Source organism: Lygodium microphyllum, chromosome 6 (genome assembly GCF_053477565.2).
Source record: "Lygodium microphyllum isolate KBCC chromosome 6, Lygodium_microphyllum_v1.1.10, whole genome shotgun sequence".
Lineage (NCBI taxonomy): Eukaryota > Viridiplantae > Streptophyta > Polypodiopsida > Schizaeales > Lygodiaceae > Lygodium > Lygodium microphyllum.
Genome location: NC_141140.1, coordinates 88,577,939 through 88,650,027, shown reverse-complemented (window position 1 = coordinate 88,650,027; position 72,089 = coordinate 88,577,939).

The following is a 72,089-nucleotide window of genomic DNA, read 5'->3' as shown; positions in this document are numbered from 1 at the left end:
GGGCAGTTCTAATGGTTCTTACCCAGGAGGCAATGGAAGAGACAGAGAATGATGAAGAAGAAGGGGTCAATGAGTCACACAAAAATATCACCTCCCCACCATGAATGAGAGTGATCCATTAAGAGAATAGTAAGTGACGAAGAGGAGGAAAATAAAAAGCACAATCTAATCGTGGAAGGGTCAATAAATCAAAGAAAAAGGCTCCACAGAAGAAGGTCAAAGAAGAGAGCAAGAAGAAAGAAAAAGTAAATTTGAAAAAAGCCCAAAGTGAGTCCAAAAGTGCCAAAGGAAGAGGAAAAAGAAGAGAGAAGAAGGAGACCAAAAGAGGAATCCAAGAAGGCTAAAGAGAAAAAGAGGAGGAAAGCAGAGTAAGAGGTGGAGGAGTTTAGAAAGGAATTATAAGAAAGTATAGCCCTCGCCATCCTCCTCTCAGAGGAGCAGCCTTCAAGGAAACAAAAGCTAGCTACCATAAGCTCACCCAGATGCAAGGGCCCAAGCACCAACTCTCCTAAGCACCCAAAAACCTACCACCTCCAGTAACCAAGGGAAAGGGCATCAACCCCATCCCACCCGTCCTAGTGCTCACCACTCCAGTCTTTGTACCCACACAAGGCTCTTCTACCATGATGGATGCCAGCAACCTTGTGGTTTGGGTGCAGTTTCCAGTCAATAAAGAGGAAACTCAAGGTGCAAGTGGAGGAAGCCCTGTGAGAGGAGCAAAAAGATAGGCAGCTACTGTATATGCAAAATCCAAATGGGATCCCAAGATGAAAAGGATAGAAGTATCTACAACTATTGACCCCACCACATTGATGTTGTCTACAAACTACAACAATTATGTTTAAGAACTCCTATCAAAGTTGGAGCGGGCAATGAAATAGCCTTGCTCAGCTCAAGGCCAAAAGGGAGACAATGGCAGCCTCTCAATTAGAAACAACATGTCAACTGGCCATGTACCAAAGAGAGATAAAGGAGCTAATTGAGAGGCTCGAGACCAAAGGAGGAGAAGAAGCAAGGTGGCAAGCCAATCCCATGACAAAAGAGAGTCGGGAAGAGGCCACACAAGTAACTTTTGAAGCCCAACAACACGCCTTCATCCACACTCTCTTGGATGCCACACAATCTGAGGAAGAGCAGGCCGTTGAATCATTTAAAAGAAAGCTGGAGATCACCTGTAGGGTTCTAAGATAAGGGCTGCATGTTCAACCACAAATTACAAGGCCCAAAGAAGCAGAGCCACTAGAGCACAAGGGAGAAGAGAGGCAAATGCCAACTAAAAACACAAGGCCAAGTTTTGAAAGGGGGCAATAGGACGTAGCTCCTTAGTAGAAGTTTCTTAAGAGAAGACCCTACTTCTTTGTGAGAATGCCACCTTCTCCAATTCTTTTTTGATCTCAACATTGGCAAAGATATTTGTGCAAAAAGCTAGGTCAGTGATGTGTGTGACCCTCTTACCATTCTCTTTGCAGGGCACCCAAAAAAAAATAACAAAAGAGCAACCAAATGATCTTGCTCTAGCTAGACCACAAACACCACACCTAAGGGTCCTCAAGCTAGCAATGTTCAATGGCCTCAGAGGGCTGGTTTCATCTCTAGCCCCCTAGACCATTTTGATTCCCCACATCACGCTTAGCACACAGCAAGGGGCAAGGACATACCCAAGGAGGTCACACTCGCCTATGGTTAGGCTTAGACCTGTCTCCCTAAGCCGTGCACCACACTTACAACAATGCATGAAGTGGGTCCTCAAGTGTTGGATAATTTACCACACGCTTCAACTCCCAGCTCCACTGGCACCTGCACCATGCACTACACAGAGAGGTAGATACACCCCTTAGGAAGTGTACAACCTTGTCTTGTAGGTTAGGATCATGACATATCAACCTTTGAGGGCACGATGAGGGATCCATCCAAAACTATCGTAAATTTCAAGGACAAAGTCATCCATCCACCATTCTCCAAGAAGGATCTATCCAGCACCACCCATCAGCATCAGAGAAGGATCAATTTCAAAGGTTAGATCCGCCCACCCGTCAGCATTCGTCCAACATCATCTTCAATTTCAAAGGATAGATCCACCCACCATCAGCATTAGGGAGGGATTAGCCCCAATACCATCATCTTCAATTTCAAGGGTAGATCCATCCAACAACATCCTCAACAAGGGCTTATATACAAACTCAAAATGCCATTTGGCTACACCCACCCCCCACCCACCCCACCTTCCAACTACTACACATCATAACATGGGATTGTCACTTAGCTAGGAGGAGGGTAATGTTAACCTCAACACAAGAAAAAGTGAAAATTTTGGAAAAGCCCAAGTTCGGAGCGGAAAGAGGTGACCCAAAAGGAAATCGAACCTAGAAGAGCCCAAAAGCGCACGCATTGCCACAAGAAATCCAAGGTGCAGCCATGAAGCCCAAAAAGTGCTAAAAAAGAGAAGGCAAACCTTTGAATGTAAAGGCGTGGCCAAAATCCTTATAAAAGAGTGCTAGGCTCCCTCTTGTGTAAATTATAAGGGTAGATGGGCAATAGAAAGGAAGCTAGGAAGATAGGAGGACAATAGGAAAGAGGGCCACGCCTAGCCATGTAAAAAAGGGGATGACTACCCAAAGGGATTAGGGTTTTGTATATAGACTCAAAAAGTGAATGAAAAGCTCATTCTTTGATGTGTGGCTAAAGTGGTCTCTTCTTCTCCTTTTCTTCTTTGCTTCTTGCTTGCTTGTGTGTGCTTGAGAGAGGGAGTGTGAGAGTGTGAGGGACTGAGTGTGTGAGGGTGAGGGATCATGGAGAAAAATCTCTCCATCATCTGCTCTCTTCTTCTTCTCTTCTATTCTCTTCTCTTGTCTCACACGTGGCTATGGAGGATGGAGCTTAGAGGTGGAGGCTTGAGGTTTCTTGATCTCACATTAGGAATCGTGGAGCTACACACTTGCTTGAGAGAGGAGGGCATTTGTTCGGCATCAAGATAAGCTCACTACAGGTGCATTGGGTGGGTGAGACATAGCCATTTCTACTTGCTTGAAACACTTGAAAGAATAAGCAGTTTCCGTGGGTCTTGGCGGTTGAGCATGAGCTCCCTCTATAGAGACTCATATCCCAATATCCAATAGGAAAAAGTCTCAATCTCTTGGGAAATCTCATAGTAAGTCCATGGGTTGTAAGTCCTCTTTGATATATCATTATTGTATGGGTAGCAAGGTCACATTAGGCCGTAGTGCCATAAAATTCACAATGATAGATGCAATGAGAAGGGTAAGGGAAAATTATAGAAAAATACAAAGTCCATTGACATTCTACCTAAGTCTAGTGAAGATAGAGAAGATAAATATATTGGAGTACAATTCTGATGACTACATTCTTGCAACTTCATCTCTTGATACCACTCAATTGACTAATGCACTGTGTGCTTACTCTTAGTATTGGCATCTTCATTTCATGTTACCCTAGATCACCATTGGTTTCATAGCTAATGTATTGTTACCCCACATTACCATTGATTTCGTAGCCACCGTATTGTTACCCTGCATCAACATTGGTTTCATAGCTACCATAGTGTTACATATTCAATTAAACTAGTAGATGACATTGCATTGGATATCATTGGCATAGGTAATATTTGACTACAATGTGATATTGGTGCTCCATTTGTGCTTCATTATGTATGCTATGCCATGACTTTGATGAGAAGCCTTATTTCATTTAGACAATTGGACGATGACACATACCATGTATCCTTTGGTCATTCTTCATGAAAATTCACCTATGGTAGTTTGGTTTTTGCTGGAGGTGCCAAGGTTGATAGCCTCTACCCTTTGCTTGTTTTTGGGTTTGTCAACCATGTATTGAATAACCTTTTATATGTATATTTATGGCATTATCACCTTGGGCACAATTGACTACTTCATACACCCCATACAAAAATGGTATTGCAAGGCACATAAATATGATTATTTAGGAAAGAGTTTGTAGTATGCTTAGTCAGGTAAGCTTACCGCAACACTTTTGGACTAAGTGGTTATCTCTATTGTGCATCTCATTAATAGATTTCCATGTATTACTCTCAGTAGTAGAGTTGTAAAGTATGGTCTTAAAAACCTCCCTTGTATGCACACTTGCAAGTCTTTAGATATGAGGCTTTATACCATATTTCCAAAGACAAGTGCAATTAGTTGAACTCAAAGTCTATCAAATATATCTTTCTTAGATATGGGAATGTAGGTGAGATGGGCTATTGCCTTTGGGATCCATAGGCTTGAAAATCATCCACAGTTATGATATTAGCTTCCATGAGAATAAGATACATATGAGATGAGAGTAGGTGCTTGAGATAAGAAATGGGATTGCCTCTTGCTTTGAATTTTGGAAAGGGAGGTATGTAGAAGTTGTTGGAAGACTTAGCTGTCCGAAATGCTTATGCGGCAATGTAAAATATTACACGGCGCAGCGAACAGAATCTGAGAAAGAGATAGAGAGTACACAACAGATAAGAGGAGAATCAGTAAATTCTTTAACTCCAAACAACTGATACAAAGATGGCTCTGTCCACCCGTGCGCTTCCACTGTGTGAAGCTTAGATGGCGATCTAGACAGAAGATAGGTGAAGAGCTTAAGGCTTGCTGGAACAACAACTCTGACTGGGTGAAAGATGAGTGAGAGATGGCTGCGAAGAGGTTTAGCTTTTATAGCCCGCGAAGGTCGTTAGGTCGGCCTGCTGACCGACCTACCATATGAGCCTCCACTAGTCGGCCAGGGAATATTCCAGGGAATATTCCCTTTACCATCGGGACCACTCCGTCTAACCCAAAGATTAGACCCACAACAGTCACCTTATGCAATGTGCCTCGAGTTGCTACCAGCTTAACCACTCCGTCTAACCCAAAGATTAGACCCACAACAGTCACCTTTTTGCCATCCGGTCACATAGACCTCATCTGATATACAAGTCAGGACTCCACCAATGTCCGGGCTCACACTTGGCTTCTCCTCATAATGGGGGCCTTACAACTTTGAGCACCATGGATCATTGGTAGCACCTAATGAGGGTGGGGCATTGATCATATCTAACACCCCCCCTCAATGTCCACCCATAGGTGAACTATCTCCTCGGCCCAATGCCGAGTCTCTGAAGATGAACTTGAAGCAAATCCTTCGTAAGTGCTTTGGTGAAGATATCTGCTCCATTCTCCTCTGTTGGACAGTAGACCAATTCCACTATCCCATCCTCCATCAAATCACGCACATAGTGATACTGGATCTCTATATGTTTGGTGCGTGCATGAAACACTGGATTTTTGGCAATGGCGATACAACTCTGATTGTCACATCTCAGCACAGTTGGTTCTTCATCCTGCACTCCCATATGCCATAGAATCCTTCTCAACCATACGGCCTCACATGCAGCAAAACAAGCTGCCTTGTACTCTGCTTCGGTAGAAGACAATGCCACTGTTGGTTGCTTCTTACTAATCCAAGAGAAAATTCCTGAACCCAAAGAGAAACAATAACCAGAAACTGACTTCCTGGAATCAATGTCTCCTGCCCAATCTGAGTCACAGTTCCCCACAAGAGAAGTTCCGAAACTGTATGTGATACCATAGTCAAGAGTTTTCTTCAAGTATCTGAGCACCCGCATCCCAGCCTTCCAATGACTCTCATGAGGCTTGTTTGAGAACCTGCTCAAAACACCAACAGCAAAACTGATATCTGGTCTGGTGTTACACAAGTAGATCAGACTGCCGACCAACCTCCTATACCTCCCAATGTCTGCTAGTGCTGATGTATCCTCGACGGATAACTTTGCATTCACCTCCATAGGTGTAGCTATCTCCTTGCACTCGGTCATGCCAAATGCCTTCAAGATCTCCCATGCATACTTCTTCTGAGAGATGAAGATCTTTCCTGGCTCTTGCCAGACTTCAATCCCCAAACAATAGTGCAGCAAGCCCAAGTCTGTCATTTCAAACTCAGAACTCAAAGCCTTTCGAGTTTGGTTGATCATATCTTCATAGTCACCTGTAATAAGAAGGTCGTCCACATATAGGACAATCACTACAGACTTTTTACCATCCCTGTAAACATACAAGTTAGCATCTGAGGCACATCTTTTGAAGTTTAGGTTTAAAAAGAACCTATCTATCCGCTGGTACCATGCTCTGGGGGCTTGTTTCAGCCCATACAATGCCTTCTTCAGTTTACACACTTTGTTCTCAGAATGGGGGGCCTCAAACCCTGGTGGCTGAGCCACGTACACCTCCTCCTTGAGGTCACCATTTAAGAACGCTGACTTAACATCCATTTGGTACACTGGCCACTTCTTATGGGCAGCCACTGCAAGTACTGTGCGAATAGTGGTCATTCTGGCAGTTGGGGCAAATGACTCTTGAAAATCAAACCCTTCAACTTGTGAAAATCCTTGGGCAACTAGTCTAGCTTTGTACTTTTCTAAGGTACCATCAGCCTTGTACTTTACCTTCCAGATCCACTTGGTGCCAATAACCTTCCGCTTTGCTGGTCGATCCACTAGCTCCCAAGTGTCATTCTTCATTATGCTGTCATACTCCGCCTGCATAGCATCCTTCCATGATGGATCTGCAAGTGCTTCTAAGTCAGTTGGCTCCTTTACTTCTCTCATAATCTCAACCATCAAGGCCATATTGACTATGTGAGCAGAAGCCCTCCTTTGCTCCTCTATTCTCTGAGACCTCCTTGGTCCGTCTGCCTTCTCCTCAACAGATGTAGGCATAGGATTATTTTGGTCATAGAGCTGCTTCACCCAGGGCGGCAATGGCTTTTCCGGTGGGGTGATGTCAGGTTGGTGAACTTTTTCCTCATCATCTGAAGATGATGCTTCCTCCTCCTTAAGGATAGGGATAGCTCTCGGGATAGGTTCATAGTGGACTACTTCTTCGCTTGATGATAAAGTGGAAGAACTTGCCTTCTCCTCCTCCACTGTATGCGGCTCCTCCTTGAACACCACATCACGGCTCGCGATGATCTTCTTTGCCTCTTGGTCATATAACTTGTAAGCCTTCTGCTCATCACTATAACCCAAGAAGATACATTTTCTACTTTTTGGTTGTAACTTGTTTCTCTTCTCATCTGGAACATGTGCATAACATTCACATCCAAAAATTCTGAAATGTGAAACAGATGGTTTCTTACCAGTGTAAGCCTCATGAGGTGTTTTTCCCTTGAGAGCCTTTGTGTAGCTCCGATTTAGAATGTAGACTGCAGTATTAACAGCTTCAGCCCAAAAATGGTTAGGCAATCCCTTGCCCTTTAGCATGCATCTTGCCATCTCCACAATGGTACGATTCCTGCGTTCCACAACACCATTCTGCTGAGGTGTGTGAGGCGTCGTCAATTGACGCTTGATCCCTTTGCTCTTGCAAAAGCCTTCAAACTCCTTTGAGTTGAACTCACCACCACCATCTGTTCTAAATTTCTTCACACTTTTCCCTGTTTCATTCTCAACAAGTATTAGCCATTCTTTAAACTTACCAAAAGCTTGAGCCTTATCACGAAGGAAGTACACCCACATCTTCCTACTGTAGTCGTCGACAATCAACATAAAATAAGAAGATCCCCCCAAGGCCTGTGTAGGCATCTTACCACACAAGTCAGCATGCACCAACTCTAGAGGAGCATGTGCTCTATTCTTGCTTTCTTGTGGAAATGCCTTTCTCTGTTGCTTGCCCATCATACAAGCTTCACATGGTTCCTTCAATTCAGTTATTGTAGGTAGGTGAGCAACCATACCTTGCTTTTGCATCTCCTTCAATACTGCAAATCCGATGTGTCCAAACCTTTCATGCCAAAGCTTACTTGTGCCCACTCCAGCGGTGGCTGTAAGAGCACTTAGCTCATACAGGTTGTTCCTTCTTTCTCCTTTGCCAACAATTGTGCCAGCACTATCAATAATTTCTGCACCTGTCTTCTTGAACCTTACTTCATGGCCAAGATCAGTTATGGCAGCAACTGATAAGAGATTTCTCCTGATTTCGGGAACATACAACACATTTGAAAGCTTTTTGACTTCACCATTTGCAACAACAAAAGAAATAGTACCTGTGTCCGCAGCAGGGCATTTAGCATCATTTCCAACCGTCACAGTGATGGATTCTTGTAGAGGCTGCATAGAACTGTATAGACCTTTCTTGTTGGTCATGTGACAGGAGGCCCCACTATCCAACACCCAAGAGTCAGTGGTAGATTCTTCTTGCGCCGAGGAGCACACTTCCTCAATGGTCGCCATGAATAATTCCAACTCTGCTTCAGCCGTATTGGCTGTCTCTTTCCCTTTACTTTTAAGGGTACCATTCTTTTCATCTGCCTTCTTGACACGACAATCTGCAATTGCATGTCCTTTCTTCTTACAGTAGAAGCACTCTCCTTGAAACTTCTTCTTGCCGCCCTTCTTCTTTTTGTCACCATCATTTTTGGTGGAGGAAACACCTTTGCCTTTTGCATTGGCAGAGAATGCAGCATCTCCATTATTGCTTCCTTCTCGGGCTTTCAGCCTCAACTCCTCCTCCATTAATAATGCACAAAACTCCTCAAAAGTCAAAGCTTGAGGTCTCACCTGAGTATTAAGGGCAGTTACTAGTCCATCAAACTTTTGTGGACAAATCCGAAGACACCTCCGAGCTAGCTCTTCGCTAGTCTTTTGTATCCCAGCGCCAGCCATCTGGTCGCGCAGATTCTTAATCCGAGTGATGAATGCTTCAACCGTCTCTCCTTCAGCAAACTTCTCCGCTGCTAGTTGATTCTCCAAGTTTTGAATCCTTGTTTGGTTTCGTGTTTCATACTGACTCCTTAGTACATTCCAAGCCTCTGACGCTTTGGTTGTATGCTGAATTAGAGTCAAAACACTGTCAGAACAGCTTGTAACTAAGGCACACAATGCATCTGCATTCCTTCGTTTCCAAGCTCGTAGAAGATCTGCATTCGGAGGAATCATCACACTAGGATTTGATGGGTCGGGGGTAGGCTGTGGTTCTGCGTCAGTCCCCAGCACAGTCTCCAGAAGCTCATAAGAATCAAGGATAGTTGTAATTTTGAACTTCCACAAGGTATAGTTTGTACCATCTAACTTGCCTTCGCTGAAGGTTGGTGGACGAATCCTCAGTGTTTGAATAGCCGGTATAGCAGCACCACCTCCTGCACCGCTTTCTGATGCGCCAGAACTGCTTCTCGGAGACGACATCGTTTCTCTTTGCTGTTGAAGCCTTTGCCTCTTGCACGCTCTCCGATCTCTAGAGCCCCCTGGGCTCTGATACCATGTAAAATATTACACGGCGCAGCGAACAGAATCTGAGAAAGAGATAGAGAGTACACAACAGATAAGAGGAGAATCAGTAAATTCTTTAACTCCAAACAACTGATACAAAGATGGCTCTGTCCACCCGTGCGCTTCCACTGTGTGAAGCTTAGATGGCGATCTAGACAGAAGATAGGTGAAGAGCTTAAGGCTTGCTGGAACAACAACTCTGACTGGGTGAAAGATGAGTGAGAGATGGCTGCGAAGAGGTTTAGCTTTTATAGCCCGCGAAGGTCGTTAGGTCGGCCTGCTGACCGACCTACCATATGAGCCTCCACTAGTCGGCCAGGGAATATTCCAGGGAATATTCCCTTTACCATCGGGACCACTCCGTCTAACCCAAAGATTAGACCCACAACAGTCACCTTTTTGCCATCCGGTCACATAGACCTCATCTGATATACAAGTCAGGACTCCACCAATGTCCGGGCTCACACTTGGCTTCTCCTCATAATGGGGGCCTTACAACTTTGAGCACCATGGATCATTGGTAGCACCTAATGAGGGTGGGGCATTGATCATATCTAACAGGCAATACATGCTTCTACTTTTGGTCTATAGTTGGATAGAATGCATGGCCAAGTGATGGTTGGTCCAAAGGATGAAATATGGACACATGATTTACATGCAGATGAAAATAGAAAGGTCACTGATAGTGAAATGTCTCATGTAGGGCAAGACATTCGTAGCATAATTGGTTGGGAATCGCTGGTAGATGCATATTCAGTGTATGCACATTTAGCAAAGGTATAAAACACGGATGTACTTGTGGATGAAAAACGAAAAAGAGATGAAGGTATTGCATGGACATCTAAAAGAATGACAAGAAGAAGTGTGGATCAGCCTAAAACTGCAAATCAGCCACCTCTCGAGCATGTTATGGAAGAGGTCAGTCATGAGCAAAAACAGGATAACAAATAAGAGGGCAAAAAAAGGAACACCATATTGGGGAATATGGGAATTTTCCGTAAGTTTGGTATACGTGGTCAAATCTTGGGATTTGTCATAACTTGAATACTATAACTCCAAATCGAGTGCTCTATAGCTCAATAGATTCCATTTTTCAAGCGCTTTCCAATGATAGGTCAGATTATATGGTTTTGAGAAACTTATGGGCATGTTATCCGGGTGCCACCTTTTTAGTATTCAAAAAATAGGAATTGGGAGATTCCCAAACTCACTAATATTCTGTTAAGGGCAAGCAGTCAGGATATAAGTTGCAATCTGACATTAAGACAGTCATAGATCTTAAGAAGGTTCTTGAAGAATGGATCTTAAATAGTCAGGTGGAATTTACCTTGGGAGAGGTGCTTGGCATTGCCAAGTGAAAATATCATGATGAGATCATTGACATAATTAAAAGGAAGCGTCATTTTCTTGGTGATACCACTAGTGCATTGCTGCAATTTGAAGAGGAAGCTGGTTTGTTGGGTATTTGGGTTGAATATGAGCATGAAGTAAGTACAGGATTGTCTATGCAGGATACTACTAATCAATGGACAGCATGTGAAAAAGAGAAGAAAGTGGCTGAAAATGCATTGTCTTGTAGCAATATGCATGGTGGAGTAAGGCAAATGCAACAATATGGAGAACTTGGGGGGTTCACTATATATATATTTTCTATATAACGTGTGTTCATGGCCTATTTATAAATATCCTAATCTGTGAATTTTTCTTAAATAAAACACAACCCTTTTCTATTGAATCTGTAAGTAACCCCTTTATATGACACCCTTCTGTATGTAAAAAATGTATAAAAATGGTGTTTAAAAAACCCCTTATTTTGAACTCACATTATATATACATATATTCATGAGTGAACCCCCCCGAGATGGAGAAGAGAATCTAGGATTTATTCCTCCAAGTCACTACACAAGAAATCATTGGGCTAGAGCTACCACTGAAACGGTAGTGAAAATAGGGGAACGTGAAACTCCTTATGTTGCTTTACTTGACCATGGGTCTGAGATAAATGTCATCGAGCGGGGATTGTATGAAAATGGTGCATGGCATGTAGACACTGATCATGGTTGGCGAATGAGGGCTGCAAATAATTCATCAAGGGAGCTCTATGCTGCATGTCCTAATGTAAAAGTGATGATTGGTGATGTACAGGAAGAGCAACACTTCTTTGTGCAAGATAATTCCTCATATGCAATGATTTTGGGATAGCCCTATATTATAGGTGTGCGTATGGAAACAAAGGTGCTTGATGATGGTTCTGCATATGTAAGAGTCAGAAGCAAGGATAGGAGAAAAGCAGTCCAATTTCTTACTGTTTGTGTTAATCATCTTAGAAATTGGGATACGCTTCAAGAGTCTCCTTTGGTTCCAAATTCAAGGGAATTCAAGGACCTAGATTTTCATTAAGCACTGCTGTAATACAAGGCTACAATAGTGCTGTTCAGTGGGTGTACTTGCCTCTTGATGAAATGAAGCATGTATTTACTATTGGTAATTCTCAGTTTACAGCAAACAGTTCATGTTGGTTTAAGCCTATGGAAGCTATGTGTAGGCCTGAATGCATATCTATGAAACGGGCTACTAAGAAACTAAGAGCATTGGGGTTGTTAGCTGAAAATGATGGCATTTTAGGCATCTTTTATGGGCTGAATATTACTAACACTATGGCTGAAATTTCAGCAAGTATACATGCAAAAAATGAGGCCGAAAACAGAGTGTTGTTAGTATGTTCTTTGTATATGTATGATGATATAGCATTGTTTGCTCAGTAGGAAGGATTACAATGGGCTGAAGCACTTGTGGAGACAAAGTATAAGACAATTGACAAAAAGGTGAAACCAATTGCTTTGCCACTTCCACCAGAGAGTGAGGGTATGTATGAAACAGTGTTAAGGCAGCCAAGCTTACGGGATCCTAAAGATATAGGTCATCAGTTTACATTTGAAACATTACATGAATTGAAAGTTGGTGCAAAAGGGTTTCTTTTGCCTGCTAAGAGAGACTATTTTATGCGGATGTTGGCGAGACATGGGAAGGAATTTGGATTTTTGCCAAGTGAAATAGGTTGTGTGGATCCAAATGTTGTCTCTCCTATGGTCATATTTACTGTGCCACATGTACCATGGAACTTGAGGCCTATTCCAGTGCCTAAAGCTTACTTGCCAAAGCTGATGGATTTGCTAAATGAAAAGATTTGCATGAAGATCTTGGAGCCTTCTTCAGCCCCATACTCAAACTGTTGGTTTACTGTGTCCAAAAAGAATGGGGCTTTGAGATTTATTCAAGACATGCAACTGGTCAATAAAGTGACCATAAGAAATGTGGGTGCAGGTCTTGTGGTTGATGAATTTGCAGAGGCTTTTGCAAGCAGAGCGATCTATTCTTTGGGTGATCTTTACTAGGGTTATGATCAGTTTCAGCTTGCAATTGAAAGAAGGGATATCACAACCATGAAGACTCCTTTGGGGTTAGTACGAATGTGTACTCTACCACAGGGTGCAACAAAATCAGTGGCACACATGATAGATGCTATGAATAGGGTACTCATGGATTTTATACCACAATTGACTATGCCCTTCTTAGATGATGTTCCAATCAAAGGGTGTGCAGTGGATGAAAAGAATGAAGACATGGATGCTCATGGATGCAGACAGTTTGTTGCAGACCATATTGTGGATTGTGAGAGGATTTTGTTGTGAGAGGATTTTGACACGTCTAGAAGAGGTTCATTTAACTCTTTCTGGACAAAAGTTTGTCTTTGGAGTTGAAGAAGTTTTGATTGTTGGGCATATGGGTGGGCTTTATGGGCAAAGGCCATCACCAGCAAAAATAGATGGGATTGATAGAATGCAAGATGTATGCAAGAATGTATCAAAGGTGTGTAGATTCTTGGGTGCATGTGTGATCTATTTGATATGGATTCCTCACTTTGCACATGTAGCTGATGCTCTTTATCAGCTTCTAAGGAAAGGTCAGAAATTTCATTGGGAAAGGAAGCATAAAAAAGAAATGAAGAAATTGAAGCAACTCTTAAAATCTGCTCCTACATTGAGAAAGGCTGACTATTCACATGGAAAGCCTATCATTATTACTGTTGATACAAGCCCAATCGGGATTGGATGGGCAATTGGGCAAGATGATGAGGAAGGGCAAAGATATGCAATTTACTTTGGCACTAAAGTATTGATTGAACGACAGAGAAGATATACACAAGGTAAAAGAGAATTATGGGGAATTGTGACAGCCCTTAAATGTGATAAGGAGTATTTTATGGGTGCTCATGTAGTCATTGAGTCCAATTGTTTGCCAGTATTGGGTATGATTACTAGTTGTGCTACTTCAGACATTGCTACGCTCTGGTGGATTGCATACATCAAATCTTTGAACCCTGAATTTCAGCATGTTGCAGGAAGAGATCAACGAATGGCAGACATGTTATCTCGAGCATGTTATGAGAATGAAGATGGGATGATGGATGAGGAGGAAGAAGATGACTTTCTTATGGCTGAAAATGATGTTGTAAGAGTAAATTTAGCAATGCAAGGTGTTGCTACAACATTAATAGAAGCTTGGACAACAAAGAGAAGACACTTTAGATGTTTTGTATCTTGTGTAGAAGTGTTTCTAGAAGACAAATATGCAGGAGAGTGGTTGAGAATCGGTCAATAACTTGGTACATTAACAAAGAGAGATGAATGGTCAGATGGGGAGTTTAAGAAAATCAAGAGGAAAGCATATTGGTTTTTTTTAAAAGAAGGATACTATGGAAACATGCTAAAAAGAAACAGGGTATGCCATTGCGAGTTTTGGGTGACAGAGCTTCACAAGTAAAAGTAATGCAAGAATTTCGTGAAAGCTTGTGGGCTGGTCATAGAGGTGTTTGGGGTACTTTTACAAAGATCAAAGAAAGATATTGGTGGCAAGGTATGTATAAGGATGTTGCTCACTTTGTGGAGACATGTATGATATATCAAATGTATTCAACTGTGAGACATCGGGATGGATTGCAACCCACATATCCATTGTCTCTTCATTTTAAGTGGGTGGTGGATTTGGTCACAATGCCTATAGGCCTTTGGCAAATGAGGTATCTTGTGCGTGCTCATGAAGACTTGACTAATCAAGTGGAAGGGAAAGCTTTACGTACTAAGACAACAAATCCTGTGTGTACTTTTCTCTTAGAAGAGATCTTTTGTCGGTATGGCTCTGTGGGAAAAATTACAGTAGATAGGGGTGAGTTGGATGCAGATGAAGCTCATAATTTCTTTGCATGGTTGGGGATAAAGATTGCTTTAACTTCAACCTATAACCCTGAAGGGAATGGAAAAAGTGAAAGAGGTCACCCACCTATTGTGAAGGCATTGGCAAAAGCATGTGGAGAGAAGGTAAAAGAGTGGCCATGATTGCTCCCTTATGCTTTGTGGACCGACAGAACAACTCATAGTGTTGTTACAAGATATATGCGTGCATAATTGATGTATGGTCAAAAACCTATCATGCCGATAGAAGAGATGGCAGTCACATGGAGTGTCTTACTTTGGGAGGAGAAGTTGAATCAAGAGGAGTTGTTGGCCTTACACATTAGACAATTGGAAAGAAAGTCAGAAGACATAGAGGCAGCAACTGCAAAGTTAAGAGCAGCAAGGATACATAACAAGAAACGCTTTGACAAAAGACATAGATTGAGACCAAGAACCATACAAGATGGGGATTGGGTATTGGTTTATGATAGCAGTTTAGATAACCAGCATAGTGCCATGCGTAAAGTTTCCAAAATATGCTTTGGACCCTATGTGGTAAGACAAGTGTTTGATAATGCTACTTATGCATTAAATGAGCTGGATGGGTCAGCCACCATCAAACTTCTAGTAGGAGGGAGAAGAAACAAATTATTCAAAAGGTGGGAATCTACTACCTATGAGTTGCAAAAATTGGAAGAAAATAGTGGTCATGATACATGCGCTAGTTAGGAAGACATGGAAGATGAAGAAGTAAAGGATATGGTTGCAGAGGATGAGGACTCAGAATCTGGTGACAACTAGGATTTTGGCACATAGCGGAGGATGTGTAGGTTCAGAGGGGGTGGATGTTGTGATGTTATGAGGACACAGTGTGAAAAATTATGGAATGCATCATCATCCGACTTCTTTATTGATCTAGAGAGTCAATGTGATTTGAGCCACTAGTACTAGTGTGAATTGCATGGATTATTTGAAAATACTGGTTTTTTGGATAATTTTAGCCTATTTTTTATATTATTTATTATAAAAATCCAAAAAATTTAGAAAAAGCTTCTAGATTACGATAGCATGCAAAAAGCTAGTTGATTTTTCAACCAATTATGGGATTTTCACAAGAGGGACAGATTGACGAAATCGCGCGCGTCATGATCACTGTAAACAGGCTGAAAACTGCAAATTGAACAGAAAGAAGAAGGAGTGATCTGGGAGATCCGTGACCAAGTGTCCTAGGGTTTTACCCCCCTTTCAGAGCCAACAGAGCCATCAGATTTGGGTTCTGAGCAGCAAAGAAGGAGCTGTAATTTTTATGCACGTTTTGTTCTACGAAGAAGCTTGAGGAGATCTAATGCCTGGACATTGCTTCTGAGTAGTGTGAAGATTCCAGGTTCTTTCAATTCATATTGATTTAATTCATTGTGATTTGTCTTTGTAGTGTTTACCACTTGGGTATTCTGTATCTTCTCTTCCATCTCCTATCTCTACTTCCTTCTACTTGTAGTCCTCGGTGGATTCAACCTTTCGACAAAAACCCCCCCAACAACGTGCTGAGAGTGGATTTTTAAATACCATTTTTTAAGTGAAAAAGAGCACAGGAGGCCGTAAAAGACCAATTTTTCATGCAAAATGAAACAGTTATGGATTGATGAGCTTGAGTTTTTCTAGATGGAGTTCGATGCCAAGAATCCAATACAAGTCTTGGTTTGTTGATCGATGAGCTAGAGTTTTTCTAGATGGAATTTGATTTAATCCCCACAAGGTTTCATATTATGAAGCAGCTACATGATTCGGATGCCGAAAAGTACATGGTGGGTGCTAGGGTTATAGATTTCGACATCATGAAGCCAGCTGTCCAAACGGATCTCAATTTTGAGCACGTTTGTCCCTCCGAAAGTGAAAAATCCACTTGGTAGAAGGTATGAACATGAAAAAGTGATCTAAATTTTTTTAAACCTTGAGTTTAAGCTTGTGGAATGAAGGGGCATGAAGGAAAAAAATGTTTTTTCTAAAGGCATTTTTTCGGCGCCCTCTCCAATCATTTTAAAAATCCACTTTTCTAATGAACAACCTCATGAGGAGTGCTCTCGCCTGTTAGATCCACCATTTGTTTGCTCTTCGTTGCCACTGAAATCACCGGATCTGATGTATTTGACAATGAGATTTGTTTTTTGTCTTTCTCTCTCCTCCCTCCTCTCTCCTCTTATGGATTGTTCTTATGGATCAATATAAAAGAGAGGGGGTGGGCTGAGATGGATGTTTTTTGTCAAATGATGAAGTGAGAGTGGAGAGACACATGAATTGGAGTTGGATGGATCATCAACGGCCATGGAAGAGCATCAACAGTCCTCTAACATCGAAATGTGCATGCCATAATGAGCGGTTTTATGAGAAAAATGTAGATTTTATTGTTTTATGATGGATTCTTGTTTGAAATGGTTAGTAATACTTGGATTTGATTGCCAATTCTTTGTTTGATCAGTCATGTTGAAAGAATCATTAAAGAATCATTCATATAATAATTGTATGCAAAATACACAAAACCCTAGACTATGCTATTTTAGAAAAAATATGGGATTTTAAAGTTTTTTTGATGTATTTGTCGTTCCCATGGAATGAAATATGCTAAGAAAATCATTTTCTACAAGAGTAATCAATCTACATCTGGAAATTAGTAGTCATATGTAGTTTTCTTTAAATAAATAGAGAAAATTAAAGAGAAATAAAAAATTTTAAGTCTTTCGTGCCATTAAAATTAAAAAATAAGATTAATGTGTGTGATCGTATGATGGAGGTGGAGCATGAGGTTTAGCCTTATTTCATCCCCATTTCTTTGTTACAATGCATTTTTATGGCTTGCAATAAAGAAAAATACATTAAAAACCATATCTACACCTATCAACGCAAGCAAAATCTTAAACAGTAGGGGGAAAGGGGGTTGTTGAGTGGTTGAAGTATGTTGAATGATGATGATTGATGTTGCATATCATATAGAGTTTACGGTTATTTGAAATTAAAGGGACTAGGAGCATGAGAAAACTTGGTGCTAGCCCACACTCGCATAGAAAAGGAAATCATGAAAAGAATTGTCTTCACACTTTTACGTTGTTGATTTCTACTATATATATATTTGAGCACAATGGTCATATTCACCCTTGCATTGATGCATGTACTGATAGCGTATCATGGATGCATAGCACCTGTTTATGAGTGATGACCCAACGCTAAGAGTGTGAGGTATCCCAATCCTAGGGCTAGATATTCAGTTCCTTCAAATTTATTTGGTGATGTTTATATATATCATCTCCTGGATCGTAGTGGACTTTGTTTCGATAGAGCTTTATGCTCACAGTGCATCTTGCGGTCAATCCCTGAGGTGTAGGAGAGCCATAGTGAAACTACGGTGATCAATTGAGAGGTGCTCCCTGTGTGTGTACTATGTGGTGTATAACACCAAGATGTTTAGGGACTTCCTCTAAGGAGAGAGAGATATTTTTTGGACTACGAAAAATGCTACAAATGCAAAGTTTTAGATGCGCTTGATTGTGAGGCCGTGTGGGGTGGTTTTAGGTGAGTAGTAGAGACCAGAATAGTGCTTTTTAGGTCTCAACAGGTGGTGCATTTGCGAGAGCCGCTAATAAGTGGCAGTTTTTGAATCTCAGTCAATAGATATCAATTCATTAATGTATGCCAAAAGGCAATGAGATGGAGTCAAAAGACCATCAAGCTGAGCTTCAGAAGCAAAAAAGAGTTGAACGGGATAGACGGTGGCCAAAATCATTAGAAGATGTTCTCCATAAAGGAGTGGCCCAATATCCCTACAAGGGTGGGGTCTTAGTAATCCTAGCTTGATGCATAGCCCATTAGGGGGGAGGAAGCTTTAGTACTTCCATCCTTCCAATCAGTCCATCCACTTCAAATGAAGTGATAGTTTCAATTGTTCAAACTCCTTTAGCGAATCTGGTTGTTACCATGGCACAATCCATTGCAATCCTAGCAGGGACGCCAGACTTTCCAGTCTTAGGGTTTCCTCTACCCATTTTTAATGGGTTAGTAGAAGAAGTGGAACTTCATAAAATGAATTCCAAACCTTAATGTTTAATTGTCAAATTCAAGATGAAGGACACGATGAAGTTCTTCAATATGACTCTGAAAGGACGAGTTGTAGTGTAGTATCACAACCTCGAGACTAAAACCATAACTATGATTGATCTGTTTTTTGCAACCTTTCGAATAGATTTTTTCCTTGAAAGGGGAGGTCAATATTGGCTATGTGTCCTCAATGTTACATGTCAAGAACTTCACAAGTTTGTCTGTGGGTGTGCCAAGAAACTAAAGAAAGTATTCCATAAGTTGCAAACCTATATTCCTATTCTAGCTACTACTCAGTTGCAATACTTTATGAAAGGGCTAGACTTTAACATTCAAATACAATTGAATAGTGTTGCTCTTGCAAGCATTGATATAGCTATTACATGAGTAGAATAGGTAGAATCGTGATTAGAAGTGGCTTATACCTCTAGGGAAAACTAGATATAATTAAGCTAGACCTTGGCACGATAAATGATACACAACCAATTAAACTAGGGTCCATGCTCAATTCCGAAGAAAGGAAGGACTATGTGTCCATGATTTAGGAATTCTGTGACATATTTGCTTGGATTTATGATGAGTTGAGAGGCATTCCTCCTAGCCTTTCTATTTATAATATCCCTTTTAAGGAAGGTAGCCGCCCAATGCATCAAAAATTAAGGCATATGCCTTTCCGATTAAGGAACGGCCTATTTGAAGAATTGACAAAGATTGTAGAAAGTTGGCCTAATATTTCCACTTCAATACACAGAGTGGTATTCACCAGTGGTTATCAGGAAGAAGAAGAATAATCATATTCAGCTTTGCATAGATTTTAAAGAGCTCAATAAGAAAATGGTTAAGGATTACTATCCACTACCATTCATTGATTAGATTTTGGATCAATTAGCGGGTAGGGAAATCTATTCATTCATGGATTGCTTTGCTAAATACAATCAAATGGCTATTGCGGAGGAAGATAAGTTGAAAATGACATTTATCATTGTCTTTGGTACCTTTGCATATCATGTGATGGCCTTTGGTCTATTTAATGCACCTAGGTATTAGCAATGAACAACTGATAAGACCTTTGGTTACATCCCCCAAGAGGAGTTAAAAGTCTTTATTGATGATCTAGGGGCAACCACCATAAGGGATAGACAACTAATTATTTTGAGGAAATATTTTGAGCACTGTAGACAATTCTGCATTGCTCTTAATCTTAGAAAGTGTGTATTTGCAGTGCCCTATGGACTCTTGTTGGGCCATGTGGTTAGTTTAGCTGGTATTGCAACTGTGACCCTCAAAAAATAAAAGTTATAGTTGCTATGAGCCCACTACACACTCCAAAAGAGGTGCACAAACTACTGTCATTAGTGGGATATTATCAAAGATTTATCAATGTATTGATAGAAAGAGTGTTGCCATTGATGAACCTCCTATCTTTCAATTATCTGTTTGAGTGAAATGAAGCTTGTCAAGAATCCTTTGAGGATGTGAAGAGAGAATTAACGAAAGTGCCAATCCTAAAAGCACCTAAAGGAGATGAATTTTTCTATATATTTTTAGTAGCCACAATGCATAGTATCAGTTACTATCTAGCCCAAATTTGGGAGGAGAAATGGTATCATCCAATTGTCTTTGCTAGTAGGAAGTTGGGGATATCCAAAGTAAACTATATGTACATGGATAAATTGTGCGTTGGTATGGTATTTGTGACGACGAAGAAATTTAGGCATTATATTCTCTATGAGAAGGTAGTATTTTTCATGAAGGCAGAAGGACTTAGATTACTACTAAACAAGTTGTAGTCGCTTGATCATTTAGCAAAGTGTTTAATCACTTTGCAAGAGTTTGATTATGAGATTAGGAGCAAGCCACCGAAGCTACAGGGTATTCTCGAATGTCTTGTGGATTTCAGGGAGCCAAATGACATTTTGGCTAAAGGAAGTGATATTGAAGGTCTATTTAAGTTTGATACAACTTCCATTCCTTCCTGGTATGCAACTATAATGCATTATTTATCTACAAGAGGATTTTGGGCTGCTTTATCAAAGTCTTAGAAGAGGAAGATCAAGCAACAAGCATTATGCTTTTTTATTATAGCAAGTGTCTTGTATTGGAGAGGAGTAGATGATGTCTATCACCAATGTGTAGTACACGATGAGATACCATTCATTCTTGAGGAGTTCCATGACTCAACATATGGAAGACATTTTGTTATATGGCTTACCGCACAAAAAGCCCTTCATATTGGCTATTGGTGGCAATCAATTTTACAATATTCTTTTAGCTATGTTAAGCGATGTGATGTCTGTCAAAGATGTGATGCGAGGAAAAATTGTAAGTGGCCTCTAAACCCTATTTTGTTGACGTGGCCATTTGAAAAATGGGGTATTGATTTTGTGGGACCAATATACCCTTCATCAACTACGTGAAAGTGATATATTATCATAGCAATGGACTGCTTTACCAAGGGGTCTAAATCTCAAGCAATAATGAAAGATAATGCTAAGGAGATAGCCAATTTTATTATGGAGAAAATTGTTTCTCATTTTGGTCAATCGAAGGAGATTGTGTCTGATTAAGGGACACACTTCTTAAACAAAGTTATAGTAGCTTTGAGTGAAGCTTTGAAGATTAAGCACAAGAACACTACCCTATATAATCCTCAAGCTTATGGTCAAGTTGAGAGTATAAATAAATAGCTAGTTGGAATCTTATCCAAGATCAAATCTAAAAGTGTAATATTTCCACTTCAAAATATTACTAGAACTGACTTCCCGCACACCGCGTGAAACTCATGCAAAGCTTATTTTCAGTATTGGAATTATCGGCAGTGTAACCTGTAAACCCCATGCGAGGAATCAAGGCCTTTGCATTGGCAAATCGAGAGCAGGGTTCAAAACCGCATAAACCACGGGGAAACTCCCTCTTGGGAGGAGGTTGAGAGGATAAGGTGCAAATAATTGCAATTTTTTTTTACTTATTTTCCCCCAGCCGATGTGTGGCTGAGGGAAGGGGATGAGATTAGTGAGATGTGGACTGCATGAGGAGGGGGGGATGCCATGCAGTGGCCATGTAGTGGAGGCACCTCTCCCCCCTTGGCCTATAAAAACCCACCCCCTTAGTGGGTGGAAAGGGATAGGCTATAGGAGACATGGTGAGAGAGGAGAAGAAGCTAAGAAGCTGCATGGGAGTAGAGGGACCGTGAGGCTGCTGTGCCATGGAAAAAGGAAGAGGACCAAGGAGCTGCCATGCTAAAGTCGTGGAGGGAGAGGGAAAGCCGTCGTTGATGCCACCAGTCGTGGAGCTCACCCCGCAGGGCGCTGATTATCACTGCCAGCCCCACCATTGGCCATCAGACAGCCATCATCCCCCAGTCAAGTCCACCTTTCTTCCTTCCGCCCGAACGACGTCATCTCCCACCATGTGGTTTCATGGCTGTTGTCCCTAATCAGAAGCTCCTAGAAGCTTCTTTTAGGAAGCTTCTAAGGGGCTTCCTTAACACCCCTTCCCACCAATCACCCACAAGCCCATCCCTAGCCCGAGACTTTGAAGAGAAGAAGAGGAAGCTTATAAAGCCCCCTTCCCACCAATCACCCACAAGCCCATCCCTAGCCTGGGACTTTGAAGAGAAGAAGAGGAAGCTTATAAAGCCCCCTTCCCACTAGTCCCCCATAAGGCCATCCCTAGCCTCAGAATTTTAAGAGAAGAAGAGGAAGAACTCTCAAAGACTCCATTGCCGCAAGGTCGTTCACAAGAGCCTTTTTCGCGAACCCCCTCCTCTCCCGCAAAAGGTCCAAGCTCCAAACCCTAAGGCGTTCCATGAGCCAAATTCCGCAAGCCGGTACTTTTTTCAAGGATCCGTACTTCAAAAGGGGATCTCTGCGTATGAGGGAGATGGGCAAAGATCTTAAGGCTGCATATCAAGGCGAGTAGATTCATAAACCGTGAAGGCAAACCAGAAGCCGAAGTCACATCTACCATGGCCCCTAAAAAGTCACAAGGCACGTCTGCAGGAGGATTATCTCCTAGTATTCATGTGGATATTTCACCAAGCCCACAAGTCCAGGTTTTCTTTCTATTTTGATTTCACGTAGAAGTATTGCATTATGCACGATATTCGCTTGGACTAGGATGCACTTACGCATGTCAAATCCACCTAGCTAAATGCAATTGAAATAAATTGGCTATTTACAAATTACTAGGATTAACTCATGATACGAAATTGGTAATTGGTACTTTCAATGGAATGAACGAAGAAAAAAACATAAGGTGTCTATGCATTTTAGGACCTTATTAGCAAGTTTCCTTTTGTGCATTTCAAAGTGACGGTCTAGAACGCCTATTGCCTATCTTTACAAGGTCGAAATTATTAAAGTGCACCTTTGATTAGGCATGGAAATTTTAATGGCATGTCGCATTTTTAGACAAATTCTCTTTGTAATGATTCGTTAAGGAAGTTGTTATCAACCGTAGGAAATAGCAAAGCATGGAAAAGATTCTAAGGGTTGCATGAAATAGGTTAACTCTAGCTTTAATTGGCATGAATCTCATTTAACTATATAGTAGTTAGGAAAGGTTGTATATTGCACATTCATTGTACGAAGAATTTCATTCATCAAGAGTTGTATTTAGGGAAAGGCCGCATGGTTCATTTAAGCATGAAATCGTAAAGGCTTAGAAAAAGAATTGTGAGCATGATCCTTGAATGTAAGACCTAGTAGGTTCAATGGAAGTTATGCCGAATTTTAGCATGCGTTTTGGTCTTAACAAGAAAAGTTAGGGATTGTGAATCTAGTCGTATGTAGAGACAATGAATCGTGTGCGTATGTGAATTGTGACATAATGCAACTAGTTTTGCCCTTTTAGATCAAGATAACATCTTTAGGAATGGTTCATCGTTGTCGTAAGACAAGTAAACTGGGTTATCTAAAACACCTAAACCGCAAAGGATTCGCATAGAATTGTTGAATCAATACAATAAATACTCCAAGTGCTAACTAGGGTTTAGCACATTAAGGACTTGACCTAGTTTCACACTTGTTTCCAAGTCAAAACCTTCATACCCAAAGGTCCCACCCACATTCACGAAATGTAGGGACAATTGGATGCGCTTGCAAGAAATGATCTAGGGTTTCTACCCTAAGGATCACTCGATCAAATGTTGAAACTCAGATTGAGTTGGAACCTCTAGGACCGTCGGCCTTGTGCAATTGGGAATGGGTTGGATAAGAAGACACCCTAAACCTTGCTTCATGTCTAATCATGATTTCATGACCAGAAGACACCGTTCGATGGGTGAAATGATCCCATGGAATAGATGCGACACTTGTGCAACAAGTTGCAACGTCGCATGATCTTGTGGTTTGTTCACAAGAGAGTTGCCAATTCCTTGGAATGAGATTGGCTTCTTGTGCAAGTTTAACTTGCAAGAGGATGAGTAGCCATCTTGCTACAGCACCTTTCTTGGGGAAAAGTTGCCAAGATAAGGGAATGAGGTATTTGCTTGGAAGCAAAGAATCAGTCAACAATTTGGAGCGACATGGCCACCAGGATTTATTGTTAATGTATGAAACCTAAGGTATTGGTTAAGTTGGGTTAGCAAGGTATGGCCCTAACCCAAGGACAAAAGGGTTAACAAACAAACCCTTGGGGATCTTTCCAAGTCACAATTGATCTCGGATCGAATGCTGGATGCATTTGGGAAAAATGACTCACTCCTTAGTAGTTGGCCAAATAAATGACCACTGGAATTGATTGTGCTTGTAACAGTTTAGAAAGCACTTTTTGCATTGTTTGCTCAAGGAATTAAAGGATGGAAAGATATTTAATGCTTCAGGTTGAAGGCCTAAAGGGAGAGGCAGCTTTAGTTACCCCCGTGTTTGTCTGACCCTAACGAAGGGGGTTGTTAGCCGTGCCGGGAATGTGGACCAAACCCGCCGCGTGAGGTCTCTACGTTGAGCGCTACTTGGAGCACGAGGATGCTTGGGTGCTAGGGGGGCTCCGGCTGTAAATCCCTTACCTTCCGGGCCCGACGCAAGAGGCCAACGTGACTCGAGATTGGATCTCGAGGCCCGCATACTAGTCGACGGGCGGAATCTTGGATTAGTAATCCCTGTGGATTGCTGGTAGCCTTTGGGCGGATTATGGATTAGCCTACTGGCTAGATTTTATGGATGTATTCCAAAGATAAATAAGATAACCTGTTGTAAAGGAACTTGTTTGACACTACTTTTCTATGTAAAGTGCTAAGATTACGTGAAGGAACCAGTGTCTAACTGGCTAATTAATGAAGCTGTTTGATGCGTGTCCAACTAAATGTGGTAGGTAATTAGATAGCTAAAGAAATCTGGAGGAAAGTGTGGTGGATGTGGCCATGGGTCCGTCCTACAAATGGGTGGTCCCGGTTAGCCGAGAACTTTTCTCAATTGTAATGGACAGCAAGGAGATCTTTTCAAAGGAAATGAGTAGCAAGGGCGCTGACCTAGAGTCTAGGTTACAAAAATCCCAGTTTATACTGTTTTAGGGGAACGGAATGGGACTATGCCTTATGGCAAAGAGGTCAAGCCTTGCATCCCTCTCATTTCCCATTCTCCTTGAACCAAGTGTAGTGTGAATCCGCTTCGGCCTTGGAGTTTCTGCGTAAAGTAGTTTGCTTGGGGTTCGAAGCTAGTTGCCATTTAGGAAAATAACCATTAGGGGAAACCCTGATTCAGGTTGGTCCTAAGTGGGAATGGCCGGAATACTTCCGCTACGTGGCAGACACGGAAAGTCTTAGATCGCAAAACCCCATAACATTCCATGGGAGTGCCGGGCGAAGCTTTCTAGACTCTCTTTCCGAAGGACTGCTAAGACGTATCCTGAAAGGGAACAAGTGGACACGTTACAGTTGGTATCAGAGTGAATCAACGAAGGATTTTTCTTTATAAGAAATCTTAATAAGAAGAAGTAAAGCAAATGTTGCTGTTAAGAACATTTCCTTACTTTCGATGCTGTCTTGCAGAATTATGAAGCATGGAACAAATTCTTAGTGTTCCGAATCATGTTTATGACCGCGATGCATTCATCAGATTATCGACAAAGGATCGATATGATGAACATCCTAGACCGTATTTATAATCCATTGCCTTTGTACGTGGAACGGAGATGGACGAGTAACTCAGGAATCTACTACATAGCTGCCCACTGGTTTGCGTACCTTCAAACCAACCTAAAGAGGATCAAGTGGTTGGAGGACCTGAAGATCGTGAAGCTATTCGTTTTTGTTGAAGCTCACGTAAACACAAATTTACATGTTGAAGGTCGGAGGGTCGAGCTGAACTCATATGTATACGAGGAAGTGACCCGCATAATCCCCGCCGACAAGATCAAGGTGTTGGGACGCTACGAGAAGAATGGGTACCAAAGGAAAGAATACCCTAATCTTCCGATGACTTATCGATTCCTTAAGATCCATGACCAGAAACCATACTATTATCCAGTTTACGTGGCTAAATGTAACATAACATTATTCTCCCCGAACTAATGTATCAGTTGCTCTATCATCCTAGGAAATATTGTAGTCCGAAAGGGCTAGACCCATATAAATGAAATAAGACTTCTTATTATCAATGTTTGTCTTCTTTACGAGAATTGATAAAAAGTTAAATGGTTAGGTTCTTGGCCGAAAGATGAATTGGGTATGAAATATAATCATAACGATTAGGGAGTTATAACAGATCAAGCTGCCAGAGTTTGACAGAAAAGGAAGGACTATCCAAGCTGATGCTGAGATTTGGATAGAGTCCATGGAAGATTACTTTGAAGCGGCCAGTACTGCACCCGCCAACCAGGCTATGCTCGCCAAGCTGAAGCTCACCAGGCGAAGCTAGGCTTTGGTGGAAGCAATGGTGCAGAGATCAAGGGATCTCGGAAGGATCCGTTACCTAGGAAAAGCTGAAGAAAGTTGTGCAAGGAAGATACTTACCACTTGCGTATCGCACACAGAAAATGAATGAGTTCTACGAGCTGAAACAACTGGGTCTCACTCTTGACGCATACTACTCAAAATTCGTCTCACTTCTAAAGTATGCGCCACAAATGGATATGACACAGCAGGTGTCGAAATTTTGTGCCAGTTTAAACCCACCAGTGAATACCCGCCTCGAATCTATGCGCCCAACAGATCTACAGGATGCACTCATTCGAACTGCGCCCATAATTCAAGAGGGGCAGGCTAGGCCAAGAAGTAACATGACTTGGACTTATCATGATCAGAATAGGGGAGCTTATAGGCCCCAAGTGAAGAGAGGTCAAGGTCAAAACCGGGGACAAAGAAAGAGAGCAAGGACCAATAATGTCAACAACTTTGTCCCTACCCAAAGCAATGGCTGAAATCTCCGTTGTTTCCACTGCAACGAGCCCGGTCATTTCAAAAGGCAATGTCCCAAGCTTGGCAGAGAACATCGTCAAGCCCCTTTCCAAGGAACTGCCAGTGGCCAAGGAGCCAACACCCGAGGCAGAGGAAGAACCACCTGTGTTGCCAACAGGGAAATATGAGAAGAAGAAGACCCGACCATGGAAGTAGAGTTTGAGAGGGCAATAGTCCATGCCGCCCTTCACAAGAAAGGCTCGAATCGCCAGTTTTCGATGATTCAAACACCATCGGACTATCAAGGTAAAGGCTTCAAAACCTTGATTGATTGTGGCAGTACGCATTCCTTTATCTCACCAGCTTGTGCAAGAAGATTAGGAATAGCCACAGTAGAAGCACCTACCTTGCTTGTGGAATTAGCGAATGGTCATGAGGTCACTTGTACTAGGCAAATTGCTAAGGTGGAATTCTTTCTGGGAGGAAAGTCGACTTCGATCAAATTCAGGGTCATGAACCTAGGTATCCATGAGTGTTTACTTGGAATGGATTGGCTTAAACCTAAGGATTCCCCTATTCATTGTGGAAAGGGCCAAGTTTCCTTTCAAAACTCTGAAGGGGAATTGGTTACCACTCAAGGAGAGGCTGGAAAGCTGAAAATTCAATTGGCTAAAGCATCTCGGATTATAAAGGGAGTTAGAAAGGGACTACCTGTCTACTTGATTAAGCTCAATAAGCTAGATCAAAATCAGGAGTCTAGTGAAGAATCTTCATGGCTAAAGGCGTACGCGGACGTATTTCCTGAAGAGCTGACAGAACTTCCGCCTCAAAGAGAAGTGGATCATGAGATCAAGCTAGTGCCAGGAGCTACGCCAATTGCAAAGAGGCCTTATAGAATGTCCATCGCGGAAGCAATTGAGTTGAAGGAGCAACTCAAGCAACTATTAGATCAGGGCTACATCCATCCTAGCAGTTCACCATGGGGAGCTCCAGTGTTGTTCCAGAAGAAGAAAGATGGAACGCTTCGACTATGCATTGATTACAGAGGGTTGAATCAATCAGCCGTTAAGAACAAGTACCTTATTCCTAGAATAGACGAGCTTCTTGACCGTCTTCAGGGTGCGAAGAACTTCTCCAAGATTGATCTCAGGTCTGGTTTCTATCAGATAAGGATCAAGGAAGAAGATATCCCAAAGACGACTTTCAACACAAGGTATGGACACTTTGAGTTCCTAGTTATGTCATTCGGGCTTACGAATGCACCTGCCACCTTCAATAGGTTAATGTAGGATATCTTTAGGCCATATCTTGATGACTTCGTACTCGTCTTCTTTGACGACACCTTAGTCTATTCCAAACAGGAAGAAGATCATGAACCCCAGCTTCGAATTGTCCTTGAGACAATGAGGGCACACAAGCTCTATGCTAAGATGAAGAAGTGTGCATTCTTCAAATGTCAGATTGAATATCTAGGATTCATTGTATCAGCGGAAGGAATCTCAGTGGATCCGGCCAAAGTCAGAGACGTTCTAGAATGGCCAATACCAACAACTGTCAAAGAAATATGCAGTTTTCTTGGATTGATAGGATGGTATAGGGTCTTCATCAAGAACTATGCTTTGATTGTAGCACCTCTGACGGATCTACTAAAGAAGCAAACATCCATTGCATGGTCAACTATCGAGCAATCTAGCTTTGATAGATTAAAGCAAAGTTTGGTATCAACACCTATCCTAAAACTTCCCGACCTCAGTAAGGAGTTTGAAGTAGTAACTAACGCTAGCACACTTGCCTTAGGATGTGTGCTCATGCAAGAAGGTCACCCTGTAGCTTACTCTTCAAGAAAACTGAAGAGCCCTGAGAAGAATTATGCTACCCATGATCTAGAACTGTTAGCTATCATCCATGCTCTAAAGCTTTGGAGACATTACCTGTTGGGCAACAAGTTTACTTTGGTGACGGATCATAAAAGTCTCAAGTGGATCTTTACCCAGAACGAGCTCAACATGAGGCAACATTGGTGGATTGAAGTGCTGGAGGAGTATGATTTTGAAATCAAATACTGACCTGGAAAGGAAAATATAGTTGCCAATGCACTCAGTCGCAAGGCATTCCTTAATTCTCTAATCTTGCAAAATCCATCAACAGCTAGATCTCTAGCCACAAAGGTATCCATGCCAAACAACCCAATACTTGAACTAGCCAGAGAAGAAGCATGCCATGATCCCACCTATCAGAAGGTGCTAAGGGAGATCCTTATCAAGGATCAAGACCCGAAGCTACAGGCTAAGTATCACGAGTTCTCTATCAGTAGTGGACTTGTCTACTATAGAACGAGACTATGCATACCGGAAAGCTAGTCACTCAAGCAGAAGATACTGTGGGAAGCTAATGATTCCCCTTTCTCAGGACATCCTGCCTATGCCAAGACTCTCGATGCAGTTAGGAAGAGCTACTATTGCGAGAGGCTTAAAGGTGACGTCCTCAAATATGTCACTGAGTGTTTGTCTTGTCAACGTATTAAGGCCGAACATGACAAAATGCCAAGAAAGTTGCAACCACTTGACATGAAATGGGAATTCATCAGTATGGACTTTGTTGTTGGCCTACCCCAAGTTCAGGGAGAATACAACTCCATCATGGTTGTGGTTGATATGCTTACTAAGGTTGCACACCTTATTCCTGTTAAGACAAACTATAAAGCCTTAGACATTGCAAGGTTGTTTATCAAGGAGATATTCAAGCTACATAGGTTGCCCAAAAGAATCATTAGTGATCGTGATTCTCTCTTCACATCTCACTTCTGGAGAGCTATCTTTGAAGCCATTGGGACTCAACTCTATTTTAGTATAGCTTACCATCCCCAAACTGATAGCCAAACGGAGCGAGTCAATCAAGTCATCGAGGATATGCTAAGGGCACATTCTACCCTGAACCAAAAAGGTGGATTCAATACTTGCCCTTGGTTGAGTTTGCCTACAATGCTTCTTATCAACAAAGCATTCAGATGACCCCTTTTCAAGCATTGTATAGGCATGACTGTCAAAGTTTCCTAAACTTCTCAGATCCAACCTTGAGGGTTGAAGATTCAAGGCAGATGCTAGAAGAGATGGATGACCAAATGAAGTCAATTAGACAAGACATCCAAGTTGCCAAGGATAGACAAAAGGCATATGCAGATTTTAAGTGTCAAGATAGAACCTTCGAGGAAGGAGACATGGTCTTCATTCGCGTACGGCCAAAGAAGAGTTCCCTATCCTTAGAAGATTGCAAGAAGCTAAGTCCAAGGTATTGTGGACCATACAAGATCCTCAAGTGCCTAGGACCAAATGCTTATAGACTGCAACTCCCTGAGAACCTAAAGGTTCATAATGTATTCCATATTAGCCTATTGAAGAAGTATGTATCTAATCCTAGTCATGTACTTGATGACCAACAAGTTGTAATGCCTAGCCAAAGAGTCCTTGAGCTTCGGTTTGACAGGGTCTTAGATGTTAGGGAGAGACATCTGAGATCCAGAACCTTGAGAGAATGCCTCGTCCAGTGGAAAGATTATCCCAAGGAGGATGCCACTTCGATGGATGAAAGCACTCTCAACCGACAATATCCCCAGTTCATCTCGAGATAAGGACATCTCGATTCCTCCAAGGGGGAGAGAATGTAATATTTCCACTTAAAAATATTACTAGAACTGACTTCCCACACACCGCGTGAGACTCATGCAAAAGTTATTTTCAGTATTGGAATTATCGGCAGTGTAACCTGTAAACCACACGTGAGGAATCAAGGGCTCCGCATTGGCAAACCGAGACTGGGGTTCAAAACCGCATAAACCGCGGGGAAACTCCCTCTTGGGAGGAGGTTGAGAGGATAAGGTGCAAATAATTGCAATTTTTTTTTTTACTAATTTTCCCCGAGCCGATGCGTTGCTGAGGGAAGGGGATGGGCTTAGTGAGATGTGGACTGCATGAGGAGGTGGGGGAGATGCCATGCAGTGGCCACGTAGTGGAGGCCCCTCTCCCCCCCTTGGCCTATAAAAAATCACCCCCTTAGTGGGTGGAAAGGGATAGGATGCAGGAGACGTCGTGAGAGAGGAGAAGAAACTGAGAAGCTGCGTGGGAGTAGAGGGACCGTGAGGCTGCTATGCCATGGAAAAAGGAAGAAGCCATCGCTGACAACCCCAGTCGTGGAGCTCACCGTAGGCCGTCGATTATCACCGCTAGCCCCGCCATTGGCCATCAGACCGCCGCCATCCCCTAGTCAAGTCCACCTTTCTTCCTTCCACCCGAGCGACGTCATCTCCCACCACGTGGTTTCGTGGCTGCTATCCGTAATCAAAAACTTCTAGAAGCTTCTTTTAGGAAGCTTTTAAGGGGCTTCCTTAACACCCCTTCCCATCGATCACCCACAAGCTCATCCCTAGCCCGAGACTTTGAAGAGAAGAAGAGGAAGCTTATAAAGCCCCCTTCCCACCAATCAGCCACAAGCCCATCCCTTTCCTAGGACTTTGAAGAGAAGAAGAGGAAACTTATAAAGACCCTTCCCACTAATCCCCCATAAGGCCGGCCCTAGCCTCGGGATTTTAAGAGAAAGAGAGGAAGAACTCTCAAAGCCTCCATTGTCGCAAGGCCATTCACAAGAGCCTTTTTCGCGAACCCCCTCCTCTCCCGCAAAAGGTGCAAGCTCCAAACCCTAAGGCCTTCCATAAGCCAAATTCTGCAAGCCGGTAATTTTTTCAAGGATCCGTACTTCAAAAGGGGATCTCCGCGTATGAGGGAGACGGGCAAAGATTTTAAGGCTGCGTATCAAGGTAAGTAAATTCATAAACCGTGAAGGCAAACCAGAAGCCGAAGTCACGTCTACGATGGCCCCTAAAAAGTCACAAGGCGCGCCTGCATGAGGATCATCTCCTAGTATTCATGTGGATATTTCACCAAGCGCACAAGTCCAAGTTTTCTTTCTATTTTGATTTCACGTAGTGTTTACCGTAGCACAGAGGAGCGGGAAATGGAAAAAAGGAAATAGCAAAAGGCGCATGACAAAAGGAAGAAAAAGGCGCCTTAACCGATAACCAGACCCTGAAAAAATTAAAAGCATGGGCACGACCCTCAAGAAGTCTTAGAGTCGCCCAAGGGAAGTAGAAGAGTAAAAAGCGCACCATTAAGTGTGAAAGCACTCCCGAATCCTTGTAAAAGAGCGCCAGGCTCACTCCTGTGCAAATTGTATGCATTAGTTGGGAATAGGATAGACTAGAACGGTGGGAAATGAGAAATGGGCCTAGGCTAATGGCCGGCCATGTGAAAAAGGGGATGACCGCCCATGAAAAGTAGGGCATGTATATAAAGTTCAAAAAGTGAATGAGAAGCTCATGCTTTTGTGTGGCCAAAGCTTCTTCTACTTCTTCTCTTGTTTCTTGCCTTCTTGCTTGTGCTTGAGAGAGGGATTGAGAGAGTGTGAGGGAGTAAGGGAGTGATTGTGTGAGAGTGAGGGATCTTGGAGAAGAAGCTCTCCATCTTCTCTCTTCATTTTCCCCTCTTCTCTTCTCTTCTCTTGTCTCGCGCGTGGCTATGGAGGATGAAGCTCATGGGAGAGGGATTGAGATTGCTTGAGCTTTCCTCAAGAATCGTAGAGCTACCGGTGTGCAAGAAAGAGGAGGGTACTCGATCGAGCATCAAGGTAAGCTCACTACACCCGTAAGGTAGGTATTGCGCCTCGGCTATGTGAGAGGTAGCCATGGTCGCTCGGTGCGAAAAACTTGAGCAATAAGTGGTCCGTAGGTCTCGGGGTAGAGCTTGTAGCTCCCATTTATTTTGGTTCCATTGCCGGGATAGACAGAATCTAGCCTTGAGCGCCGCGCGCATCAAATCGAGCATAGAAGAAGGGTTTGCAGCCCGAACTGGTGCTCGAGACAGCTAGGAGATTTAGGAGGTTTTAATCCGTGAAACAAGTAAGTAGTTTGGTTTATTGGAAGCAGTAGTATAGGACTACCATTCTGCATCTCTGTTTTGCATTTTGGCTGCACTAGATTAAGGTTAGATTAGGTTAAGAAAAGAGAAAACAAAGGTTTTGGCTGTTGCTGGAAACAGGGAAACAGGGGACCAGATTCAAATTTCTGGGTAAAACAGGGAAAAGGGAACTGGCTTTAAGGTTTTGCAGTGCTAGGAAAGGACCTTAAGACGCTTGGGAGGCCAGGACAAACCTCATTTCACTGGTTAGCTTTATGAGAGAGAGAGAGAGAGAGCTTTTGGTTACCAGGAAGAGGGAGCGATATCACGATTTTGGGTGCCGTCGATTTGTGCTGCTCCAGGTGAGTCTGGTGTTTCTTAGTAGTGCCCTGATCAGATCTGGAAAGTCTGTTGTGATTGTGTGCAGCAGGCGTTAAGAGGGATCGAAACGCGTCAGAATCGCACCTGCCACTAGACGCAGTCAGATCAGGTCTCAGTGGTTGGATTCCCAGAATCGGACCACCCGAGTCCTGAAGTCGGACCATCCGATTCCCAGAATCAGACCGTCCGACTGAGGGAGTCGGACCAGCCCTATCCGATTCCCAGAATCCGACAGTCCGATGGGACGTGCTACGTGGCATTCGGACCGCCCATCATAGTCGGACCATCCAACATTCGGATCGGACCAAACAATTTTAGGAATCGGACCAACCCTGTCCGATTGCAAGAATCGGACCACGCTGTCCGACTGCTAGAATCGGACCGTCTGACTACTAGAGTCGGACCAGCCCTGTCCGATTCTGGGAATCGGACAGTCCGATTCTGGGAATCGGACAGTCCGATTCTGGGAATCGGACAGTCCGATTCTGGGAATCGGACCATCCTGCCAGAAGGAAAAATAAGGATCTTTAGTTGACCCTGCCACAGACCTGATCCCCAGGACACAACCCTGAACACCCCCAAGACCCAGTTTGACCATTAGAATCTCAGAGACTAATCGAACTTAGAGAAGAATAGAAAACGCAGCACAGACCTTCAGAAAGACCATAGAATAGCCGAGAACAAAGCTTAGAACCCAAATCAGGCTAAGAATTTGGAGAGAAACGGAGTGGAGTTCGCATTAAATGCTTTCTGCATCAGCACTTCACTCTTGTATTCCACTAAGTTTGCTCTGCAAGAAAAGAGAAAAGCCTGTTTTCACACCAAGCACCACGAAAGCACTAAGCATAACGTGTGAATAAGGATTGTAGGTTCTTTCAAATAACAAGGAACACATCAGCATATAGTAGGAGAAGACCCCAAGACTTAGATAGGTGCCTGAGTGCCCTATTAGTAGGACTTGGAGAAGACACGAAGACACAGAAAGCAACAATATAAAGGATTGGACGCTGCTGGAGCTGCTTAGATTTATTGACAACCTCGTGGAGCTAGAAGTAGAAAAAAAATGTCAGGATCAAGAGGCGAACGAGGAGAGGACCAATTAGACTTAGGAGAATTTCCAACCTCAGTCCAGGAACTGGTCCACAACTACGATCAACTCACTAGGACTGTGATCCAGGGCAGACCTGTAGAGGAAGTAGTAGCAAACCTGGAAGAAGAGAGAAGAGCAATCAAGTTGAACAGAGCGCTACTGCCCTAGCCACTGCGCTACTATCGGGATTGGGAGTCACGCAAGGGGCTAAAGGGCAGGCTAGAATCCCCATCGTAGCAAAACAACTAGCTAGATACGAACCTAGCAGTGACCCATACAGCTTTATGGAGCAGTTCAAGCAAGTGTGTGAGGCAAACTGTCTTACTGACCCTGCGCAGCATCCTGTGCTTAGGCGATAAGGGGAGGACCTGGTATTCTAGTCTAGATGACGCAGAACGTACGAACTTTGTTCACCTTAAGGGCCTCTTCATCAAGAGGTTTTCGGAGGCAGGGTATTCGGATAACCTCATCGTTAGGTTGATGAATATCAGTCAAAGGGAGAAGGAAGACGTTAGGGATTACATCACTTAGGTGCGTAGCCTCTATAAGAGAAAACCTGCCAATGAGCGACCTATCGAGAGGGCAGTATCTACAGTGTTCATGAACGGGATTCAAAGTGAGCAGCTCTACAAGGCTTTGGCCAGTAACTCCACCTTGCAATGAGATGTGCTAGCTAGATTTTTCGAGGAGGCAATACGCGTAGATGATCAACTCAAGGAACGCAGCATGAGGACTACCAACCGAGAGAGTGCAAGCCATAGGGACCCTGAGAGATCAACTACTTCGGGGGAAAAAGCAACTGCTAGTGTGCAGGACAAGGGAAGGAGTGTAGACCACGACCAGGGGATGGCAGAAATGAGAATGGAGATTGCACGGTTGCAAGAGCTGGTAAGGAAGCCTGTGAGATCGCATGTACAATGTATATACTGCGGTAGCAATCACCTCCCAGTTGAGTGCCAAGATCCTAGATCTCGGCCATGCTCAAATTGCGGTAGATTCGGGCATGATGCAATGCATTGCAGAATGTTGAGGAGATTCCCATACGCGCAGCAGTACAACCCTCCATACTTAGGTAATAGGCCACCCAATTTCTTTGGGAGGGGAGCCCAGTTAGCTCTCCTTGCATCGAGACTGACTCAAGACTTGCCGTACCTAGGCTGGAGATGAACCCAACTAGTATACCCAGACCAGCAGGGCCTTTTGTAACCCACCCATCTAGCGATGCTCCTGTTCACTTTGTGGAGGAGCCTAATGAGGAAGAAACATATGTCAACCCGTACATATCCTATGACAAGGAGGGCAACCCAGTCCTGATGGACTATCGACCAGTGCCAGTGATGGCTTTAAGAAGAGGAAGAGGCAGAGGCTTTGGAGGGCCAAGCCAAGATCCAGTCACATGCTGGACTTGTGGCCACCTAGGCCACATTTCATCACCCTGCCCAGAATGAGAACAAGCTAACAAGGACAAAGCGGATCTCCGATGCACATAGTGTGGAATCACACATCTGTTTCCTGACTGTCCTAGGCGGAAGCCATCAACCAGCTCTGCCAACATGCCATCGGTGCCTTTGGGACTTTTTGGAGTGGAAACCTTTGACAATGAGGATACACCCATCCCACTACATGTTATGATGCAAGCTCAAACAAAACAGGCAAGCATCTCTTTGCCAGGGCCAAGTAACCTTGATACAACCTCAATAGGAAAGAAAAGCCAGAGGAGACGGAAAAAGAGAACCGATGCAAAGATAACTCTTAAAACCGAGGGAGCAACTACATTAGTAACGGGAAAGAGGATCGCAGACACAAAGGTAGAGACCTCAGCTCCTAAGATAGCCAAGCTAAGGAGTGCCAAGGTAGGGGAATATCCCCATCCCAGGCAGCTCAAAGCTATAACTAAGGTCAAGGAGTGGGTCAAGGACGCCCAAAAGTACCTCAAGGATGCTGAACCCATATTAGAAGATCCTATTGATGATTTCTCCAGTGTGAGCATACTAGTCTCATCTTCAAAAACACAAGCTGCGAGCATACCTGCATCACTGGGGCAACTCAACAGCAAGGCCAAGGGGAAACTTGCCAAGGCAGATAGAACGCATGGCCTAGAAATGCTAGCCTCAGGGGAAGACAAGAGCCCAGTAGCCTCCTCACAACCTTGTTGTCTACTCCAGTAACTCTAAGCTTGGAAGACCTGCTTAGACAGAATCATTCCTTATGGAAGGAATTAAAAGACTTGATGGAGGGACACACAGGACTTGCGAGTGTTGATCCGCAAGATCATGATGTGGTTACACAGATCCCAACTCTAACTCTACACTCAATTCCTAAGTCTTTGCACATCAATGCTTTTTGGGAAGGCACTGAAATGCATGCAGTTTTACCCGTCTTAGCCTTAGGAGATATGACGCGAAAAGGAATGATAGACACAGGCGCAGGTGTTAGTGTACTAAGCCATGCAAACTTAGAGGCATGGGAAAACCCTCCTGTAGAGACTGCCAGGTTTAACGTCACGTTAGCAAATGGAATGAAGGTAAGACCATTCGGGGTCTTAAAGAATTTGCCAGTAAAGATTGCCAGTGTGCAGTTTTTAGTAAACTTCATTGTCATGAAGGGAGTGGATTACGACATACTATTAGGCCGACCTTGGATGAGGAATGCGCGTGTCATTGAGGACTGAGGCAATGGTTTGATTTTCCTAGGGAACAGAACTAGTGCAATAAGGATAGAAATGGACACTTGGAAGACGGCCCCTGTTGACCTAGATGCCATCTCAGCTATGCTGAAAGACGATACTCAAACTACCAAACCCTATGGATCACTCACTAAATATATTCCTTGCCCTGAGGATGAGAGGGATTGATGCACATTTTGGCAACCATTAACCTACCATTCTCGGATGAGGAAGAACTATATCGGCAGGCTGCTAAAGTTGCAACCATGCCAATTGAGGAGCCAATTGTGCCACTCTGCATGATGGCAGGAAGCTCACTCAACCCAGGCAAACCAGCCTCGTTCCATATCCCCAACAACAAACTAGAGCTTCAGGAAATCATAGAATATCTGACCAATAAACTGGAAAGCAACTTGGCTGCTAACTTAAAACCTCTACGTGATCTATTAGCTAAGCCAGGATGGAAATGGACCAAGGTCCATGACCTGAATTTGTTATATAACTGGGCTTTAGTTACTGATGACAAGGAGACAGGAGAGGAAAGCTTAGGTGATAATGAGCAGTCAGAAGGACAGGACTCTGATGACGAGGAGTATGAGGATGGTCGCTCTACGGGAGAGGAGAGTGAAGAAGAGATAGATACAATAGAGTACGACACGGAAGGAAAAGCGATAGAACAAATCAAGGCAGACTCGAGGCCTAGGAGAGGAAGGACCAGTCAGAACGAAAAAGGAGTCATGCGAATGGAGTGTGACAGATCCCTGCTAGAACACATGGGAGCCGTGGATTATGAGCAAGCCGAAGTGGTTCGACCATGGGTAATCCTAGTACTCAAGTCGGATGCACCTACTGAAATACGACCCCCTGGGGAGACACCTTCCTCAAGTGAGGGATGCAAGTTTAACTCAAAGTCGGAAGTCAGCACCGAGAGTGATCCCGAGATACCACAACCTTCTAAAGTCAAATGCACCAAGGGAGACTTGCCAGTCCGCCTAAGGCGCAGGAGGCTAAAGGAGGAGGCCAGGAAGCAAGCAAATGACTTAGAAGCAGAAAGGAAAAAGAAACCGCAAGATCTACCCAAACGGTTTACAAAATTTAAAAAGGGTGACAGAGTGGTGATTCTGCTAGGTGCGAAAAGACAAGGCCAAACTAGTGAACCAATCAAGGGGCCCGCCAAAGTCAAGGAAGTTAACTTGGGTGGGGAAGGTGAAAAGCCAAGGCCTGTATTTATTGCAAATGACTTGACGGAGGATGAGGAGACCAAACTTGTTGCACTCTTGCAAGAGTACATTGACGTATTTGCCTGGACATTGGATGAACTTAAGGGAGTCGACCCTAGGGTTATAACTCATAATATCCCAATGGTCCCTGATGTAGTGCCAACGAAAAAACGACCTTACCCCATGAATCCCAAACACGCCCATGCAGTAAAAAAGGAGATTGATAAACTCATGAGGGCAGGATTCATATATGAGATCGAGCACACGGACTGGGTATCACCTATCGTGATTTTCATGAAGAAAAATGGAAAAATCCGAGTGTGCATGAACTACAAGAAAGTGAATGCTGCTACAAAGAGGGATAACTATCCTTTACCTTACACCGAGCACATGCTTGAGAGGGTAGCAGGTAAAGAAGCCTACAGTTTTCTAGATGGTTTCTCGGGCTATAATCAAGTGCAAGTGCACCCCGACGACAGGCATAAGACTGCCTTTGCCACGGAATGGGGTGTATTCGCCTACATTGTCATGCCTTTTGGGCTAATGAATGCACCTGTGACTTTTCAACGCCTAATGTGCACTATCTTTAAGGACATTCTTAGGCGTGAACTGGAAGTGTTTGTAGATGACTTATGCGTACACTCTAGTTGGGCTGAACACTTAGAGAAATTGGGAGCTGTCTTTGAAAGGTGTAGGTTGTACCACCTCTCATTGAACCCCTTAAAGTGCCAGTTCTGGGTGAAACACAGATGCATCTTAGGGCACGTTGTCATGGAGTTCGTGCAAGAGCTGCTAAACACGGGGTTCAAGATGCAGCAAGGCACGAGGCTAACAAGAAGATCTCAATTTTTGATGCCAAAGATCATTATATTGCTTGCCAAGTGAATTACAACAAAGAAGCTGCCAACTACTCTTGACAAGAAGTTGCAGTTATAGGCATACCGCCCTAGAAAAATAACTTGTGCTCTCCATGTATATCCAAGAAGACTGGCACGTTCAGCTGAAAGGAAGCACTCTGGTTATCAAAGCCACTTTTGATTTCAATCACCATCACATTAACTCCATGTGAGAATCAACTCAAGGGACAATTTGCTTTATAATGAAGAAATCACCATGATCTTCCAAGGTGTCCTTAGAAACGTGAGTAGATATCTGGATCTTCACAGGAGAGAACACCAATTGAGGAAAGTAAACCTGCTTCTCTGACCACCATGAAGGCTTGCCAATGCCACGAGTGCTGTGACAGCGTCCGCAAATCAGCACTGTCTGGTCCTTCAGTTCCTTCGAGAGGTTTCGGACATCAGTCCAAGTACAGCCGCTCTTGCAAAGATTCTACAGCATCATTATGAGTGTCCATAACCATTCTCAAATTCAAAGGCGCAGTCGGTTGCATAATCCGATAGCATAGCTATGACAAACCCATGTTGGTGCCAACTATCCGCATATCCATCATCCCTGGAAGAGCAGCTCCCTGGTATGCTTCAGGAATACTAGTCATCAAACCCGGCATTGCAGAGCCTGAGTATGGTGCCGTACCAAGTGGAGCCATTGTGTTGGGAGGGTTGCTCTGTACTCCACCTAAATTCCCTCTGTATGGTTGCCCTCCAATCAAAGCAAATCCACCAGTTTGCAAACCTCCACTTGCCATAAAATCTCCATCAGTAAATAGCCGTGTCGGCTGGATCTCCGTAACAGAGCTTTTGCGGCGTTTTTTTTCAACAACAGTTTTCAATCCTCTCGTCCTCCCGTTCTTTTTTCAAAGAAGCATCAGTTGGATTCGGGTGCTTTGGTCAAATAACATGAGCTGTCGCAGTGCTGCTGTAAGTGCCTCTGTATGCTTCTCCTCCCACTTTTTATGTCTTTCTTGCTTTAAACAGGATTGTAGTGCCTTAGTGAACAGCTCATAAGCTAGCTTGCACCCTACTCGCCACTCGCCAGATGGATTCCGCCATGATGGATTCACTTTTAACATGTGACCAGAAGCTCCTTTGATAAAGCCCTTATTGTCTGCTTTGACAATAACTGATGTATCTACGTCGCCACTTCCAGTGCAATCAAGGATGTCCAAAATCTTAGGTTTCCCATCTGATGTTTTCTGGAGCCCTGCTCTACTGCCGGATCAACACCAGAATCTGTAATTAGTAAGAGGGGTAAAATCTTCCAACTTTCCTTCCCCCGATTCAACCATCTCTTGTATATCAAGGGCTACTCTCCACACATCACCATCATTCCATACAGCAGCATCAATAACTATTCCTTTGTCCTCATAATTCTCAAAAAGCTTTAAAGAAGATCAATCCGATTTTGTAGGTCCTCCCATGAATCCGATGTGGTATCGCCCCTTGGCGAGCTTTCCTCCAAAAAAAATATTGTGTGAAGGCATGGTGATAGATTTAGCCTAGAAAGCTACTTCGATCTTATTGCTGATCTTGCTGGCCATGGGTGGAAAAGAGCGCCCGCCCTCAATCTGTACCATCCCTCCTTTTTTGTGTGTACCCTCTCCAAAAAGCACAGTCTCCCCCATGAATAGAGTTGGATCTTGTTCACGTGCAACCTTTGTCTTCATAGCCTAAATGTCGACTTCTACATGGCTTCCTTTGATTCCACGGTTTCCTGCACTTTTCTTGGAGTCCTTCATTGAAACTGACAACATGATAATATTCTTTGGCATCAGTTTTTCATATTTTTTTGACACACACACAACACGCACACAAACAGAAACACACGCAAACACAAACACACAAGTGGAGTTTGTACATTGGATGCGGGTACAGAAAAGGATGGAAAGATAACACAACAATCAAACACAATGAAACACATGTGAAAAGATAACACAGATGCACAACAAAAATGGAGGTGTTTAGGGCTCGGATGCGCAGCAACATGACATCCACCCCCTCTAAACCTGCGCATCCTCCGGATGAGCCAACTATCCATGATCATCTAAGTCCACAAACAGGTCTAGTTCTTCATTAGTTTCTGGTAGACCTGTTTCTCCATCAGCTAGATCATCCATATTCTCTGCTTCTTCTGCTAGAATTTCTTCTGACTGCTCTTCTTCTGCCAATGCTTCAAGTGCATACTCTTCATCTTCTCTTCTCTTGAAAATCTTGACTCGTTTTCCAGCAATGGGTACCCTCAATACCGTCCCATCCAATTCAGCCAACTCATAGGTAGCATTGTCAAAAACCAGTTTCACTTCATACCATCCAAACCATCTTTGAACCATTTTTCTCATGCTGCTATGCTGATTCTCTAGGCTACTGTCGTAGACTAGAACCCAATCTCCCTCTTTTATGGCTCTAGGCCGCAAGCGATGCCTCAAATCAAACCTGTCCTTGTTTCTGAGTCAAGATGCCTTCAAATGATCAACTGCTAGTTGCACATCTTCTACCCTTCTCTCTAGTTGACGAATCTGAAGAGCTAGAAGCTCCTCTCTTGATAAATTCTCATGCCAAGGAAGAGCACTCCACGTGAGAGCACAAATTTCAGTAGGCATGATAGGTTTTTGCCCATACATCAACTCTGCAGGCATATACCCAGTAGTCACGCTATGTGTAGAGCGGTCTGCCCACAATGCAAAAGGTAGTAATCTCGACCAATCTCCAATCCGACCTCTACAAGCTTTTGCCAATGCCTTAACTATCGGTGGATGCCCTCTTTCGCTCTTGCCATTCCCCTCTGGATTATAGGCAGTAGTAAGAGCCAACTTAATCCCAAGCTGTGAGAAAAATTCTCTCGCTTCATCTGCATCTATCTCTCCACGATCAGCAGTAATCTTGCTTATACATCCATACCTGCAAAATACTTCTTCCAACAAGAATTTACATACTGTAGTGGTGGTCTTCGTCCACAAAGATCTGCCTTCAACATAGTTTGTAAGATCCTCCCTGGCCAAGACAAGATATCTCATCTGCCAAAGTCCCATGGCAAAGTAACCAAGTCAACCACCCACTTATAATGCATACATAGCGGATAGGTCAGATGTAATTCATCACGATTCCGCACTAAAGAGTAGAGCTGACAGTCCTTACAAGTCTCCACAAAGTGGGAAACATCCTTATACATCCCTTTCCACCAGTATCTTTCTTTGATTTTCTCATAGTTAGTCCACACACCTCTGTGTTCAGCCCAATAACTCTCATGAAACTCTCGCATAATCTGTATCTGTGTCGCTGCCTCACAAACTACTCTCAAGGGTAGGCCGCCTCTCTTCTTTGGGTGCTTCCAAAGAAAACCATCTTTCAAGAAATACCCATAAGCCTTTCTTCTGGTTTTCTTGAATGCATCATCTGTCCAATCAGCTCTTCGAGTCAATGAACTCAGATACTGACCAATTTGCAGCCACTTGCTAACATAGAGTTCTTCAGTAAAGGCTTCAACACTAGATACATGACAATCATGTACAAGGACAGAAGCTGCAAACTTTGTCTTATCATTTTCTGCAAGTATCGACTCCTCATCCTCATATCTCGCTCTAGACAGCATGTCAACAACCTGATTATCTTTTCTTGCTATGTGTCAAAATTCTGGATTCAATGATTTGATGCAGGCAATCCACCGAAGCATCGCTATATCTGGAGTCGAACAACTAGTAATCATGCCAAGCAAAGGCAAGCAATCTGTTTCCACAACAACTAGAGCACCAATAAAATACTCTTTATCACACTTCAGTGCAGTGACTACTCCCCACAACTCTCTTTTAATCTGTGGATATCTTCTCTGCCGCTCATTAAGAACTTTAGCTCCAAAGAGGATTGCATATCTGTTCCCATCAGCATCATCCTGTCCCACTCCCCAACCTATATGCCAATAGGGCTGGTATCAACTGTCAACATGATTGGCCGTCCACACTGATAATTTGCCTTGCGAAGAGTAGGAGCTAACTTCAACAGCTTCTTGAGTTTACGCATGGCTTTCGAATGCTTCCCATCCTAATGAAACTTCTGCCTCTTTCAAAGCAATTGATAGAGAACATCTGCTATGTGAGCAAAATGAGGAATCCAAATCATGTAAAATACACAAGCTCCCACAAATTTCCGCACCTCTAAAGTAGTCAAGCAATACTCTGCAATCCTGCTTATGGCATCCACCTTTGCAAGTGAAGGCTTCCTGCCATAATAACCAACCATATGCCCAACTATGATGACTTCATTAACACCAAAGACAGATTTCAGCCCTGAAAGAGTCAAATTCACCTCCTCTAATCATGTCAATATTTGCTCACAAGCAACCAAGTGTTCAGCCAGAAACTGTCTACATCCTCACAAATCAAGACTCTCATTCTTCTCTTCTTCTGCACAGCCTTTAATAGGCACATCATCTAAGAAAGGCATGGTATACTACGGAATATAGTCTCGCAGAACTTTATGCATAGCATTCATCATATGAGCAACTGAGTTGGTGGCACCTTGAGGCAAGGTACACATCCTCACAAGACCAATAGGTGTCCGCATAGTGGTGATATCCCTGCTTTCCAAGGCAAGCTAAAACTAGTCATAACCAGAATACAAGTCACCTAGGGAATAGATGGTTCGTCTTGCAAAAGCCTCGGCAAACTCATCCACAACTGGTCCTGTTCCCACATTCCTAATTATCACTCTATTCACGGGCTGCATATCCTGAATAAATCTCAAGGTTCCATTCTTCTTTGGTACAGTAAACCACCTATTAGAATAGGGCGCAGAAGAGGGTTCCAAAATCCCCATCTTAATCTTCTCATTCAGCAACTCTATCAGCTTTGGCAAGTGTGCTCTAGGCATAGGTATAGGACGTATATTCCATGGCACATGAGGAACGGTGAAGATGACCATAGGCGCAACCAATTCGGGACTAATGCAGCCAATTCCATGAGAAAAGAAAGCAAATGCCTTACCATGTCGTCCAAGCATCTCTCTAAAACATTATTTTTCCACTAGAAGCAAGAATTCATCATTTCCAATCTTCAATTCTACAAGAGTTTCAGCTGTAAATTCATGGCCAATATTTGCAGGATCTCTCAACATAGGCTGCTTCATAGCTTTTTCCATCTGCTCATCACTATCAGGAGGAAGCAGCCCTTCAACCGGCTTAACCTTCTTATCAACTGTTTTATACTTCGTGTCAACCTTGGCATCAGTCAGGCACTCTCTTCTTTGCTGTAATTTCTGCAATTTTTCAGCAACTCTCAACTATGTTGGCTGAAAAATTTCAGCCCTTTGCTCTATGGACTGCATGGGTGCACCCTGAAACTCTATATGCTGAAATTCTTCAGCATTAAACTCTCTTGGCTGAAAGGTTTCAACCCTCTACTCTGTGGACTGCCAAGATGCAGCCTCATACTCTGTATACTGAACTATTTCAGCATTTAACTCTACTGGCTGAAAGGTTTCAGCCCTCTGCAACTCTGAAAGCTGATCAAGATCAGCCATAGACTCGGTTTGCTGAGTTTTCTCAGCCTCTGACTCTACTTTCAGCATAAAATCAGAAATTTCCTGATACATATCCAAGGTTTGCACTGGTATGATCCTTGAACCCTTACATACATCAGTTTTTAGCATATTTTCCATCTCAGATAAAGTATCTGCATAAGATATTCCATCATATAGCCCATCCACATGCTCTCCTGCTTACAAAATACCTGCAGTCTTTAACTCTTTCTCCTTACGACCAATGTACTGCCTGGTAGCTCTAGACAAATCTGAAATTTTCTGATAACTCACTAAACTATCTAAAGAAAAACCAAAAAAATTAGTGGAGAAAGACTGGCTGCCAGGAGGCAAGATCTCCTCTTTTCTCCGCTCCGTACCACTGGCGTCTCGCAAGACAGCAATACCTAATGAAAATCCAGCTCCTTCGCAGGTAGTGGTGCCTCACGCAAGGAGTCCCTATTTCTCGGATGATTTACTCCAATATTCATAAACTGAACAGCTCACATACCATCCTTACTGCGTATTCGTGCATAGGTTGAGCCATCATCCATCACTTTCGTCTCCATTCTTGCTTCTGTAATGAAAGGCTGTCCAAGAATAATCAGATAAGAGCAAGAATCCTGAACAAAGCAATGATAATCCTCTTCAACATTGCCAATAGAAATTCTGATGCTCGGACAAGTAGCATACATATCACCAGAAGTATTATTGGCTGCTCTCATGCACGAGCCATGCTTTGCATCCATAGGCCACTTGCCACTCTCATAAACACCTCGAGCAATAAGATTAATCTCGGAACCATGATCGACTAAAGCAACCAAAGGAATCTGTTTCTCTTCAATCCTTACCACCGTCTCAGTGGTTGCTCTAGCCCAATGACTACGTGAAAAATGGCTGCGAGGAATGAGGATAAGGGTATCATCATCCTCATACTGCATAGGCTGAACTATTTTCTCCAACTCCTGGTTGACAGAAGCATTCTCAACCATCACTGCATCATCTTGCTCTTCCTCAAGAGCTCCATGCCATAATCCCTGTAAAGCAGGTCCTTCCATTGCATGTCGTTTCCTCTGCAAAAGATCCTCCATCTGATCCTGTATTTCTCTTCTAGCAATCCCAAGAGCTTCACCAATAGTAAAAGTGACTTCACTATTTAGAATTCTTTCATGAAAAATCTTACTCATATCCGTCTGCATGTCAAGGTCTGACAAGAGCTTGAATCCTGGATCCTTTCTTAGTTGCCTCTTTTCTTTCATTTGTTTGTCTGCCATAGGTTGTTCAGGACCTGATTGTGCTGGAGAACTCATCATAGGTGGAGCTGTAGGAGGTGGTGAAACAAAGTCACCCCCTCTAGTCTTTTTGGAGGTGCTGAAACCCTCCTCATCTCTTCTTCTCTTTTCCTCAACCATGGCATCTAAACCCTGTGTTTTCGCCATATAAGCGAAAATAGAATACCTGTCAACAGGAGAATCCCATCCCATTTCTCCTCGGATGCTGGAGCCCACACAAGTCATAGTGGATGCCTGAACTTTCCCTCTTCTCGCTATCTCTAAGGCAGAGGACCATAAGGAAGAGTCTCCATCTGATTTCTGCTCAAGATGGACTCCATAAGCTGAAGCATCTCCTCTAGAACTCACATAAGCTGATCACGCAGCCATATCATCAATGAGCTTCTTCATGCCTCCCTTACCAAAGTTCGTGTCAAGAGGAGCACCAGTCTCTCTTAGCCATATCTTCCCATCTTGTCCCCAAAACACTACGTTCTTCTTACGCGCTTCCTGAAAAGCATCACAATCTCTGCAGTGTTGGTGCTCTGTACTATCGCACCAAATACATCGTCTCCCTTTTCTTTGGCCAGCTGGGAAAGTAGTCACTGGAGCAGGTGCTACAGCAGGTACTGGCATAAGTTTCTCTTTTAACTTCCCAACTTCAGCTTTGACTATCTCTATCGTCAAATCTACCAAGCCTTTAATAACATCATCTACTGAAAAGGGCACTGGAGCAGCAGGAACTGAAGGATTTACAACAGGAGGAGTAGGCTTAGGCATAGAACTTGCAGCAGGGGTAGAAGTAGAGGTTTCCAAGGATTTTTCAGAAGCAAATCCTGTATTACGATGCAATCGTATCCTCCTGCACTGCTTTTTAACAAGCGCATTTACAGCATCAATGACATGTCTCCACTCGGTCTTTAAGCCTGAATCTGTAGCTTAATCCTCCAAAAGATCATCCAAATTTTCCTGTAAATCAGCATCAACAGCTTGTAAAAATAATTCCACCTTCTGCATCTCCAAAGCTTGCTGCTCAGTCCCGTCCAACTGATCATAGCGGCTCTCGAACTCTCGCAGAAGGGCGGTATAACTGAAAGTCCCTTATTAGGCATAGAAACCCATTCTAAGAAATTCCTGCGGTTCATAAGACCTGTATCCTCCAGGAAATATTCATCTTTTAATGCCTTCTTAAACTCTGTCCAACCAGCATGTGTTCCTTGAATTTCTAAAATTCGGACCTCAAGTGTGCGAACCACTACCCGCAAGAAGTAGCGGCTCCAAACGTCTTGAGAAACCCCAAAAAACATCAGTTGGATCCGGGTGCTTCAAAGAAGCATCAGTTGGATTCGGGTGCTTCGGTCAAATAACGTGAGCTGTCACAACGCTGCTGTAAGTGCCTCTGTATGCTTCTCCTCCCACTTTTTATGTCTTTCTTGCTTTAAACGGGACTGTAGTGCCTCAGTGAACATCTCATAAGCTAGCTTGCACCCTACTCGCCACTCGCAAGATGAATTCTGTCATGATGGATTCACTTTTAACATGTGACCAAAAGCTCCTTTGATAAAGCCCTTATTGTCTGCTTTGACAATAACTGATGCATCTACGTCGCCACTTCCAGTGCAATCAAGGATGTCCAAAATCTTAGGTTTCCCATCTGATGTTTTCTGGAGCCCTGCAGCTGCCAGATCAACACCAGAATCTGTAATTAGTAAGAGGGGTAAAATCTGCCAACTTTCCTTCCCCCGATTCAAGGCCTTGGGACTCGTACCCAAGAAAGAGAGGCGACCGAGAAGGGATGTTTACGCCATGCTGGGGGTAAAGAAAGAAGAGGTGCACACCGTGGATGGAATCAGCTTGGCTGACATCTCGGATCCAGCAGTGAAATTGCAAGTGAAGATGATCCACACACTCTTCTCGAGCCAAAGGTACAATGCATTGATGAACAGGATCGGGGTCCCGTTGTTAGAAAGCATCGCAGCATGAGTCCATAAGGAGGTAGACTGGAATGGGTTCGTGCAGAAAACCATTCAAAGCTCAGCTGCCCTTCTCACTCCAACGGAAGCACCAACAGGAGGAGAATCCCCTGCCTCAACAGCACGCTCCACAAGGAAAAAACCTGCCTCAAAGGCAGCCACAATTAGATATGGTGGTGTTCTGACAGCCATCATAGATGAAGCAATGATGGATGTTGGAGTCAAGGAAGAGCAAGCTGCACATCAAAGCCCACCTCACCACGAAGGAGAAGAATCCAGCGAAAGAACGATAGGTGACAAGGGAGAACAGGAGGTGCCGCCTTCTATAAATCGTTTCCTTGTAGACTTCTCTTCCTGCCTAGATCCAGCGTTTTTGACCACTTGTAATTACCTCCGACTTATCAAATTCCTGCTACTCCAAAAACCCACAGCAGAGGAAGCCCATCTCCCCCCACTCTTCTTTGATATCAACCTAGGAATAGATAGTAGAGCTATGACTAGGTTAATGATGCGGGCTACTCTCCTTCCTTTCTTCTGTCTAGAGCTCTTAGAAAATATGAGTGACACCCGCTTCACAAGGTGTAATCACCCTTTCTTGTCAACCACTCCTCTGAGAGCTAAGGCCGATATTAAAGAATACCTACAAAGTCGCGCATTCTTATCTCAATGCCTGCGACCGCCCCGTGATTAAATGGGTGTGATATGCCTTGCCAATTGTACTCCCTCTCTCATTCTTTTTATAAAAAAAAGGCACAAGGAAACAAAGACAAGGTTACTGGAGAGAAAGACAAGAGAAAAAAATAGCAAAGTTGAAAGATGAATCTACTACTAAGCAGGTTAACAAGGAGAACACTTCACATGTGCTTGCAGTCTCCCTTCATTGTTATTGTGCACCACACTCACTGCATCTAGGGTTCTCCCTAGCCCCTTCCCCACTTCACACTTAGGGCACATCAAGGGCAAGACTTTCAGACCTGTCACCCTAAGTTTTGCACCGCACCTCCAACGATGCACGAACTGGTTTCTTAAGTGTGGGACATTACCAAGGGCTTGCCCAAGGTTAGACCCATCTCCCAGTTCCACTGGCACGGGCACCATGCACTACACAGTGAGACAGACACACCCCCTAGGAAGTGCACAACTTTTCTTGCACGTTATGTTTGTGTTTCAAGAACTGGCTACTTGGCTGAAGAAGATCATCCACTACATCCTCCAATGACAAGGAATTTCTCCATGAGTTGGACATGACTCCATTATTGCAACTTCAGGAGCTTCGCTGCGAAGGTTTAAATGGCTCAATAGATTTCATGTTGCCAATCATCCGTCTATTGATGGCTGCCATGACTGAACCAAATCAAGCAAAAGAAAAACCCAGTGATGGATCTGCCATTGGCACAGATCTTGGAACCTCATTGTCCAATGATCCATGCCCAACACCTCAAGATCTATGGATTGCTTATTGATTCCACAAGCCTGAAGACCTTCTACTCAAAGACAAGGATCTTCAACAAAGGCCACGGATTTTCAAGACAAACAACGTTCAGGGGGTTTCTCCAGAATAAATCCCTCCAATACCATCCTCCTAAGGGATGCTTATTGCTTCAAGCGTTTCGGATACTCAAAAGACGAGCGGCTACATAAGGGGCGCCACAACAGTGTGAAAGATGCCGAGTATCTTCATGGAGCCTAAAGCATGCCAGAATCTCTCATGATCATCGTCATCAAACTCCATCACTTCTCATTCACAAGCATCAGTGTCATCTATCCACCAGCTCCACCTAGCAACAACATCATCTATCCCACTACTTCCCACCACAGTGCCATGGGACTGGCACTTGGCTAGGAGGGGGGTAATGTTTACCGCAACACAGAGGAGGGGGAAATGGAAAAAAGGAAATAGCAAAAGGCGCAGGACAAAAGGGAAAAAAAGGCGCCTTAACCGGTAACCAGACCCTGAAAAAATTAAAAGCACGGGCATGACCCTCAGGAAGTCTTAGAGTCGCCCAAGGGAAGTAAAAGAGTAAAAAGCGCACCATTAAGTGTGAAAGCGCTCCCAAATCCTTGTAAAAGAGCGCCAGGCTCACTCCTGTGCAAATTGTATGCACTAGTTGGGAATAGGATAGACTAGAACGGTGGGAAATGAGAAATGGACCTAGGCTAATGGCGGCCATGTAAAAAAGGGGATGACCGCCCATGAAAAGTAGGGCATGTATATAAAGTTCAAAAAGTAAATGAGAAGCTCATTCTTTTGTGTGGCCAAAGCTTCTTCTTCTTCTTCTCTTGTTTCTGAGAGAGGGATTGAGAGAGTGTGAGGGAGTGAGGGAGTGATTGTGTGAGAGTGAGGGATCTTGGAGAAGAAGCTCTCCATCTTCTCTCTTCATTTTCCCCTCTTCTCTTCTCTTCTCTTGTCTCGCGTGTGGCTATGGAGGATGAAGCTCATGGGAGAGGGATTGAGGTTGCTTGAGCTTGCCTCAAGGATTGTGGAGCTATCGGTGTGCAAGAAAGAGGAGGGTACTCGATCGAGCATCAAGGTAAGCTCACTACACCTGTAAGGTAGGCATTGCGCGTCGGCTATGTGAGAGGTAGCCATGGACGCTCGATTCGAAACACTTGAGGAATAAGTGGTCCGTAGGTCTCGGGGTAGAGCTTGTAGCTCCCCTTCACGTAGAAGTATTGCATTATGCACGATATTCGCTTGGACTAGGATGCACTTACGAATGTCAAATCCACCTAGCTAAATGCAATTGAAATAAATTGGCTATTTAGCAATTACTAGGATTAACTCATGATACGAAATCAGTCATTGGTACTATCAATGGAATGAACGAAGAGAAAAACATAAGGTGTCTATGCATTTTAGGACCTTATTAGCAAGTTGTCTTTTGTGCATTTCAAAGTGATGGTCTACAACGCCTATTGCCTATCTTTACAAGGTCGAAATTATTAAAGTGCACCTCTAATTAGGCATGGATAGTTTAATGGTATGTCGCATTTTTAGACAAATTCTCTTTGTAATGATTCATTAAGGAAGTCGTTATCAATGGTAGGAAATAGCAAAGCATGGAAAAGATTCTAAGGGTTGAAATTATTAAAGTGCACCTTTGATTAGGCATGGAAAGTTTAATGGCATGTCGCATTTTTAGACAAATTCTCTTTGTAATGATTCATTAAGGAAGTCGTTATCAACCATAGGAAATAGCAAAGCATGGAAAAGATTCTAAGGGTTACATGAAATAGGTTAACTCTAGCTTCAATTGGCATGAATCTCATTTAACTACGTAGTACGCTACAAGGAAAGAGAGGTATAGCGACGGCGGGTAGCGACACAGGAATAGCGGCGTCGCTATTTACGTCGCATTTGTGACGCAAATAGCGACGCCCCACACGAAAAAAAAACAGGGCCGAAACCCGAGCGCATTTCATTTCACGCATTTTCGTGAGATATTTCGAGAGGGAGAGCGAGAGAGAGAGAGAGAGTGAATGTTTTGCATAAAGGGTGAGAGAGGGAGAGGAAAAAGACTTGCCACCACCGCCGCCATTCGCAAAGGAGAGAATGAGCCTTCATCGCTAAGAGGAGCCGCCAAACCCTCGCCATATCTTTACGGTGAGTCCATTCTCTCCTTCTTTTGCTTGTTTAGGGTTTAATTATCTCCTTCTTTTGCTTGTCTAGGAGAGGAAATGAGAGAGAAAGAGAGGAAGAGGGAGAGGGAGGGAGAGAAAGAGAAAGAGAAAGAGAGGGAGAGGGAGAGGGGGAGAGAGAGGGATGGGGAGGAAATGAGAGAGGGAGAGGGAGGGAGAGTGCATTCTCTCTCTCTTTTACTTTTGCTTATATGATTTGTGTATATATATTGAGAGAGGGAGAGGAAATGAGAGAGAAAGAGAGGGAGAGGGAGAGGAAGGAAATGGGAGAGGGAGGGGGAGGGAGGGAAAGAGAGAGAAAGAGAGGGAGAGGGAGGGGGAGGGCGAGAGAGAGAAAGAGAGGGAGAGGGAGAGGGAGGAAATGGAAGAGGGAGGGGGATGAAATGAGAGAACGAGAGGGAGGGAGAGTGTATTCTCTCTCTTTTTTATTTATTTTTTGTATATTTTGTATATAATGAGAGAGGGAGAAGAAATGAGGGAGAGGGAGAGGGAGAGGGAGAAAGAGAGGGAAATTAAAGAGAGGAAGAGGGAGGAAATGGGAGAGGGAGAGGGAGAGGGAATGAGAGAGGGAGAGGGAGAGAGAGAGGGGGGAGACGAAAACATAATTGTCAGGAAGGAAAATACAACATTAATATTTGCACCTTGGATTAATTCCAGCCTTTGTAAATTCAGCCCTAGCCTATGTGCACATGTGTGAACAGCCCTTAAGTTTGGAAAGAGGGTTAGAACAAAAGGGACTAGAGGCCAAAGGCAAGACATCTTTTGATCATTCAATAATCTTGGCTTTACCATCTTCTTGGAGCTAGCTTCTTCTTAGCCTATGAAGCACTCAGCCATGGCCGTCATGTATTCTTGAATCCCCAACCATTAATACATGATGAGGATGTCTTGGTGCAATAGACTTGTTAATTCTTTGTTGTTGCTTAGTTAATTTTCAATTTCAGTTAGATTTCATTCCATGGTTGATTGCTTTCTTACATTGGTATCAGAGCAGTAGCTTAGATCCTTGCAGAAGTCATTTTCAAGTACTAGATTCAGTTTCCTAGGCTAGGGAGAGCAAACCATAGTTAGGAATTTGAGTGACAGGACTTGACAGGACATGAAGGCTTCAAACCAGAGTTACATGCGAAGGTCTGCTACAAACAGGGATGAAGATGGTGATTCTTGGCATTACTAATGGAAGAAATGGTGGGCTCCAGCCAAAATAGCAGGTCGTGACCAAGATTTGAGCCAAAAATTGGGGTAAGTGGACAAACTAATGGTTACAGGACTTAGAGGAGGGAAAAGTTAGAGTTACTTTTCATGAAACAAGGGTTTCTTCTCTTTTCCTTCAAGCTGTCCACAAGAATCCATGGCCAAGACAAGATCATATCTTCTCTCTCTCACTCCTATCATGAGAATGGATTACATGACCTTCTTCCCTGCTTCAGGAGCTTCATTTGGAGTAGCTAATATAGCTACTTAGCATTGTCTTGGACTTTTCATACATGAGTATGTCCTCACGCTGTTTGCGCCGCCTGCACACACTCCCCTACTGCGTGGAAAATTCAGAAATATGATGGCCTTTGAGCATTGCTAATGATCCTTCTAACCCTGGGCAAGAGGTCTCTCACAAGCTTCTTCAAGATTCTTACCATTTTGGAGTTTTCCCTCTTCTTCAAAACCCTAGCTATGGCAGTTTGGGACAGTATCAAAGATTCCTGAAATTTTTGAAGCAAATCATGGGGCTTTTGTGGGCAAAGCATCTCTGAAGCTTCCTCAACCATTTCCCCTCAAGAATCCATCAACATTGGACCGACATTGAAGGAGATTGAAGCCAATGGAGGTCTAGGTATTCAATGGACAGCATGAAGCTTTTATGCCATTAAATTTTGGCATTCCCTCTCAAATTTCAGGATCTCTTGGACACATTGAAGCCCTCTCTATTACCTATTGCAACCTACTTCAAGTAGAGAAGGTAATCGGTCTTCATCAACCCTCATTTGGAGCAAATTGGAGCATTCATGGAGTCATGGAGCTTTCATGGGATTAATGAAGCTGAAGCTTATCAAGGAAGGGATTATTCTTGAAGATTGAAGATCTCTTGGACTGATTTTAGAAGGATTATCAAGCTCAACTCACCTATGTCAAGCATTATGGATTGAAGGTCATTCCATCAACAATGCTCTTCTCCAATCAATCAAATGAGGTACTCTAATCACTCTTAATTTCTCTTTACATCCAATTGCTGATCTCATTTCCAATTGTTGAAGAGAAATAAGAGGATTAATGAATCTTTCATTCATAGCCTAATGCATTACATGAAGCCTATAGGTTGTCAGTCATTGTCTTTACTAAACCTCTTCAATTTACTGAAATGGCCATCTCTAAATGTCTCAAACTCTTCCATAATGAATGAGCATTACCCATCTACTTTCATTCACTGAAATCAGTAATTTCTTGAGCTTCATTACTCAATCTTTATTGCCTAACCCTGACATGAAATTGATTGCCTATTTTGCCTCTTGATCATAAGAAAATCATTACCCAATTGGTAAGTGAGAAAAGCTTTGTAAGCAGTGAGTCACTGCTGAGGTAAATACCTCTCCATTTCTCATTTACATTTCAGCCTTTTCAATTCCAATCTTGCATATCATGAAAGGGCAAATGAAAGGCAATTGTATTTCCTTCCTATTCCATGCATATCATACTGATTTTTAGAGCTAGAATTCACTTGCCATGTACATGCCCACGAGGAAAAGTGGATGCCGGGCGAGTTGGTAGGACAAAAGAGAGGTGACCCTCCCCTACCGACGAGGACCCTGAAGGGGAGCGCAACCCGGCTTGAGAGGGAACTCTGCAAACCCCTCGGGTTTCGGATCCCATGCATTTTCAAGTTTAGGTGCAGGTACAAATCTCAAAGGCACTTGAAATCAGCCTACAGCATGAGTTTATGGGCAGTGAGTTCTTGAGATATTGGCAAATGTATGGTACTCATGGATGTATTGGCAAATGTATGGTACTCATGGAAAGTATCAATGTATGAAGGCAAATGCATTCAAGGAAGGTAAATGTATGGCAGTTTTGGAAGGCAAATGTATGACAGTTTTGGAAGGCAAATGCATGACAGTTTTGGAAGGCAAATGTATGGACAGGGCAAATTTATGTTGAAAGAATGCATGGGAGAATGTATGGCAAATGTATGAAGACATATGGCTGCAGTAAAATGTATGCATCCTATGGTAAAGACACTATGGTTCAGCATTAAAGTTTGGGACAGAGTATGTATGCATACCCTCATTAAAGATTGCAGTCTACATTGAGTTAGACAGCCATTTTACTGATTACAGAGGTCATTTTCAGTATGGGCAGATGTATGTGACTCTCCTATAGGTTTATGAAGTTGGTACATGCTTGGTATTGATGGTACAAGTCATTAATTGACTAGAACAGGGTATTCACTGCCTGCAGGAATTTTCAGACAGCAACAGAAAATCCCTTACAGAAATTTCTGTACTCATCCATTTTCTGCACTTGATAGCTCGTTGGATAGAGGACTCTTCAAGCTTCGAACAGAGCCAAAGACCTTGTAATTTGGAGCTCTAGAAGTGAAGATAATCAAGTTTTTCTACTGCAAGAAATTCAGGACAGAAATCAACCCATGGCTAGGAATAAGAAGAGAGACCCTGTTTTGGATACTATCAATGAAGAATTGAGGGAATATCAATAGGAAAGGGGTGAACATGACACTTCTCAAGATTCCATTTACCGAATGCACTATGAGAACGAAGAGGTCGATGCAAGTTCCACCCACTCCCCTACCAATCAACCCATAGAGATGTCTCATATCTTAATGAATTCAAACAGTTTTCAACAATTGTCAAATGACATAAAGGATATGAAATCAGGCTTCGAGGGTATGAGGTTGGGTATTGACAAGCTTGTAGCACTTCTTGGTGAGAAAATGTTGCCTACAGCTGGTCTTACTGTCCCACATCCTCATATGGCTGAAGAACCACCTAAACCACCTACTTCTAAGGTGGTAGGTCAATTTGAAGTTGGAGAGTCATCTAAAGCTAAGGATTTTGTTTAGCCCACTTCACTTCAGCCACAATTCCATCAACAAAAGGGTCACTTTCAGCCACATGGGCAAGATCCTCAAGAGAGAGTGCAAACAAACTCAAAGCATGATGAAGACATCCATGGGTGCAACTCTTTCTACAAGCAATTTTACCCTCAAGCAAATGTTGGTGGCTATGAGCAAGGGCATGTTAATTCAGCCCCAAACTCTTATGGGCAGCCACATGGACATGTGAATTCAGCCCCAAATGCTTATGGATAGCCACAACATAATTTCTCTACTCAAGTGCAGCCCAATAGGCCAAGTCCCATGTCAAATCATGGTTGGAATCAGCAAAATAATGGGCAGCAACCACCTTTCAACTCCCTATGCATGGACAACCTCAAGGGTACCATGGACAACCTCCCAATGTGAGCAACACATACTTTTAGCCTCAAGGACATTATTTCCAGCCACAAAGTCATGGTATGCATTATGGACAGCAAACTTCTTATGCACAAGGGCATGGAAATAATGAATATCCTAGGCAAGGATCTTTTGGCAATTCTTTTGGGCCACAACACCATAGTGGGCAGCAGCACCATAATGGACAACCTCCTCAATACGAGAGAGAGTACAAGGAGAAAATAGTTATCTCAAACTTCAAGGGAGAGAACCCTTCACCCACCACGGAGTTGGAGAAGTGGTTTGACAAGTTAGAGATGTATTTTTCCCTTTACCCAAGGCCCAAGAATGCCAAAGTAAAATTTGCAGCCCTTCATCTAGAAGGCTATGCTCACACTTGGTGGAGATATATGGCGAGGATGGGACATGACTTCTTGTCTTGGGATGCATTGAAAAATGCTATGATTGAAGTCTTTGTTTTCCCTATTGAAAAAGAGCGGTTAGAGAAGAAGTGGTATGCACTTGAGCAACGTGGTCTCTCGGTTAGAGAGTACTCAAATCAGTTTTTGAACCTTTCGATGTATGTACATGGGGTCTCCGATAGTGCCAAGTTGAATAAATACATATTTGGTTTGGAACCTACTCTTTCTTCCGAAGTTGGAGCCATGAATCCTACATCCCTACAAGCTGCCATTCAATTGGCTGAAAGTTATGGGCAGAAATACAAGGGTTTTCAGCCAAAAACAGGGCATTCTTTTCAGCCTACGCAGTTCCCAAGGACATCAGGCCATTATGGGCATGCTAAAACTGATTTTCAACATATTGGGAAGCCATCAAATACTTTCAGCAATACCTACAGCAAGATACCCACTTTTCCTATTGTTTTTGGGTCAAAACAAAGCAGTAATTTCAGACCTAATGCTGAAAATAGATTTGATGGAAAGAGGACTGATATAAGTGCCAAAACTTCAGCCCCTACTCAAGGCAAACATGTATCGAATGACAAGCTCAAAGATATGTATGCTAAAGGACTATGCTTCAAATGTGGAGAGAAATGGTCACCCGATCATAAGTCCAAATGCAAGGCCAAAAATATGAAGATTAGCATGATCATCGAGGATGATTCCGATGTTGAATCTATTGAAGGAAGCTTGGCTCAGCTTGATGTCACAACAACTCAAGAAGAGGCGCATGAAAATGAAGAGAATGTCCATGATGAGTTCTATGATCCGATGGATGGGTTTCCTTTCGACCCGGGCGGTCATTATTTGGATGATTCATGGACTGATTTACATCCATCGCTATGTGCCATATCAAGTGATGCATGGAGTGGTTCAAGAGGGGATAATACCCTACGCCTTAAAGGTCAAATCAAGGGAAGGACCACTCATATACTCATTGATACGGGAAGTACACATAGCTTCATTAATGCTAAGTCACTCAATGGGCTGAAATTGAATACGCATGAAATGCCTACATCACTCAAAATCCAAGTGGCAAATGGAAATTTTGAGAAGAGCAATCAATGCTGTCCAAATGTACCTATCACCCTTTCCCCATTGTGCACTACATCGGTGAGCCTAATTGCATTAGAAATGGGTCCCATTGATATAATACTTGGCTGCAATTGGCTGAAATCTTTGGGCAGATTTACCATGGATCTCAACAACATGGAAATGGAGTTTAAATGGTGTGGACAACAAGTAACACTACATGGAGTTGAAAAGAAAAGAATGGAGATGATCAGCCCCAAGAAGGTTAAGAAAGAGATAAATGCAAAGGCATGTATGTTCACCATTCTTCTTTCCAAGATTGAAGAGGATCAGCCCTCTTCTCCTACCAACAATATGGACCCATGTCTTTGTAAATTGCTGAAAGAATATGATGATATTTTTCAGCCACCTACCTCTCTTCCTCCCAAAAGAGAAGTGGATCATCCCCTTGACTTGCTGCCCAATACAAAGCCCATCAACAAACCACCATATCGCCTCTCCAAAGTGGAAAGAGAAGAGGTAGAACGCCAAGTCAAAGAGCTTTTGAAAATGGGTCTCATTAAGGCAAGCCAATCACCTTTTGCTTCTCCAGTCCTTCTTGTGAAGAAGAAAGATGGCTCCTTTCTAATGTGCATTGATTACCGCGATCTCAACAAGGTCACTATCAAGAATAGGTATCCAATACCTAGAATAGATTATCTCTTAGATGAATTGAAGGATGCCAAGGTGTTCTCCAAAATTGACTTGAGATCGGGATATCATCAAATACGCATGAAGGAAGGGGATGAATTTAAAACAGCATTCAGGACGGAGAGGGGTCTTTACCAGTTTATGGTTATGCCTTTTGGGTTATCAAATGCTCCAGCCACATTCCAATCTCTCATGAATAAGATACTTCAGCCATTGCTCTTTAAAATAGTTTTGGTATTCTTTGATGACATTTTGATCTATAGCAAGAATAAAGAAGACCATTTGCAGCATGTAAAAGAGGTCTTTGACATATTAAGGATACACAAACTATTTGCCAAGGCCACTAAATGCTCTTTTATGACAAAGGAAGTTGAGTACTTGGGTCATATAGTGGGAGAAGATGGAATCAAAGTGGATCCTAAGAAGGTTCAGTGCGTCAAAGAATGGCCTACGCCAACCAATGCCACTTCATTAAGAGGTTTCCTTGGTTTGTCATCCTTTTACCGACGGTTTATGAAGAGCTATGCTCATGTTGCAGCTCCTCTTACCGATCGGCTGAAAAAGGAGGCCTTCTTCTGGGATGAGATCACTAACAAGAGCTTTAATGAGCTGAAGCAATTGCTTGTTTCAGCACCCATACTAGTTTGCCCTGACTTCTCCAAGACTTTTACCATTTATGCAGATGCCAGTGGTAGAGGTTTGGGGGCAGTTTTGGTACAGGAGCATGGTGTCATTGCATTTGAGAGCAGAAAATTTGATGACAAAGAGAGAGAGATGCATGTTTATGAGCAGGAGATGCTTGCTATCTTACATGCAATCAAGAAATGGCACCACTACCTCTATGGGACACACTTCAAAGTCAAAAGCGATCATAGGGTCTTGAGATATTTTCTCTCGCAGCCCAATCTTTCTCCCAAGGAAAAGAGATGGTTTGCCACTTTGCAATCATATGATTTTGAAATATCATACATGGCTGGCAAGGATAATGTGGTGGCTGATGCATTATCAAGAATGTAGGCATGCAGTCTATCTACTGTGTCTACCATCTATAAGGATTGGATTGAAGACATTCAAGAGGAATATGTGCTTGATGAGCATGCTGCCCATATTTTACAGAAATTACAGCAAGGGTGTGATGCTGAATTTCCTAATTTTAAAGTGCATAATGGCCTCTTATGGTTTAAGGGTAAAGTGTACTTGATTCCCAGTAGTAAATTCAAGCTGAAGGTGCTTCAAGAGATGCATTCATCGCCAATGGCTGGTCACTTGGGCCTTCTCAAGACGTTTGATAGAGTTCATCAAAGCTTCTATTGGAAAGGTCTATGGAAAGATGTTAAAGAGTATGTATCTCAGTGCTTGGAGTGTCAGCAAAATAAGGATTCCACTCTATTACCAGCCGGCTTACTTCAGCCTTTACCCATACCTACGGGAAAATGGACAGATATTTCCATGGATTTCATAACGGGATTGCCTACTACCAGTCATGGATGGAACAGTATCTATGTGGTAGTTGATAGATTGACCAAATCAGCCCACTTTATCCCAACTAAAGTCCAATTTTCAGCAAGGCAAGTCGCCGAGCAATTTATGGAAGGTGTGTTCAAACTACATGGTATGCCTATGAGAATAGTATCAGACCGTGATTCGAAGTTTGTGGGCAACTTCTGGAAAAGTCTATTCTCATCTATGGGTACATTCCTCACTCCTAGCACGGCCTATCACCCTCTGACTGATGGGCAAACGGAGAGAGTCAATCATTGGGTGGAAGTGTACCTTACGCATTATTGTCATGACACACAAGCTTCATGGGATCGTTGGATCCACCTTGCTGAATTTTGCTATAATAACACGCACCACATGAGCATTGGGATGTCTCCGTTTGAAGCTCTTTATGGGTATAAAGTCCAACTTCCATCAGTTTTATTCCATGAAGACATCAACCCACAAGCAAAGGAAGAGTTGGAAAGAATGGAGTTGCTCATGAGGCAATGCAAGGACAGCATAAGGAAAGCACAAGAGGTAATGAAGGTCTATGCAGATGAGAAAAGAAGACATTTAGACTTCAAGGTTGGAGATTGGGTATTTCTCAAAGTGCCCAAGATGCATTATGCTTCATTAAAGGGTGGGAACAATAAGCTTGCTCATAGGTTTTATGGGCCATACTTGATCTTGGACAAAATTGGAGAGCTTGCTTATAAACTTCAGCTACCATCTTCTACTAGAATACATGATGTATTCCATGTTTCACAGCTGAAGAAGTATGTTGGGCCCGATCTACAAGTATTGGAAGAGTTACCACCATTGGATGAGGCAGGACTGATCATATATGAACCTGAAAGCATTATTGGAAAGAGAGAGAAAGTTCTCAGAAATTGTACTCTCATTGAGTGTCTCATTAACTGGAAGAATTTACCCATTGAAGAGTCTTCTTGGTAACCATCCACTTATGTCAGTAACTTTCCTTGGTTATTACAGGATGATATATGATGCAGTATGCAGTGACTGTGCAGAGACAGCTTGCTGTATGAAATTTTTGCAGACAATAAAACTGTCCTGACTTCATTAAAATTTGATTTTGATGTTATGGGGTGATGCTTGGGAGTGTATACTTCGTTTCTACACCTCATACGCCTCATTTGGACCAATATATCAAAAGTTATGGCAGTTTTAGTGAATCAGCCCTGTTTGGACAGCAGCCAGTTTTCTCACAGTTTGGCATGCAAAAATGTCTTCTTTTCATGGACAGTGCTTTCTTATCACTTGGAAGATGAATGGGCATGATTATTATCATCCTTGACCTGGATTTAGTCCATTACTTCTTGGTTTTGAGGACAAAACCATCTTCAGGACGGGATGGTTTGTCATGAAGGAAAATACAACATTAATATTTGCACCTTGGATTAATTCCAGCCTTTGTAAATTCAGCCCTAGCCTATGTGTACATGTGTGAACAGCCCTTAAGTTTGGAAAGAGGGTTAGAACAAAAGGGACTAGAGGCCAAAGGCAATACATCTTTTGATCATTCAATAATCTTAGCTTTACCATCTTCTTGGAGCTAGCTTCTTCTACAACATTAATATTTGCACCTTGGATTAATTCCAGCCTTTGTAAATTCAGCCCTAGCCTATGTGTACATGTGTGAACAGCCCTTAAGTTTGGAAAGAGGGTTAGAACAAAAGGGACTAGAGGCCAAAGGCAAGACATCTTTTGATCATTCAATAATCTTGGCTTTACCATCTTCTTGGAGCTAGCTTCTTCTTAGCCTATGAAGCACTCAGCCATGGCCGTCATGTATTCTTGAATCCCCAACCATTAATACATGATGAGGATGTCTTGGTGCAATAGACTTGTTAATTCTTTGTTGTTGCTTAGTTAATTTTCAATTTCAGTTAGATTTCATTCCATGGTTGATTGCTTTCTTACAATAATAGGTAAATGAGAGAGGGAGAGGGAGGGAGAAGAAATGAGAGAAGGAGAGGAAGAGAGCAAAAGGAAATGAGAGAAGGAGAGGAGAGAGAAAAAAGAGAGAATGAGAGGAGAGAAAAAAAGAGATAAGATGTTAAACAGAATAGGCAAAGAGAGAAAGAGAGGGTGTGGGTGAGGGTGAGGGCGAGGGAGGGAGAGGAAATGAGAGAGGGAGAGGAAGAGAGAAAAGGAAATGAGAGAGGGAGAGGAGAGAGAAAAAGAAATGAGAGAGAGGAGAGAGAAAAAGAGAGAAATATCATTAAACCTAATGGAAAAATAGAGAAAGAGAGAGTCAGGGTGAGGGAGGGAGAGGAAATGAGAGAGAGAGAGAAAGAAAGAATGGGAAATGAGAGAGGGAGAGGAGAGAGAAAAAAATGAGAGAGGGAGAGGAGAGAGAAAAAGAGAAAAAAATTATTAAGTCTAATAGAGAAAGAGAAAAAGAGAGGGTCAGGGTGAGGGTGAGGGAGGGACATGAAATGAGAGAGGGAGAGAAAGAGAGAAAGGTAAATGAGAGAGGGAGAGGAGAGAGAAAAAAATGTGAGAGAGAGAGAGGAGAGAGAAAAAGAGAGAAAAATCGTTAAAGCTAATAGGGAAAGAGAGAAAGGTGATGTCTCATCCCAAGGAGGAGTGCACCCTTTGCGGCCAATTAGAAGAGTACGTGGGCATGCGATGGATGGAGTGCAAGAGCCAATCCACCACTTGCAAGGCCAATCTATACCGTCAATGCAAGAGGAGACAGGCAATCTTCCAGACCTACCTACAATCTTGGAGCTTGAGATGGAGGCAATGATCGATGCATTGATTCCCATGGATGTCGAGACTTCTGATCCGCTTAGAGAGGAAGCATCCATACCATTATTTGATGAGTATGGAGCTTCTCGGCTGAAGACATTGCTTGCACTCTTAAGTGTGCAAGCAAAATACGGGTGGAGCGATACGAGTGTGACCGAGTTGTTCAGATATCTTGTACATACGCTTCGTTGATTATTTTTTTTCGGCACTATTATTACAAATATTTGTGCTTTTCAAGGTTTTTATGATTTTTTTCAAGTTATTTAAATATCATATATTACCACCTGCAAATACCATGCCTGAATCTCATGATGATGCATGACATATTTTACGAAAGCTTGGCATGGACTACAATAACATCCATGCATGTATAACGATTGCATACTGTTTCGAGGAGAATACGAGACTATGGAGACATGTCCAAAGTGTGATGCTCACAGGTATCGACAGGACTTGCAAGGGCAAACCATCTCTCAAAAATTTCTCAGACACTTTTCGCTTATCCCCCACATAAACCACACGTTTCGTACGTCCGTCATGGCGATCTTGACAACGTGGCATGCGCAGAATAGGTCCACGGATGGAGTTCAATGAATATCAGTGGATTCACGCGCATGGAGCCACATTGACTCTACCTTCCCAAGCTTTGCCCGAGAGCCAAGGAATCTTCAGCTCGGTCTTGCAATGGATGGAGTGAACCCATTCCGTCTGCGCTCAACTTCTTACACTGTGTGGCCTATAGTCCTTGTCAACTACAATATCCCTCCATGGATTTCTATAAAGAAAGGACATCTCATCCTTAGCTTACTCATCCTCGGCCGCTACAAAGTCAAAAATATGGACGTGTATCTTCGTCCATTAGTCGATGAGCTTAAGATTTTGTGGGAGGAGGGGGTCACTGTGCAAGATATGAGGAGGCATGATGGTCGACGGTCAGCCAATATTCGAGCCATTCTCATGTGGACGATGCATGACTTTCCGGGATTCAGAGAGTGCTGAGGTGAGAAAGCCTCCGTTCTTGTTGGTAATATCTATATTTTATCTCGTTCAAGCAAGTATTCACTGGGTCGTGGTGTTGGAATAGGTTTGGTTACCTCAGGTTATCATGCATGTCCATTGTGCGGGCCACAGTTAGACTCCCAAAGGTCACAAACCATGAAGAAGATGGTATATCAAGGACATGCTGCTTTCTTGCCAGAGGATCATGAACTTAGGGAAGGTTTCCTTGGACGACCTCCAATACGTATGAACGCCGCAAGCTGATACGAGCTGAAAATGGTCCACGCGGAATCACATCCAAACGGAATGCGGCGGTTCTCAGTTTTCTACGAGTTGCCATATTGGACCCATTTATAGGTCAACCACTTGTTGGATCCCATGCATATTTTCAAGAATGTGGGCAACTTGCTATGGGACCAAATCAAAGGAAAGAGAGACACTATAGGGGCATGAATGGATTTGAAGGAGGTAGGTAAGATGGAGGCGCTTTGGCCGCAGTCGAGTGCTGATGGTTGCGTGCAGCTTCCTCGCGCTCCTTGGGTTTTGTCCACTAAAGAAGAGCGCATTGTGAAGCAAGTAATCAAGTCTATCCGCACTCCGACGGGTATGATGCGTTCTCTCAGGTCCGCATTTTCTAAAGACGACCAATTATCAGGGCTAAAATCCCATGACTGGCATAAGATATGTCAAGTTTGTACTACGAATGGATTGTAATTGGCATGCGCATTTTGCTATTTGGAGTGTAGCCATTATTATAATGCTTTCTCATTTGTGGTAGTTTGTACTACCGATCGCGATCGCAGGATGTCTTACTCCAGAAATACGCAAGGCCATTTACAAGTTGTCAACTTTGGTGCAATGGATCTCGCAGAAGGAGATTAAGACATCCTCTATTGAATCCGTGAGGCGGGGAGCAGTGGAGACGGTCTGTCTCTTTGAGAAATACATGCCCACCAACATGCTCATGATACAAATCCACCTTCTTGTGCATCTTGTAGATGAAGTAGAGATTGCTGGACCTGTCCATACACGATGGATGTTCTTCTTGAAGCGCTTCATGAAAACCGTGAAAGGCTTTGTGCGACAACGAGCTCAGCCAAAAGGTAGCATGGCTGAAGGTTGGTTGGTGTCTGAGACGCTAGTGCATATTTCACAATGGCTACCAACGGTGGATCCAGACAATGAAATGCTATGTTCACTGAAGGATGATGATAGACTGACTGGAGATGTGGTGGTTGAAAATGGGATAGAAAAAAGAATGGATGTCTCAATGGAGGAGAAGGTGAATCACTTTTGTATGTTGCACCATGCCTCTATGGAGACATGGCTCGCCAAGTACTAGATCGCTAGGCAAGATCGAGAGGAAGCGCGAGCTAAATTATGACGTAGTACGCGTCATTGACCGATTCGATATCCTGAAGGCATGGAGGAGATGCCGCGGTTCATGTCAACACGATGGTTGCATGGAGCTTTGACCGCAGCGTCTCCCGAAGGGACAGAGGTCTCAATGGAGGAGTGGGAATTCTCGAGGGGGTGTAGTCCAAAGATGATGAGGGGTTTAGAATATGTCGTATCTAAATTTTATATGCGACATCTAATTTGAGTGTTTCAATGTACAGTACAAAATATATAGTGTAGCATGGTCACACGGACGGCATTTTCGTGTGGAGCTATTGACAAAATGCACTCCACAATGGGCTGTGGTATCATGGCAAGGTTTGAGCAAGAGAGCTGGCGACGAGCAATAGATCCAAACACGGTTGTGGATGAGATCGTGTATTTTGGGAACTTGCAAAGTATTGTTAGGGTGGATTACCATAGCTTCTCCATGATACTATTCAATGTGCAATTTCATCTGATCCATGCATCATGTGAAATAGTACATAAGGTAGTATGAGATTCATGAGTGCCACCCTGATCAAATGGAAATTCATCCATGGGATCTTAGAATCCTTCGTTAGTGGCATCCTCTTCTTCATGAATTTCCTCAACCATTGGATAAGTATCAACACATAGTAAATTTCCCTCTTGATCCTCTACTTCTTCAACTTCCACATCTTGATGAGTGACCACCATATTGATTTTTGAATTCTTGGCTTTGCACTTCAGCTTATGATCTTGTGACCACTTCTCCCCACATTTGAAACCTAATCATTTGACATGCATTTCTCTAAGCTTGTCATGAGAAAAAAAGTTGATGCTAGAACTGTTAATTTAGGAGCATTTTCAGCTCTTGAAAATTTGCATCTTGTCACAACCACATTTTTGAAAATTTGCCCCTATTTTTGTGTATAATCTCCATGTTTAGAGATATAAATAGTGGAAAAAGTTGGCACTTTGCTATTATAACTAGTTCGAAGTGGTACTTGGAGGAGCTAGAGCAATAGTTCGACGAGGTCCATCTAGATTTCTCGAAATAGATTCCGAAAAAAAATGGACGGATTTGCGCGACACCTTTGTGTTGCCGGCCCATTGTGAACAGGTGCATGGACTCATTTGTTTGCTAATTGTATTACGACATGGTTTATGTCACAATGATTTGAACTCTCTTGTACGTGTTTGTGTGATGGAACCTAGAACGGGCCGGCACTGGCTCGTGCACTAGCCGGACCTCTATCTCACGCGCTCAACAACCCCACGGCCTCGCAGCCAAGAGCATTGATGACACATACATTGCCTTCCTAGACATCTTGCGTTTGTATTACGTCGCTTGTAGTCCACTCTTCTCTCACCCACTACTCCTCAGAGGGAGTCCCTTACATATTGCCTAATGGCACGAAGCACAGACATAGGGGGTCCTCCAACGGCTGAGTGCCACCACCCCTCTGCGACTCTCCTACACCTTGGGGATTGGCCCCTCGGTGCGTCGCTCAACATATAAACATTTCGCACAAAATCCACTCAAGGTACCATTTAATCGTATACAGGAATGTACCATTGTCCTTACTTCTCTTTCCCCTAGACCCCATGCCTAGCCTATGGCTTAGGGTGTCCTGTCTCTCACTCAACGTGGGTCAAGGTCCTAATGAAAGCAATTGCTGTGCATCCAGGATCTCTGATACCTTTAAATATTTCCATGGTTTATTCATAGTGTGGATGCTAAGTGCTCAAACAATTATAGAATCAATATTGTGCACATATGGAAAACATCCTTTTAATGGTTTTCAACTACCGTTCTTATGCAGCGTTGCACGAACCTAGCACCGAGGAAACCCTCGTACTACTAGGCTCTCATTCTATAATTATTCATCGACCTATATGACATGCAAACAAAAACCAGCAAGCTTTTCATCATTTTACTCTGCATTTAGACACATTTTAACCACTCTACCCTCCCATCGATCAAATGTTGCATTGTTGTATAGATTTATAAGGCATTTTGCCATCATTTTATATGTAAAAAGTAGAAAAAGACACACTAGAACAAGAAGGTGGGGCTGAACTGAGGCAAACCCTCATGCTTTAGTCCCCACAAACGTTCACGAACATTGTTCTTAATTTCCATTAATTTTCCGCACCCAAAATGCATTTTTCCCCTATTTTTAGTAGTTTTTCTCTATTTTTCTTATATTTTCCCTTATTTTCTGCATTATTTAATTACTAAAAATTCAGAATAGGTTATGGGCTGTGGCCCTTAGTTCCTTCTTGCAACAAAAATGAAAATTTAGTTGGTGTTCCTATTTATTCTTTCATTTTTATGCTCAAAAACATCATTTTCCCTTGATTTTCCATATTTTACGTGTTTTAGTGTATTATTTTGGGCCACAAGATGCATGTTTTTCTGATTTTCTGGTTATGATCAACAAGTACCCATGGAAAACAGCAACATAAATAATTTTGAACAGGTAATCCTCTATCCAAACCTCCAACAACCTCGATGGTGGTATGTTATACCTTCAACTCCTCGAAGTGCGAGAGTATATAATCAAAGAGATGTTCCGATCATAGATGAAGATAATATGCAAATAGAGGGGTCAATATTGCAAGGAGTGGAGGCCGTCGAAAGCTTGGAGCCAACATTGGCTAACAATGATGGAAATACAGAAGTCCAAGAATTCTTTGAGAACGAGGTGGACTCATTCTTTTGTGGTGACATGTCTATCGACCTTCCAGTGTATGCGGAGTTGTGTCAAGAGATTAACATGGGACCATAGGATACTTCATACTTGGAGCATCCACTTACTCAATTCGTTGACCAATCGCTTATAAGGGTACATAAGATATGCATTTTAAGTGAGATTTTTTAAAAAATAATTTATATTACTGTGCTTTATATGATTTAAATTGATTATTCTAACATTATTTTTTATCTATGCAGGTGACATTTTCAGGATGAGTCGAGGGATGAGTGATGAGGAGTTACAGGACATCTTCACACACATGTCTCTAGACTAGATCGCGAGATTCAAAGATATGGTAGACCAGGAGCTGTCTTAATCTTCGTCAGGGCGCTCTACTAGATCTACTTCAACGCGGTCGGATGCTTCCGCTTCGAGCAGACGAGTTCGACGCGCTAGATTTGGGTCAGAGTGAGGGAGTGCTTGAGGGTTAGGGGGATGCTGCAGAGATACAGAGGCAGTGAGCCCCTGGTCGACATGGAATACAGATGCGACTCCTCACTCTCGTGGCCCTTCCAGGGAGTGTGGATCAGGCTCAAGTGGATGTTGTGGAGGCACGGACGCGGTGTCTCCGTCTTATCATTCAACTGGAGCTGTGTCACCTCAGGGATTTGTTACACCTCTAGGGACATCTACTCTAGTTACTCTGGCTTTTGCTCAGCCATCAGCAGTGGCACCCCTGTGGATGCCACTCCGAGAGATATTAACCCAGTCGGCACACCGGATGCACAGGGGTCTCCTAGATATACCCAGGAGCCTGGACGCAGATGGGAGAGGACCCATCTTAGGCAGACTCAAGGGGATATGGATATCTAGTCGATGGTAGGTCAGGAGCCATCATCATGAATGATGAGGGGAGGAGGGTGATGGCTCGCATGAGAGAGTTGTGCCAACAAGTTTTTCGGCACAATGTCTTGGATCATTGGAAGAACATACCGGAGGGGAGCAAGGACTATATAGTAGCATCCTTACAGAGGAGTTTTCGGTGCCAGCCTCAGTAGATAGATTCTCTACGGGCTAGATGATGGATTGCATGCATGCATACATGTCACATAGACGATCCGATGCACGCAAGGTAATCAAGAGTGGGGCTGCAAAGCCCGAGTGGTTAGATGCAGACGACTGGCGGCGACTGAGGGATGAGGCTACAGATTCTCGAGGACATTGGAGTCAGCAGCGCAAGGTGGCAAGGGCACGACTCGAGGCCGGAGTGGTCCATCATCTTGGGAGTGGCGGCCATCGGATATATTTGGAGGAGTTTGTAAGTATTTCTTTTGTTTTGCTTGTTTATTTTTTTGTAATATTCTTTGTACTGACAATCTTGTTTCTAACAGTTAGCATTTTGTTTTCTTTGCAGCACTCCATTACAAATCACGATCTGACTAGCCTTGAGACTCGATATGCAGAGAGGCATGGTCTCACTTCATTGATCGACCGATTGTATAGACGTGGCGGTCCTGTAAGTCACTCATCTTTCTTGTCCGTAGTTACCATGTTTAATTAGAATGCATTATTGTATGGTGGACTGATGTGTTGTTTCTTTTTCTGTAGAGTGCGTTTGATGCTCCTTTGGGGCGGGACGAGCTTTCGGGGGACGAGGATATGTAGCTTGCCCTTGGATCCCTGGAGCTCACACACCTTTATTTTTGAGTCGCCTGATCTATGTAGACGTTTTCTATGCATTAGTGATATCTTGTCATGATTGTACCAATCACTTATTATGCGATCATGTATTTATTTCATGTATCACTATTATGATTTCAGTATACATTTTTTTTGTTTGTAAGTGCATTGTACACAGTCCAGACACTATTTTGTATGGCTCTAATAAAGCACACAGTGCTATATGTGGCAGGGCAGCTTCCTGCCCTGCCACAAAATATTTTTTCCCTTGTTACCGTTGCTATTAGCATCGCAAATTTTACTGCTCGCGTCATTATATTCGTCGCAAACCATCGCTATTAGCGTCGGTATTGGCGTTGGTATCAGTGTGGCATTTGCGACGTTGATACCAACGGCAATACTGATGGTGATACTGACTGTTCTATAGCATCGCCAATAACGACGCTTTTTGCGATGACGGGGGCAAATTTTGTTATTTGTATTTTTGTCACTTTAAACGTCAATATAAGGCCTATATCTTGTAGTGATAGTTAGGAAAGGTTGCATATTGCACATTCATCGTACGAAGAATTTCATTCATCAAGAGTTATATTTAGGGAAAGGCTGCACGGTTCATTTGAGCATAAAATCGTAAAGACTTAGAAAAAGAATTGTGAGCATGATCCTTGAATGTAAGACCTAGTAGGTTCAATGGAAGTTATGCCAAAATTTAACATGTGTTTTGGTCTTAACAAGAAAAGTTAGGGATTGTGAATCTAGTCGTACGTAGAGACAACGCGTGCTTACGTGAATTGTGACGTAATGCAACTAGTTTTCCCCTTTTAGATCAAGATAACATCTTTAGGAAGACAAGTAAACTAGATTACCTAAAACACCTAAACCGCAAAGGATTCGCATAGGATGGTTCAATCGATACAATAAATAATCCAAGTGCTAACTAGGGTTTAGCACGTTAAGGACTTGACCAGGTTTCGTACTTGTTGCCAAGTCGAAACCCTCATACCCAAAGGTCCTACCCACATTCACGGAATGTAGGGACAATTGGATGCACTTGCAAGAAATGATCTAGGGTTTCTACCCTAAGGATCACTAGATCAAATGTTGAAACTCAGATTGAGTTGGAACCCCTAGGACCGTCGGCCTTCTGCAATTGGGAATGGGTTGGATAAGAAGACACCCTAAACCTTGCTTCTTGCCTAATCATGATTCCGTGACCAGAAGACGTCGTTTGATGGGTGAAATGATCTCATGGAATAGATGCGACACTTGTACAACAAGTTGCAACGTTGCATGATCTTGTGGTTTGTTCACAAGAGAGTTGCCAATTCCTTGGAATGAGATTGGCAGATTCTTGCACAAGTTTAACTTGCAAGAGGATGAGTAGCCATCCTGCTATAGCACCTTTCTTGGGGAAAATTTGCCAAGATAAGGGAATTAGGTATTTTCTTGGAAGCAAAGGATCAGTCAATAATTTGGAGCGACATGGTCGCCATGATTTATTGTTAATCTATGAAACCTAAGGTATTGGTTAAGTTGGGTTAGCAGGGTATGGCCCTAACCCAAAGGACAAATGGGTTAGCAAACAAACCCTTGGGGATCTTGCCAAGTCGCAATTGATCCTGGATTGAATGCTGGATGCATTCGGAAAAAAGGATTCACTCCTTAACAGTTGGCCAAATAAATGACCACTGGAATTGATTGTGCTTGTAACACTTTAGAAAGCACTGTTTGCATTGTTTGCTTAAGGAACTAAAGGATGGAAAGATATTTAATTCTTCAGCTTGAAGGCCTGAAGGGCGAGGCAGCTTCAGTTACCCCCGACTGTCTGCTTGACCCTAACCAAGGGGGTTGTTACCCGTGCCAGGAACGTGGACCGAGCCCACCGTGTGAGGTCTCTCCGTTGAGCACTACTTGGAGCAAGAGGACACTTGGGTGCTAGGGGCGCTCTGGCCATAAATCCCTTGCCTTCTCGGCCCTGCGCAAGAGGCCAACATGACTTGGGATTTGATCTCGAGGCCCGCATACTGGTCGACGGGCAGAATCTTGGATTAGTAATCCCTATGGATTGCTGGATAGCCTTCGGGCGGATTATGGATAGCCTTCAGGCGGATTATGGATTAGCCTGCTGGCTGGATTTTATGGATGTATTCCAAAGATGAATAAGATAACCTGTTGTAAAGGAACTTGTTTGACACTGCTTTTCTATGTCAAATACTAAGATTACGTGAAGGAACCAGTGTCTAACTAGCTAATCAATGAAGTTGTTTGATGCGTGTCCAACTAAATGTGGTAGGTAATTAGACAACTAAAGCAACCTTGAGGAAAGTGCGGTGGATGTGGCCATAGGTCCGTCCTATGGATGGGTGGTCCCGGTTGGCTGAGAACTTTTCTCAATCGTAATGGACAAAAAGGAGATATTCTCAAAGGAAATGAATAGCAAGGACGCTGACCTAGAGTCTAGGTTATAAAAATCCTAATTTATGTTGTTTTAGGGGAACGGAATGGGACTATGCCTTATGGGCCGAGAGGTTGAGTCTTGCATCCCTCTCATTTCCCATTCTCCTTGAACCAAGTGCAGCGTGAATCGGCTTCAGCCTTGGTGTTTCTGCATAAAGTAGTTCGCTTGGGGTTCGACGCTAGTTGCCATTTAGGAAAATGACCATTAGGGGAAACCGTGATTCAGGTTGGTCCTAAGTGGGAATGGTTGGAATACTTCCGCTACGTGGCAGACGCGGAATCTCCTAGTTCACAAACCCCGGAGTGCCAGGCGAAGCTTTCTAGACTCTCTTTTCGATGGACTGCTAAGACGTATCCTGAAAGGGAATAGGTAGACACGTTACAAAAAGTAAGCATGATTGTGATATGAAATTTTATGTGGCAGTGTGGGCTTACAACACGACATTCAAGCAAGCCACTGGCCATTC